We start from the raw sequence: 72,089 nt of genomic DNA on the forward strand, positions 1-72,089 counted from the left end.
TGGATTTACAAAAAGAATTTGCAAAAACAAAACATGTGGTGCAAACGTGGTCCAAAATGTTATATAAGAAAGAAACATTCCTTGCATATCTTGTAAGTAGTTATATTGGCTCAATTCCAAGTAACCTTTGCACTTACATTATGTAAACTAGTTCAATTATGCACTTCTATATTTGCTTTGGTTTGTGTTGGCATCAATCACCAAAAAGGGGGAGATTGAAAGGGAATTAGGCTTACACCTAGTTCCTAAATAATTTTGGTGGTTGAATTGCCCAACACAAATCTTTGGACTAACTAGTTTGCCCAAGTGTATAGATTATACAGGTGTAAAAGGTTCACACTCAGCCAATAAAAAGACCAAGTTTTGGATTCAATAAAGGAGCAAAGGGGCAACCGAGGGCACCCCTGGTCTGGCGCACCGGACTGTCCGGTGTGCCACCGGACAGTGAACAGTACCTGTCCGGTGCACCAGGGGACTCAGACTCCAACTCTTCACTCTCGGGAATTCTCGGAAGCCGGCGCGCTATAATTCACCGGACTGTCCGGTGTGCACCGGACATGTCCGGTGCTCCAAGGAAGCTCGGCCTCCTGAACTCGCCAGCCTCGGGTTCGCGCGGCAGCCGCTCCGCTATAATTCACCGGACTGTCCGGTGAACACCGGACTGTCCGGTGTGCCAGCGGAACAACGGCTCCCTGCGGCGCCAACGGCTCCCTGCGGTGCATTAATTGCGCGCGCAGCGCGCGCAGACGTCAGACTTGCCCATACCGGTGCACCGGACATCAAACAGTACATGTCCGGTGTGCACCGGACACCCAGGAGGGCCCACAAGTCAGAAGCTCCAACGGCTAGAATCCAACGGCAGTGATGACGTGGCAGGGGCACCGGACTGTCCGGTGTGCACCGGACTGTCCGGTGCGCCATCGAGCCGAAGCCTCCAGCCAACGGTCAAGTTGGTGGTTGGGGCTATAAATACCCCAACCACCCCACCATTCATTGCATCCAAGTTTTCCACTTCTCAACTACTACAAGAGCTCTAGCATTCAATTCTAGACACACTAAAGAGATCAAATCCTCTCCAATTCCACACAAAGCCCTAGTGACTAGTGAGAGTGATTTGCCGTGTTCATTTGAGCTCTTGCGCTTGGATTGCTTCTTTTCTTTCTCACTTATTCTTGAGATCACAACTCCATTGTAATCAAGGCAAGAGGCACCAATTGTGTGGTGGCCCTTGCGGGGAAGTTTTGTTCCCGGCTTTGATTAGAGAAGAGAAGCTCACTCGGTCCGTGGGACCGTTTGAGAGAGGGAAGGGTTGAAAGAGACCCGGCCTTTGTGGCCTCCTCAACGGGGAGTAGGTTTGCAAGAACCGAACCTCGGTAAAACAAATCTCCGTGTCTCACTTGCTTATTCGCTTGGGATTTGTTTTGCGCCCTCTCTCGCGGACTCGTTTATATTTCTAACGCTAACCCGGCTTGTAGTTGTGTTTATATTTATAAATTTCAGTTTCGCCCTATTCACCCCCCCTCTAGGCGACTATCAGTAACCACCTCTAAGGTTGACGGGCCTTCAGCCACTTCCATGGGACCAGGACAATCCAAGTCAGCATCCCGACCCTCGAGATCGCGCTCTAAGGTCGACGAGGCACGGGATGACCTCAACCCAGCATCAGGCACGACAGCGCAAGCCTCCGTTGCATCATCATCCACTGGCTCTGATAGCAAGTCCTCTGGGACCATATCCTCAAGAGTTTGATCAAAGTTGGCCAGGGACAGTTCTTGCAGACCAATGAGGACAGACAAAGCAGGAGAAGGAACTCCACTACTTTCACCGCTGGCGATGAACTGCCGACTATTTTTCCGAGTTAAGGGAGCCTCATTTTCTTCCTCCTCATCTTCCACAGTGACAACACAAGCAGCACCCCCATTGGGATCAGCAATAGATGGAGCACCCACATTGGGATCAGTAGCAGTTTGGGTACACCCATTGGGGTCAGCGTCAGTAAGGCCAGCTGCAGGCACTTCTTCAGCAGCAGGAACTGAGGTACCAGCGTCCTCATCAAAACTGGATACTCGCCGGAGGCGTCTTCTTTTCTTCTTTTGCTCATCAGCAGAAGGCTCAGGCTGACTGGTTCGGCTAGGGCGCCTCGGGCGAGTACTGACAGGTTTCTGGACATCCAAAGTTGTATCAACCTCTGAAAGGGGCACCACTGCCAACGTACCAGTAGGAGCAGCGTCGGAGGAATCCTCAGCTAGCAGATCAAGCATAGCATTTATATCCACATCACTAGGGTTCAGGGGCACCTCAAAATGAACCTGCCGTTCATCATCAGGAATCTCCCCAAGCGAAGCAACCAAAGTACTGACTTCTTCAGCAGAGGGTCGCACTCTAAGGCCCAAATTACCATCAGTCACAGGCGGATTTGACACAAAAAGGGTGAAAGCTTTGGGAGGAGGCAGGTTCCAGGTCGAGTATGCCACTGGAGCACCAACATTTGACACCTTACCCCTAAGAATCATTTCAAGTCGGCTTACCAAGTCTACAGAAGGAATTCTCCTATTGGTAACCCGAGTTGAGTCGGCTAGCCCTCGATACAGATATGCTGGATAGGCCCTGTCTTTCAGTGGCTGAATGTTCTTGAAAACAAAGTCAGCGACCACAGCTTCAGCAGTTAGACCTCTCTCTTTCAGCAGTCCAACTTCAGTTAGCAACACACCTGCCTCAGCCACTTCCTGATCTGTGGGAGACTCGGTCCAGCTTGGAGTGCGAACGTCTGGCTGTCTTCCCGACCGGGAGAGGAGAGAATTTCCATAATTATCAACTATGAACCACTCTAGACGCCACCCCTTAATACTGTCCTTGAGGGGAATCTCAAGATACTCAGTTTTCCGCCCACGACGCATCTCCAAACTGGCACCTCCGACCAACTGATGTTGTCCCCCGGCCATCCCACGGCGACAATGATACAAATACTTCCATAAACCGAAATGCGGCAGCACGCCAAGAAAGGCTTCGCATAAGTGAACAAAAATGGAGATTTGCAGAATGGAATTAGGGTTCAAATGGGTCAAGTTAATGTGATAGAAATCAAGGAGGCCACGGAAAAAGGGAGAGATGGGAAGGCCGAGGCCGCGGAGAAGAAAAGGAGCGTAAACTACAGACTCGTGGGTATCCTCTGTCGGGACAGTAGTCCCGTGGCAAATCCGCCAAGAACAGAGTTCCCGCGGAGGAAGAACCCCGATGGATACGAGGTGGAGAAGTTCAGCTTCGGAAATGATGGACATATGGTTACCTGCGAAAGGCAACTGGCTGTTGGGGCCGATCGAAGGGATCACCGCAGCAGACGAGCTCGCAGTTTTCCTCTTGGGCGCCATCTCGATTTTCACCAGCGAACAGAGTAGGAGGCGAATGGCAGAGAGGATTCAGAAGCGGGAATGCAAAAACTAGGGCACGAAAAGCAAAGGCGGCTAAAAGCGCAGCTCTTATGGGATATTCTCGAGCCAGATACCGTTTCAAAAAGTGCCCAGTCATCACCCGGCGGTTATTTCCGAAACCCCAACATGCCACGTGGTCATCCGGCAGTTATTTTCAAAAAGCCGATGCGCCACCTCATCACTCGGTTATCATCCTCAAAATAACTCATGCGGCCGGCTATCACTCGGCGTTGATTCTAAAACGCTGATTTCATATTCAGTCGCTCGGCATTACCTCTAAAATGCCGACGTCACCATCCAGTCACTCGGCGTTGACTCTAAAACACTGATTTCATATTCAGTCGCTCGGCATTACCTCTAAAATGCCGACGTCACCATCCAGTCACTCGGCGTTGACTCTAAAACGCTGATTTCATATTCAGTCGCTCGACATTACCTCTAAAATACCGACGTCACCATCCAGTCACTCGGCGTTGACTCTAAAACGCTGATTTCATATTCAGTCGCTCAGCATTACCTCTAAAATGTCGACGTCACTATCCAGTCACTCGGTGTTGACTCTAAAACGCTGATTTCATATTCAGTTGCTCGGCATTACCTCTAAAAAGCCGATGCCGACCTCCGGTCACTCGGCACTACCTCTGAAAAGCCGATGCCAACCTCCAGTCATTCGGCGTTGCCTCTAAAACGCTGATCTTGTGTTCAATCGCTCGACATTACTTCTAAAATGCCGACGTCGACCTTCTATCACTCGGCGTTGCCTCTAAAACGCTGATCTCGTATCCAATCGCTCGACATTACTTCTAAAATGCCGACGTCGACCTTCAATCACTCGGCGTTGCCTCTAAAACACTGATCTTGTGTTCGATCGCTCGGCATTACTTCTAAAATGCCAACGTCGACCTTCAATCGCTCGGCGTTGCCTCTAAAACGCCGATACCGACTACAAGATTACTCGGCAGCTACTTCTGGAAGCGTCAGTGTGATGCCCAAGTTATTCATCTACTGTCTCAAAAGAATCAGTTTTATAATCAAGCAAAGCGAGACATCAAGAAGAAGCCAACGTCATTCTTTCATTAAGGGAAGACAATAAGCTTACAAATCAACTCTTTGCGAGTTGATGCTTCCCTACTATTACTACATTGCATTACTACTACTACTATACTACGCTATACTACTCTACATTACTACTACATTATTCTAACTACACTATACTAATATCTAAAGACCAGTGCCGCTTAGCCACTGGCCTTGCTGCTGCTGCCACCGCCGCCGCTCCTGGTGCTGCCCTTGCTGCTGCCGCCTCTGGTGCTGCCTTTGCTCCCGTCGCCGCCGCCGCTGCCCCCGCCGCTGCCGCTGCTGTAACTGTCGTCGTCGCCACCGTCGTCGTCGTCGTCATCCTCGTCCTCACCGCCATCTGAGTCCTCCTCATCCGAGGAGTACTCCGACTCATTCGAGCCCTCGAGGCCGGAGCGCTCGACGGCCCGGATGTACGTCCAGACTTCCGCGGCAATCCCCTGGGAATCGTCTGAATCATCAGACGACGCCGGGGGAGAGACGGGAGCTGGAGACCCCTCGGACTCGGAGGAGAACTCCTCCTCCGAGTATTCCGAGTCGCCGAAGTCCTCCGACGGAGGAGTCGGCTCGCGCTTGCGTTTGTTACTCTTGCCCATGGCGGAAACAGACGGGAGAGAAAAGAAGGATGCAGTAAAGAACAACGAAGAGATGTGAAAAAACCAGAGGGGCAACGACGTTATTTATAGAAGGGAAAGGCAACCGCTCACCTCCAACCGTGGTCACTGAACAGTCGCAAAGCATTCAATAAGCACTTCCACCCGTCTGAAGACACGTGAGACGGCTGACGCCGTTTCATGCAACACTACACCCATTGGGACTCCAGTCAACAGCGCAAAGGATATGATTACACTCGTCGTCCCATCACATTACTACTCAGAAGCAGCCAGCTAAAACACTCAGCGTACCAAGTCGTCCCTTGCCCACACCCATTGGGGGGGGGGGACGCCCAGGAATTATCAGTATATTTTTCAAAACGGTCACATCTGTGCAGGGCACGCAGTGAATACCTCAAGACAAAAATGAGATATCAGTAAGGATCAGAGGAAAGCCAAATATAGCCAGCGAAGTACAATATATGGCCGACAGAAGCGACGTGAAGATTAGACAGAGAACGTCCATCAAACGTCCAATCAGTCGCAGAAGCAAATAAATTGCACTACCTAGCAAGATACGGATGGATTGCAAACTCGGCTGCTAAAGACAAAATATATGCTGACCTCTGCAGCAAAATATTGATGACATAATGCTGACCTCCAAAGCGTAATGCAAATAGCTTCATGCCAATTTCTACAAACGAAAGGGATAATTTTCAGCAAAGAGGCACGAAAGGAAGACCTTCGAATGGATTATCCTTTAAAAATCCATTTGAAGGTCGGGGGCTACACCCATTGGGTGCACCTCCGGTGCACCCCATGGATTATCATTCCAAGTCGAGATAGTGCCGACTTCTAAGGCGTGGGACAAGATTAAAAGACCAACCCTCAACCAAGATGCAGGAGCACAAATGGAGATAATTTCTGGGGAAGACCTTTGAGTAGATTGTTTTCTAAAATCTACTCAAAGCTCGGGGGCTACACCCATTGGGTGCACCTCCGGTGCACCCAATAAAGTTCAGAATCCTACAAAATTGAAATGCCGACCTCTAAGGCACGAGCATGAAACCAAGCTTCGGTCAAATGAGTGATCGGAGCGAGAGAAGACAGCAGGAAGACGTTCTTCTTCAAAACACCCGCAAGTTGGACCTGTGATCTTTGGGCTGATTACCTCTAAATTAACCCAAAGATCGGGGGCTTGTGGGGGATATATATCCCCCGGGTCCACTAAAGGAGTAAAAGACCTCACGAAAGGCCCAAGGGCCCAATAAATCGTAAGGTCATTCTTTCGTGGGCCTGGGGAGAAACAACCAACAAAGCAGAGCGACGTGATACCGGATTGGTGCAAACCCGGATGGCCCACAACGTCGAGCGAGTAAATCGCAACAGAGACCCGACTTTCCCGCGCTGAAGCCCCCATGCAACGGAGCCATGCGAGGATAAGTCGGCGAGGGTTACGTAGGGATAAACTCAAGAGGTTCACTACCTTTTAGCTACCTGTTGTTATCATATCCACGTGTACTGCCCCACGGTCGAGTATATAAGGCCTAGGGGGCACCCCTTCAGAACGATCGACCCTATCTTACTTAGTCACCCACATCAACTCTCTGTGTCTTCAACCCAGAGAGCCCTCTTGTAACCACGCTCACCAAGCATACTCACCAGGACGTAGGGTGTTACACGTCTCTAAGCGGCCTGAACCTGTAAATCTTGTCCACTGTCCCTCGTGCGATCGGCACGAACCATTTTGCTACAGTCGTCGACACCGTTCTACTCCTAGAAACACCTTGAGGGGCAACCCCGGGTGTGCGGTCGGACCCAAAACACCGACAATAGCAGCATGTGGTCTTCAGCAGAGAGAGAAAATCAGCATGTGGTCTTCAGCAGAGAGAGAAAATCTGGTGCTGCACTTCAGCAGGCCATGCATTTCTCCTACAAAGTGTGACCTTATCAATATCTTTAGCCAATACAGTCATGTCAGTGAAGTGAAGCCAGATGTTGCAAACAGTGCCAGCTCTGCCCAGGTGATCTTCAAGAGGCGCATGGATGCTGAGGCAGCGTTTGCAGGTGCTAGGAAGATCAATGCCCTTGGACCTGCCCTTGTGAGCTTTCGTCTCACTGACTTCCCAGCTAGTGCTTCAGGAAATAAAGCTTCCCATGTTGGATCAAAGAGTGAATAGTGTTGCTTGACCAGTGAGGTAAAAACGACTTTTGTCTTACTGACTTTCGATCTAGATCTGACCACCTTGCTCTTGCTCCAATCTGCGGGCAGAAAAAGGAGGTAGACAAATTAGAAGAGAAATCACAAAGAAGCATAGATCGAGAAGCTGAGATCCTGGTCACTCCCTAAAGAATACGGTGATATGTTCCTGCTCTGCATGCCTTCGGGCGCCATCACCACCAGCCCGAATGGGCCGACGCCGCATGAGTCCGACAAGGAGGTGTCCTTCTCCACGCACGCGTGCAGCTTGTGAGGATCATGCAGCTACTCGGGGTCCAGCTCCTCAACGTCCTCTAGGCTCTTCAGCACCTCGAACACAACCTCCATGTCCGTATGCATGGCATCGACTATATTGCAAAAAGATAGGAGTAATATGATGCAATGAATCACTAAAATAAATTTTATAGAGGCTAGATCATGGTCTACAGTAATATAAAAACAACAAACGAAACCTATAGTAAACATCATTAATATAACTAACTCAGAACATACAATGAGATACCTGAAGACTATGTCAGTTGTGCCTGGTTGCAGCGGTAAGAAATATCTTGATAGAACATGGATTACATTTTCCATTAGTTTGGTGTCATTTTGCTCATTAGCATGTTGCTGCAAATGGAGAGAATCATAACCAGGTAGCTAGAAAAAATGGGTACCAGAAGACTTTTTTTAACAAAATAACAATAGATAATGAGCAGAACCAATCATTGGTGTTAAATAGTATGCTTCCATAAAGCCTTCAATCATGCATTCATCACATTACCTTAATCAAACCGAATTATTTTTGTCATGATGGAGGGTCAAACAGAAACAGGCACAAAGATTTTTTGGGTGGGTATGTATAAGTAATAGTTATTATAGCACACAACTGAAAAGTGACACTACATCAAAGTTACTGCCTTTATGAACCGGAACAGGTGCCATATATCCTTTAGCATTTCAACCTTGTGTGGTACTATCATCTTAAAAATGAACTTGACAGCTCATGTGTTAGCAGAAAAAAAACAGATGCACCATTCTTTTCATTAAGATGCAAGGCACAATTTTCTATCAGGAAATCTTAAATCGGTGGAAAATCCATTAGAAACCAGATTCAAAGGAAATGGTTTACAGAAATGGAAATATGCACCCAACTCGTATTAGATAAAACTAACCAAATGTGACGGTGGCTCGTCGTAGCATAGGTCAAACATAGCTTCACTCGGCTATACAACTTATTGGCTAAATTTGTGAAGTCACCTTGTATGCGAGGATCTGATGCAGAACCCAGTAAAACCACCTATTATAGGAAGACAACCCTCAGTTCTAAAGAGTAGTGACTAAACCAGCATAGTTGAAGAGTAGTGACTGAAAGCATACGTAACTCAAGCTCAAAAGTTATATTTGAAGCAGGCTATGTTATAAAACTTGCCTATATGTAAGTTGGGTCATGGATGGGTGTTAGGTTCAGTTGCCTTCCACTCTACTCAGTTCAAAGAACTGTTGTCCGATGAACCAAGTGTGAAGCTACTGCATGTCTGCATCTGCCAAATAGTTATTCCTCCTCAACAGTTTGTAATGAGTGCATCTGCCAAATAGTTATTCCTCCTCAACGGTTTGCAATGAGCGAAGGATTGGATCATATATAATGGAGTCTTGAAAGGATGCAATGTACTAAAGTTTTAGCTTGAATATTAGTGTGTGGAAAACAGCTATTCATGTGACCTAACCTTGACATGTGGTCTATGTTGGGTTCTAATTTCTAACTAATGTATCCCAACTTATTTGGGATTAAAAGACTTTATTGCTGTCTAGTATTGGATCAGATGCAATGCAAGCCTATAAAACACAAACTGACCACTAAACTGTAATATTGTAACAGTTGCCGCATTTGAATTTATCTTGTACGTTTCAAACATCAGGTGACCCTCGATTTGTTTCTGTCACTTAATTGCCATGTGATCATAAACCATTCAATTATGGAGAATTTGCAGTTCCACATGCCGCCTCATAGTTTATGTATCTTTAATATTAGGTATACATGATGATCAAAGATTTCGGAAGTCAAATTGGCAAAAAGAATGTGTGCCTTATAAACATAGGATGTAACACAAACAGGAAAGGTGAAAAGGTATTTTTATCTGATGTCAAAAAAATAGAACTCCCTTAGTTGTTTTATCAAAGGGAAGATATTTCTGTGCCACATATAATGGAAAATCAAACAATGAACCTTTAGTGGTTTACTCCCCGCAAAATCAGAAGATTCCCCTACGTTAAAATCAAATCAAAGTGACATAAACATTCAGATTAACAATTTTACTCTACAATAAACTTTTTTTACTTATATACTTAACTAATTTTATACAAGTTGACAAGTTCATCAATTTGACCCTCCACCACTGGCATGTGATGGGGCTACATCTGTAAATTGTCTATTGAAATACTATACTTTGCCAATATATATTTACCAAATGAAATACTAACTTCTTTATTTCGAAATTAATGGTGTCTAGAAGAGGGTCAGCTGAATTCTCCTCGTGTTCATTCATCGGAGTCAGATTCAGATTCTTGTATCCTCTCAGATTTGGACAGGGGAGTTAAAATAAAGGTTTTTATCTCCTGGTTTTGAGAGAAGAAAAACTTCCATATTGGAAGATATTTATCTCCTGGTTTTTATCATCGTTTGGTCTCTCCATCAAATAGATGTATATGGTTTTTTTAGAGTAATAATAATTCAAAAACTATGTACAATCACTATATCCAAAATGCTAATATTTCATCATTTCATAAGAATAGTGGCTCGTACAAAACATTGAACAGATAAATAATGACATGAAATTACTGAAATCAGCACCATTTACAAGGAACAAGAAACCACATTGTCTTTCTATCATTAGGGAGGGAGGAAAAATCATCTCCTGTAGCAAAAGAACTTTAATAAAAGAGTCCTTTGCCTAGAGTATACAACTGTATACAGATCTGGGTGTAACACTTAGCAAGTTTTACAGGAATCTAACAGATAAAAAACCAATGAACATTTGCTGGAATCTATATAGATCATAAGACTAAAGTGATGTGGTGCATGATCCTACTGATCATGTCAGGTGTAATTTATGTATTTTCCATGGTACATTAGTTCATATGTTTACTGTTGAGCTAAAATTATCATCTGTATTATTCAAGAACAAATCACATACTTAAGTTGATTGCATAGTTCGTGATTGTCGTTTATAATCCTTAGAATCAGATGAAAGTATCAATACAAATGTTGCATCGGAAATGTCAGGCTGTCAGCATACCTTGAAGCAGAATATCCAGGCAAGTATTTAGTGGATAACTCAATAACAAAGTTCTGAGTTGCCTACTGCTTGACCTCCTCGTATGTGGAGACCATGTACTAATAGGAATATTGTGAAGCTGATTTTGCAGAAGGGAACCGCCTTTAGCCTCTTCTTGTAGCTTCGAGCAAAGAACTAAAAAACATCACCAAGATAAAAAGAAGAACATACAACTGAACACATAGGTGAAATTAATTTAATCAAACATGAAATTACTGAATATCATGGCATTGGTTCATGGCTTAATTTACTAAAAGGCTCTAGATTGGTTGTAGATGGTGGTAAATCCTTGGGGTAAATATATATACCAAATGTCATGATTTTAAGGAAAACAGTGGAACTTTCAGTTTAGCAGCATGAACTTATTTTTTCAGTATACAACCCAACAGAAAATGCAGTCTAGCTTTATGAATGAATATAGTTGAAACTTGAAGCATGCACAAAACATGAGTCATCACAGGCATATGGCATACCTCTTCTTGGAACAGCAAATCCTACCTCAACCCTCTACCTTCAAGGGATTTACACATAAATAAGCCACAAAACACATCTGAATAAAGCAATTCGGGGGTGCACTTACAAAATCAGCTCAAGAACCAACCAAATCCGATAACCGTTTCATGATTCTTACCTTGGGTAGATTCCCACAGCTTTGGACAAAGATAGCGAGGTAGTTCGGGGCATTAACCAAGAGTTATATGTTACCTTGAAATTCTCCAGAGTCGAGGAGTAATCAAGCATCTCAATTGTTATCAAACCAGAGAAACATATAATGCACCTGACTAATCACCTAGAACATGAACCATCATTGGAGGAACAAACTGTTTTCCCTAGTGTGACTAATCACCTAGAATAGGAACCATCATAAAATAATTATTCATACCTCAGAAGTTTTATAAATGATGTCTTTGAAGCAAAAAGCTCTCCTTCAGAAAGGAGACCTGGTCTAGTCTTGTAGGGTATTATGTAGATCCCTTTGTGTTTAGGTCACCTTGAGGGTAGTTTTTTTTGTTTGTTTGTCATCTTGAGGGAAGGAGACCTCAGCTAGTTCCTTGATTCCTACATGAAACCCGGAACAGATCAAACCTGCAAAACCTTAAGGTATTATTTTGTATTTTTTATTCGGGCAGGGAAAATGGTGATAAACACAACATATTGGTTGAAATTCATACCGTAAATATCCATTTGATCACCCTTTGCTTGATATCTTTACTGGTTGTCTATACAACCCTGATCTCAAACCATGCATCTGCAGCACCTAATTTATATCAATTTCAATTAGGCAGACATTAGCCCAATAATTCATATGTGATGAAATTTGTGTAGCCAACAATATTTGAAGTTCTGAACTGAGAGCACATTACCTTGTATGACCAGCCAAGCAATCCCAACTTGCATTCCCTCGTTCTATCCCAACCAAATGTGATTTATCCCATGCACATACCACGGCGGGGTCCAGATCAGGACTCCACCTCCATCTATTCCTCTTGAATCCACTCAAATCCTCTGCGACCTCCTTCTCCCGACGCAGCCATGCCACCGCCGCCTCTAGCTCCTAAGGGAGGGAGAAATCTCTGAGGGGTGGGGTGGGCACGGACCTCCGGACTACGCGAGCTCGGGGGGTCAGGGACGCACGCGCTACCAAATTGTGGGAGTATAGTCTGTGTTTTGTGAAAGAAGTGAAAAAAATGAGAGGATCACACATGAACTTTATTTCAAAATATAGCACAACCTTTGTATTGTGTTGTTTTTAGTGCAACTGCTAGTCGGGCGGTAACCCCTCCTGTTTCCTCAAAAAAAAGGAGTAACAACAACTGACCTGACCATTCCTTGAGATGACACAGCGGGAGTCACCAGCATTTGCCACAATGAGTTGCTTATTTCTGATCAAAGCTACACAGGCTGTACTCCCACAATTTGGCCCAGTAAAATCAGAGTGTGGTCCCTGATAAAATAAATTTCTATAAGACTACCTGGGTGGCTGGGTGCTTGGAATTTCCATTTCCAACAAAAGAACTCACAATAAAGAGAAGAGAAATGCCAAAAATTACTTTCCAGCATAACAAGGCACTCCAGTTCAGCAAATTGGAACCCACTCTTTAAGAGCTAACATTGTTATGCAACACAACCCTAAATATTAGGTGTTACACGAATAAACTTCCTTCTTATGCACAGATATCCTTTTCAAGAATCAAGAGCTGACATTGTTAGGCAGCACAAGAATCAGTTTTAAATGTTAGAAAACAATTCTTCTTATGCATGCCCTTCTTAGGTCCTAAACCATTAGTGTTGCACATCTACTCAAGAACCATAAGTCTGCTCTTACACAAGTTTTTGCCATGAATGATTTTAGTAAAAGATAAATAGAAACAGACTTTATTAATGATAATCCAGGAATGCAACACTTTCAGAAAGAAATCCAATGACTGCCAAATTAATACAATGACTGCCAGATCTACCTGGGTGGCGGGATTCGCGGCAGGGCCACGGTCACGTTCCTCCTCGAGGCATCGGCACCGCCGCCATTCGGCGACTTGGAGTTGGAGCCCATCAGCGCCGCCGTCCCGCCTCACCCGCGGACGCCGTCGCCCGATGCCGGCAGAGAGGAGCTCAGGACAGGAGCCCCCGTGCCTGCGCAAGCATTTCCTCGTGGCGCTGGGCCTGCGCGCCGACCTGCCCGTGCACTTCATCGACGACGAGAAGTGCTTGAAAGCCACCGACCTGGACCCTCACCAGAACCGGGCGCTTGGCGTGCGGATGGTTGCAGGATTTGCAGCGGGGGAGTGCTGCGCGCGGGCGCTTCACGGCTGGGGAGTACGGCGGGGGAGTGCTTGGCGCGGGCGTGCATCGCGGCGGTCGGCGTGCGTGTGGACGACGGGGGGATGCGGGAGGTGGCGTGATTCGCGGAGGGGGAGTGCTGCGCGCGGGCAGCGTGCTTGTGGTAGGCCCGACATGCGGGAGAAGCGGAGGCGGGCGTGCATCCCGGTGGGTGTGCGGGAGAAGCGGCGACAAGCGAGCGGGAGATGCGGCGGGCAGCGAAGCGTCGGTTGCAGGGCGGGGGCAGTCTACAATCGAGCCTTAATAGTTAGTACAGATTATGTTTTTATGAGTTTCTAATGACATTGATTTTGAAGCAAGTTTAAAACTAATTAAAATATGACAAACACTAAATTTAACGTCATTCTCACCACAATAATTCAAATAACATGATGTTTTCATGATAAGCATACAAAGCAAAATAACATGATGTCCTATATAATTTAATTAAAATATGATACGTGCCGCCATAAGGATAGGAAGACCATTTTAATGTTAATTTAAGATTTTAATTTTTGAAAAGAAAGCATGGCTATCTAAATAAGTATAATTTTAACAGTGAGATATTTTATGCCCGATTTGCCGAAGGAACAGTTGGCCGGTTGTCCCCTCGCAGGTCCCGGCTGGTCAGGCTCGCGCCCGCCAGCCCCACCCAAACCTGGGGAACTCTTCGTTCGTCCTCTTCTTCCCCTGTCGCCTTTCCCAAAAGGCCAAAACCCTAAACCATACGCGCCTAACTCCGCGTCCTCCCCCCCCTCCCTCGAAGCGGCCAAGGCGGCGGCAGCAGTGCCGGCATGGGCGCAATGTCGGCTTCGATTTCGTCGGTGAATTGGCTAGTCGAGGATGACATCCTTCTCAAGAACGCCGTCGAGGTAACCCCTGCCTGCCCCCCTTGTACTCCCGACCGCATTTATTGGAGTTCCTACTGTTCGTCTCGACGCGTCAATTCAAGCGCCCAATGTTATTCCTGGGCTATTACCGCTGAAACGCGACGGATTCCGAGGGTTTTGTGTTTATCGGAATACCGGGTAGTCAGAATTGGTCCTCTTCATATACGCAGATAAAATAACTTAAACCCTTCCTTCTTTGGTAAATTGCTCAACTATATTCTGATGGGATTATTCACCTGGTGGTTTTACCCGTTTTATAGCTTGGCCCTGGGGTCCTGAATTTGTTTGCATTTCTCAGTTGAAATTAATTGCGATTCTGGTAATTCTCCTGGTAGGCTAGGGAATCAAAATACTGAAATGGGGAAAAAGTATGTTTTCTTGGAGAACTTAGTAATTGGATAGCGTGGCTCGTGAGGGCCCTAAAATTCTTGGGAAATTTGGATCTGTACCATTAAAAGATTACAACTTTAGATATATACCATTGCTATCTCACTTATATGTGGGATCCACATGAGTCAATGACATGTGGAGCCAATGGTATATATCTAAAGTTGCAGTCTTTTAATGGTATAGGTCCAATTATTCCAAAATTCTTTGTGCATTTCTCAGTCGAGATTAATTGCAATTCTGATAATTCTCCAGGTAGTCTAGGAGTCAAAATCTTGAAATGGGAAAAATTGTTTTCTTAGTAATTTTAGCAATTGGATGGTGTGGCCCATTGCTTGATACCCTAAACTTTTGCAAATCCAATCACGTTCTGTTGAATTACTTTAGCTCTGAAGTTGTTTCTCTATAATGATTGCCACTTGCAGAATTATTGAACACTGATGGTAGCAGCAGCCAGCGCTCTCATATTAATTATGTTTTGAAGCAATGTCCTGCACTATGTAGCAGCGAATCAGCAGCCTAATCTAATTGAAATGGTTGCTTTCTCTAATTCACATACTCTACCATGTTATCATCAAATATAGATTATTTCCGTTGTCCCTATATTTTATTCTAAGCATTTTTCCTCAAAATATACTATGAACAACTCTTGTTATTTAATCTCTAGGTCAGCATATTGATCTAGCAATAGTTCTAATAAGTGGGTGTTATGGTTGGTATTCCATACAAACACAGAAGCAAAGGAGAAGAGGTCCAGCAGGAGATAAGTCCAGCTATAAAATAGCTTAGTTGGTTCAAGTCTGTTTAGATCCGGCCAGTTTGTTAGGACCTCCCATTTGTTAGGGAGTCGGCCAATTAGCAAGACCTTATCAGATTAGGTCCTAGTCAGGTCCATTTATATGAAACAATGGATGAAATAAAGAGATTGATCCCTGCTTCCCCGTTTTCCCTTACCTTCTCCATCTTCACGTCTGCCCCTGTGTTCCTCGTCGGCCATCAGCACGGCACCTCTTCGTCGCCCGTCTCTGAGGCCGCGACCGGAGATCTTCCACAAGTACAACCTGCGCTGTAGAAGAGCCCACACCAGTGGGTTTGTGATTTTGTGAAGCCAACACAGTACGAAACCAAAAATAGTACAAGGCTGCTCCAAACTTGGATCTACATGACTTCACTAGTAATTATTTTATTTTATTTGCCAAATACTAACTGCTCCTTGTAATACTTGCAGGCTGGTGCTTCGTTAGAGTCCTTAGCCAGAGGAGCTGTATGTTTTTCCCGTAAATTCACTCTTCATGAAATACAGGACCGCTGGAATTCATTGCTATATGACCCAGATATCTCAACACAAGCAGCTTCTCGGATGGCTGAGTATGAGAATGAACTTTCTACTTCCGATCCAGCCAAGGCACATAAACTTTTCAACTCAAAAGCAAAGGATTTTTCATTTCAGAAACGGAAAATAGACAGTGTAAAGAATCTATATTATGCGATGAGAAAAAGAGTACGCAATGATCCACGCAACAGTGGCGACCTTGGATTTCTTGTCCCCTGTTCGTGTACGGCAATTGGTAGTGAGTGTATCTGTGGAGGCCTACCTAACAATATTGAACCAGAGCTGAATTCAGTAAGCCGCTATGGGCAAGTAGGTTCAAGGTACACCATTGGACATTCATATTCTGAAATGAACGAACATGCTTTTCATACGAAGCATACTGAAAGCATGACAAGAGATGGGGATGGCACCAGTAATGTTGTGTATGGCTACTCAGATGTAGGCCAACTATATGAACATCATGCGTACACAGCGAATAATCATGGGAATAGAGAAGGGAACAATCTTTCTCTAAAGAGTATCACAAATTTTCAGGATTCTATGCAGTTTCAGCAGTTGGACAACAATCAATGTGGTAATGGGGTGGTAGACTCAAAGGCTTTGGTGATCCCTAACCATTTCAGTGGAAGTGTGCAGGAACCTATGCCTCTCCAAATGATTGGTCAACCTGAGGGTTCTGAAGCACCAGGTGGTGCAATCTTGAGTCTTCAGCGAAGCGACAGGCTCGCTCTTGCTGATGATAAGGATGTAAAATCAGAAGACAGGGACCCTCTCACATTTGAAGCGCATTTAGATGGTGGGATATCTGGTTTAGATCACGCTACTGAGTTTATGGACTTCCCATATTTCACTAATAGTGAAGACCTTGATATCCTGAATAGTGAAAATCTTTTGAATTCTCCAAGTGAGGGAATCCAGGAGGATTTAGACGATACTGCATTAGTTGTTCATGGGGTTAGATCAACCATGCAAAATCTGGTTCATGCTGATGAAGCCAATATGTCCTGTGATCAAATAGATCTTGGTGATGTGAAAAATAATGTAGATGCTTCTGGTATAATCTTATTTCCTACTTCATTAGTAGTGCCCTGTCCTGGCCTGTATGTTGAGTGCAAATTGAACACAGAAGATACTGAAATTCCTTGCAACGACGATGTTTCTACACCAACAGAGTATCCTCTTGAATGCTGTACTTCTACCTTTGGGCAGAAATCTGAGAATACTATCTATTCCGTCTCCCCTGCAATCAGCCCTCCATCAATTGCTGAACAGCCCAACCCATCCACTTCAGAACAAAAAGAAGATTCAGTGGCTCATGACGAAGGTGGTGTCCTAGGAGCTAAACCATCAGAAGGTGCTTTAACAGTTGGAGGCCTTTTGCCTGGTAACATTGACACAAATGATGCAAACACATGCATGCTAGCTTTGCCTTCTTTTAGCACTGCTGGATTTGGTGAAGGATCACCTTGTAGTTTAGGACCACACGAGAGCTTTGATAACTCTCATGGTTTGACTTTGCAAAATTCAGTTCAAGCTCCTGATCAGATGCAACACAACTCACTTGATGGTAAACCAGAATTAGGTGACAAGGCTGCTCTACAGAACTGTATGCCATCAAATGCACTGCCCGATTTGGATATTCAGAACACTATTGCAAATGCGCCAACACCAGCTCAAGCAGAAGAATGCCCTGACTATGAAAAAGATGTTCCAAATTACTATGATCTAGAAGCTTTGGTAAAAATCTTGTAGCTCAGCTACCTGGATCTCTTTAATACGATGTTTCTGACTAGTTGCATATCATGTTCAATACAGATTCTTGACCAGGATCTTATCCCGTGGGACCAAGACTCCGATTTTATGCATCCTGAAGGTAAATGTTTATAATTACACATTTTGCTTGCTGATCGGTATATGAAATTAATCAAATACCATGTATAGACGCAGCTCTTTCTTTATTTTTAACTTTAGCATCAGTGTCACACAAGTTTTTAAAAGGCATCAGGCAGGTGCTAAGCCACCGAGTGCCTCGGACGTCTAAACATAGATTAAACACGATTAAGCGTATGCACATGTTAGGAGCTTACCTCTGGTAAGCTCGTAATCTGGGTCTCCTAGTGTCTCTCAAGGGCGAGTGAAGGGGAAGATGAGAGTTGCGCAAGTCGTAGGGCGCAGGAGTGCGTTGATCACCACGGTCACCTGCGCTGGCGCTGTGCTCGGCCAGGGTGATCAGAGGTGATCCCGCCCCAAACTGGGAAATCTTATTCCTTTGATGCCTAATACAAACTACAGCCCACACCTTTATAGAGGTAGGCGGCTTACAGCTCAAGAAAACAACCAGATGCATTTAGGAAACTAATCTGCTATTATTTGGCAACAAACTAGCTAAGGAAACTGAGTATCCTTGATTTGTAGCCACGGCTTGTTACCTGCCCCTTTTCTTCTTATGCGCTGATTCTCTTTCCTTAACTGTTTCTGCTGGCATTCGGTACATCATCCCTAGCCACCCTTCTCCTTGAATACTGGCGCCCCACAAAAATATCATTCACCAGAATTGGAAACTACCCACAGCTGGTGGGGCGCCAGTATTTCCTTGCATACTGGCTACCCACAAAAATATCATTCACCCCTCGATGATATTTTGGTCGGCGAACTCCTTGAATACTGGCGCCCCACAAAAGTATCTATAACAGCACACTAGCTACATATCAATAGATCTATAGTTGCATAAAAAATGGCGGACTCAGTGCCGGAGGCTCCTACATGAGTGGGGTCTAGGGAAGGAATAAACCGGGGCAAACATTTCCCTTGCAAATGCGGAGAGGTTGCTTCAAACCCGTGACCTTGTGACTCAGTGAGGCAGCTCTCACCACTGCACCAGGCCTGCATAAATGTGACAAAAAAATAGAAAAGGAAGGGCAATGCCATAACAACCCACTGAGCTCACTAGGGAAGGAAGCCCATCTAAACACCATAACACCCAACGATGCGCTACCACTACCAATTCCCAGTCTTCAATTCTCATTCTCACACAACTGCACCGCCTCCTCTGCATGTGGGCCTCCATTTGTCTCTCCATCTCTCCATGGCGCACCACCTCTTCTCCCGCGCTCACCACTGGCTCCTCCATACGCCCTACATCTACTCCATCCGTGCGCACCTCGTCCTCTCCCCCTTTCATGGCACCCCTACTTTGGCTGCACAGTGCACACATGACCCTTTGGAGAAATCGAGCAGAGGGTGAGTGATTTCAACACCACGAGGTAGGCATAGATGGAATCACAATACAACAAACCATTTTGCCATCATATAATCTCATCCTTCTCTTCCTTCAACATCCATGGGTTCTGACAGTTCGTGCCACATTTAATTGGACACTTATAGCCTAGGTGACACGCTAGGTCTCTGCCTAGTGCTCAAGTGCGCCTAAGCAAGTGCTTAATGGCGTTTTTAATACTGGTGTTACAGAGTTAGCTGAAGTATTGTGCTGAACAGGCTCAAGTCATTAAAGGAAAGATTCACCATTTCTAGGGCATTTGTTGGCTGAGGGTTTAAGGAGTTAACATTCATATAATGGATTGTTTTTATAATAGTGTAAGAGTTGGTGTAGTTATGGACTTACCAAGCTACAAACATGTGACCATTTTACTCTTATGAAAATTTTAATGCAAACAATATTGATCCGGCATTGATCAGTGAAGCAGAATGTATTCTTATTTTCTATCTTTTGAAATCTTCAGTTACCGGATTTCCTCACCCGGAAAGCAGGAAGGCATTGATTAGATTGGAGCAAGGTGCTCGGTCTTGTATGAACAGAGCTATCATGTCGCATGGTGCCTTTGCAGTTATCTATGGATTGCACTTGAGATGCTACATAAAGGATCCTGAGGTCAGCTATCTTTTCAGCTAAATCAGTTATAGGATGTAAGTGAGGGGTGACAACTAAGACTAAGAGTGCACAATTTTCATATCTATATATTGTGACAGACAGCTGGCAGTGGAATATTGACACCCAGTCACTTAGAGATACAGATACAAACAACTTTGGTTTCTAGGACTCGAGATGTATCTGACAAATTCTAAATATAGTACCCAGGACCACCATTTTATTTCCAGTTTGGAATTTCATGTTCTGATATGAGACATCCTGATTAGGAACTGGAAGATTCAACCATCTTGTTTCTGTACATGCGTGGAGTATGCAGTGAATATTCGTGTAATATGTTGCTACCATATTCTGATTTTTTTCATTGCTGAAGCAGGTTACTCTTGGAAGAGAGACAGAAGACATTAAAGTTGACATTGATTTAGGAAAAGAAGGGAGGGCAAATAAGATATCTCGCCGACAGGTAATTCCTTGAATGGTCCATTGTGTGTTAAGAAGTGACACTTACGGAATTACATTTCCTTAGGAAATGGCTAATGCCTAATAATAGAGAACTTGATTGCTTGACTATGTTTTATGTAAGAAGGTAAGAAACATATATGTACTTTAGGAGGTTAAATTTATTATCCCTTGTTTTTAGTTGCACGTCATTTGCACCTTTCATAGTCATAATTGTGGTTTGTCTAAGGCAAAATATTGTTTCTGTTTGGTGGGTTTTTATTTGATTGGCAGCCACATTTGGCATGTGCCACCTTGATGGCTTTTATTGATATTGGTACTATGTATGTCACATTTTAGCAAGCAATCTGTGATGTCTGCTTGAATTAGCAAAGCAGTCAACTTTACCCAGGAGACAATACCTTAGGTCTGGAAAAGACTGGCAGTTGATGAATCGTGTTTCATTCGTCTAAGTTTCTTTTTGTTCAACATCACATACTTGTGTTGCTAATGTAACAAAATATTTCCAGCTGGGTAAATTGACCACAAGTTTGTTTCAGAAATTAGAATTGCTGAAAGTGTATCATTCAATGCTCATACTGCCACTTAATAAATTTTGCAATATACTACTGTTGGTCATGTCGTTCTGAACCATTTTTAAAGCAATCAAGTTGCAGTTTTACTGATTTGCACTGTGGCTCCCAGTTGGTGACTCCCCTTCAGTATGCACATTGCCCTACAAGAAGATATAGAATTCTTTGTTGTGCTGAGTCCATTTCTTTTCTGCTGTGGTGCATTTTTTGTATCATTATATTTGACCCATGTAATCCTGACAATCAGGCGGTTATCAAGATGGATGAATCTGGGTATTTTCATATTAAGAACACTGGAAAATGTCCAATCTTTGTTAATAGCAAGGAAATACCAAGCTGCAAACGCATCAACCTAAGCTCAGACTCATTAATCGAGGTACCAATACTTCCCCGTTCTAGTATACCTTCATTTTTTAATGAATCTGTAACCTGGTGGTTAGTCAATGCACAGTTTTTGTAACTATTCCTGTGATCCTGTCATAGTTTATGGTTCTACTGGTAGAGGGTGCTTGAAGTTTTACTTCTTGCCATTATGTTATTTTGGGGTTTTATAGAGTATCTAAAAACAGTACGAATGATACTATGGTGATATGTAAGCAGACATGAAACAATTACTTTTTGACAAGTTAACCTTTGCTATACCTGACAATCCTTCCCTTGTTATTTGACTGAGATATCACTGATGCATTTAATTAAGTATCTTCATGCTGTACTAATTTAGCTACCTTTTTCCCCCCCTTTCCAGATAAAGGACATGAGGTTTATTTTCCATGTAAACCAAGAGGCTGTGAGGCAGTACATTGATCGTGACCTGAAGCCAGAACGCTAATTTCCCCTGGCTTTCCAGTCAGCAGCAGCCTGTGAGTGACTGCCTCATTAACAGCAATAGAAGTAGCATAGCAGTAAATTTGAGTAAGCATTGCTCGTTTAGGATGTTCCTTCATATGATGTTAACAAGTTAGGTTCACTTGGCTCCGGTCTGTAAATGGTTGTAGTTTGTTGCGTTTTCTGTCTGTTTGGCGGGCATAAATCATGCATATAACCAGCGCATTTGCTTCCAGTTTGTACCTACACTCCCAGGAATGATTTCATTTGTAATACTGGCACCCTAGATTGTGGTGACTGCCGCCAAGAGCAAGAGGCAACCAATGCAATAAAGTGCGGAAAAGAATCAATAGAAGGGTAGATTCTAGGGTAGAACAGGAGGAGGGTGCACTTGTGCAAGAAACCATTCGGTTCTTGCGACGCTATAAGCATAAACTTTATTGGTTTTTATTTATATACCCTGATGATCTTGAAGCACGAACTCTGAATCAGCTCTCGGGGCTTGACGGTGGTGGCCTGGTGGGTTTTACACATTTGCAGATGTTGGAAAAGCAATGCGCTGTGGTGGGTACTGGAGTTTTTTTTTTACCTAAAAAGGAACTTGTGCTGACACAGTTTTGCTTTGGCATATGCGATGTATATATGCCTCTCGGCGATTGCTGATTGGTTTATCCGCGCTTTGGTACGCGACGTTTGCGATCTACTCACAGCTTGGCATCTTTTGCTTTGCCATTTTATGTATTCTGATTCAGGTGGTAACGAATCCTCTTCTCTCTTTTACATGAGATTTCTATAAAAGCGTATCAAGAGCTCCTTAAAATAGATCAATAATTTGTGTTTTGCGGTTTTGTATCTGAATTAATAAAAAAAATAAGCAATCGGTAACTATTCTCCTCAATTTATCTTACAGATATAAGCGTGCATTCAACACTTTTCATCTGAGTCTGAGTGCCCCTCCCCTGCGGTTTTCCTCGCGTCCTGTTTTTTTTTCCCGGATCTTTTTCGAGTTTTGTTAGAAAGCTAACTATTGAAATTATGCGAAAAGGTAAGATTAAAGTTTCCTATCTATTTTTTCAGTTAAGGGTTTGTTCGGTTATTCCTATTCCATGTGGATTGAATGAGATTGGAAAAAATTTTGAAAAATTTTGACTTGTTTGGGATTGAAACTCATCCAATCCCACCCAATCCATATGGATTGAGAGCAAAACGAACAAGCCCTAACATGGCGGATTTACCCAGCAATTTATTTTATGGTCCAGGCCCTCCTCCAAATGAAAAAGGTCAAAAGGCCGAAGACCCACGCGATTCGAGTCATAAACCTAGCACACTACTTTCTTTTCTTCACCTCATCAGGATTCAGGACCACCCGCCGGCAGCAGATACGCCCAACAAAAACCAACCACCCACCAAGCCAGCAAGCACCTCTCCAAGCAGACAGACGGGAAGGGAGGGCAACCGAGAGCGATCGGCGATGGGCTCCTTCCTCTCGAGCTTAGTCACGCCCCCTCCGGCCGCCGACGACCCCAACTGCGCCGTGGTGGCCGCCCACTCCAAGGCCACCTACGACGAGCAGTGGGCGGCCCACAAGAGCAGCAGCAAGCTGGTCAGCCCCTCTTCCTTTTCGGCTCCGGTTGCCTTGCCCCCGGCCTTGGGTGCCCCTGGATGGATCTGAGGACGCGAGGGTTTTGTTTCTTCTCTTGCGCTCTTTGCTTGGCAGATGGTGATCGACTTCTCGGCCTCCTGGTGCGGGCCCTGCCGCTTCATCGAGCCGGCCTTCAAGGAGCTGGCCTCCCGCTTCTCCGACGCCATCTTCGTCAAGGTCGACGTCGACGAGCTCGCGGTACGCCACGCCTCCTGCGGGCCCTGACGCCATCCTCTTGTCGTCTCCTCCTTTTTATTGTAAATGGTGCCCTGCCGCTTCATACAGCACAGATGCAGGCAGCAGGCAGCCGTAGAATCTCATTTGCAAGGCCCCGGCGGCAATTTACATATCAGCACTGCTGCACTGGATGTTTCTAACTGGTCAAACCTTTGAATTTTTGCAGGAGGTCGCAAGGACATGGAAGGTAGAGGCGATGCCAACGTTCGTACTTGTAAAGGATGGGAAGGAGGTAAGCCGTGTGGTTGGGGCCAAGAAGGACGAGCTTGAGAGGAAGATCCGGATGTTCACGTCATCTTCCTCATCGTAAACTCCTGTGGTTCGCCTGGGACGGAGTTGCTGAAGTGAAATGGTTCCCTTCTCTGAATGCTGAAAAAAAGAAAAAAAAAACTATGTGAAAATGATGGTAGACGTGTCTGGGTCAGTAATAAGAGTTTCTAAAATCTGAATGAGATTTGAATCGCTCCCCGTTGATGAATTTCTCATGGTCTGTGTATTCCACCATGATTCATAAGGTCATTCTCAGTGATGAGTTTTAATACACTGTTTCTAATGCTGCCACATCAAATTTAAACTAACCAGGGAACTGTATAGACAGAGTTTCATCCCTATAAAGTCTATCATTTTCTATGAAATTCTCTCTATATCTCTCTTATTAATTACATTGCTGTGTCACCAAGTGGAATGATGTATCACTGTTTAATGAGTATGAAATGAAACTTCTGTTGAAAATGACCTAATAATTCTTCTATCAATAAAGCGTGACTTTCGAACTGTTTCACGCCAATTTTGACTTCTATTTCTCCCGCAGCGAGCTTCGTCCCACCTTCTTATTACAGTATCACAGACAGGTGGTCCCATTGTCTTTCCACCCCACCCTCGTGTTACTTTTCAGAAAAGGGCCCCACTCCCAGCGGATAGTCGAGTCCCCTGTCCCCTCCGAACTCCGATGGCGCGAGGTCGCGAACAGGAACAGCCTCGTTCTGTCCAAGTCCAACTCCAACGAGGCAACGACTCGTCAGTGGTCAGTACACTACACCGTAACCGTCGCCGGAATCGATCGACCCAAAGCTCCCTTTAGAGCCCGAGCTCTATCCAACCCACGAACGGGATCCCGATGCCCGTGGCGGCCTCGGTTCTCGCCGCAGCGGCGGTCTCGCCCCCGCTGACGTGGCGGAGATGGACTCCTCTTCTCGCCGCGTCACATCCACAGGCGAACCCGCCTCCCGCACTGCGCCCGCGGGCGCCCGCTCCTCCTCTCCGGGCCTCCTCCGTTCCCCGCGATTCCTGCGCCGGAGCCGCCGTCCGGAGGACGCCGTGTGCGGCGGCGGCGGCACTTGGTGGATGTGTGAAGGCGGAGTCCACGGAGCGGGAGGCGCTCGATCGGGATGCTCTGAAGCGGGTGGCGCTACTCGCGCTTGGCTGCTGCGCTGCAGCCGCCGCGCTCGGCTGCGGCGCTGCAGCCGCCGCGCTCGGCTGCGGCGCGGCGCGGGCAGCGGCGGAGGACTCCATCAAGGCGTCAGGATTCGGGCTGCGGGTGGCGGAGTCGCTGCGGAGGCTCGGATGGCCCGACGACACCGTCGTGTTCGCGCTCGCGACGCTGCCGGTGATCGAGCTGCGGGGGGCGATCCCCGTTGGGTATTGGCTGCGGCTCCATCCAGTCCGCCTCACCATCCTATCCGTTCTTGGGTTCGTATTGTTTAACAATCCTCTTCGTCTATGCTCTTGTCTTGTCGTCCCTTTCGGTAAATGATAGTTCTATACTGGTGCTTGCCCACTATATGTTTGATGGATTGCCGATTTCCCAGCAGGCGGGGATTCCACCCAAATGTTGTGTAATACCAATCCAAACTGTTGCTTACATGCTATTCCAGAAACTAAGGTCCGTGATTAAACAAGCTAAAACATTGAAATTCAGATGGTTTGATCTACCAGATAGTTTAACAGATCCAAATATGATAGATCAGCATACTATCTAGTACACCTTACATGGGCTGGACATTGAGCTGTACATAGTCAAATAAGTGATAGAAAGTCTGGACTTTGTAGGATATATGCACCAGTTTCGACTGATTGGTCCTTACATGCTTGTAAGTGAAAACTCTTGACCCTGCAGTGATGTTTTTGCTCAATTTAATAACACATTCAAGAGGAAATCTGCCTGCTGCCACAACTCACAAGTCTCAATTAGCAACAAAATGCACCGTTGGGTTTCTGCAGAAAATGGTCCAACCAAACGATTTTGATCTCTCTTGTGTCTTTCCCAGGAACATGGTGCCTGTACCATTCATCATCCTCTACCTGAAGAAACTCGCAACGTTTCTGTCTCAGAACAGCGCGTCCGCGACTCGAATTATGGACCTCCTCTTTGAGCGGGCACGGCGCAAGGCTGCTCCTGTTGAGGAATTCCAGTGGCTCGGCTTGATGCTGTTCGTTGCCGTTCCATTCCCAGGCACGGGAGCGTGGACAGGGGCCTTCATTGCATCTGTACTAGGCATGCCGTTCTGGTCAGGTTTTACAGCAAATTTCGTGGGAGTCGTCCTTGCAGGGCTGCTGGTGAACTTGCTCATGAATCTTGGCCTGAAATACGCGATCGTCACTGGAGTAGTTTTGTTCTTTGTCTCAACCGTCATGTGGAGTGTTCTTCGTTCCCTTAAGAAGTCCGTTAATGTCAAGTGATCTAGTAGTCTTTATCAAACTGTTCCTAATCCCTTCAGAGTTCAGCCTTGCGTAGGAAGCTTAGTTGTGTAATTTTAAGTGGAACTTTCAGCTTCCAAGTGGATTTACAAGAGAGAGTAACACTCCATATCTCCAGCGAGCTGAGAATTGGCCATGCTTATTTAAGTCGCAAGTAAAAATGTCTTTCTCATCCAATAATTGAATATGCGATATTTTAGCTATTAGGCTATGCCAATCAGTGATTTTGTTATCCACTAAAGTTCTAGGAAAAGATGTGTTCAATGACCTTTGTCCCATTACGATTTCCACTGCGTAATGGGCGGTGTTAATTGAATGTGAGGTATTCATTGAACACTCCATCATCGTTACATGTTTTTTTCTTGTACCTAGACAACATGCAGCTAGGACGGAGAGTGGGCTATTTGGATCATAATGTCATCCGAAGAATAACATGTTTTACAGATGAACGTTTGAGAAGTATTGTTGCGGCTGGCATGTACAGCTCAACAATATGGCTCAGTGAATCAGAAAGAGCTTGGAAAAATCAAAGGTATACGTAGTTCAGCTAAAAACAATTGACGTGCAATCGCATAATGATAAAAGCGGTGATGTTTAAAAAAACAATTCACATGTCTCGCCGGACTTGTGCATCCAGCGAAAGCTGCTCCTACACTGACACCCGAAGATCAGTAACGCGCGTCTGAAAAATGAATCCAAACAACAGCAAACCCATCTGAACAACGAAACAAAATAATCGCATGGTATGGCCGTATGAGTCGTAACGATATGTTAAAGAAGACAAAATCACAATCCATAAGCATCGATCGAGACCGAAACTGAAGGCTATCACAGACCAAAACGATCCGTCCGCTCTCTCTCTCTATGCATCTTTTTAATTCGCACTGAAAAAGTAACTCACTGCATTACTCATGTTTTGTAAACTCTTCTCATTTAGCGAAGATTTTCGTGGTTTTTCTTTTCTCTTTTAAGAGTTTTCTATGTAAAATTCTATGTCGCATTTTTAATCCATATATATATATATATATATATATATATATATATATATATATATATATATATATATATATATATATATATATATATATATATATATATATATATATATATATATATATATATATATATATATATATATATATTAATTTACTAACAAGCACAACACCTCGATCCCTCGTGCATTGGTCATATCTTCCACCGTCGCCATAAGAGCAACTCCAATAGTTATGTAAATTTTAGCTCTCTAAATCACAGATTTAAGAAGTTGCTAAATAACTTTAGAAGTAAAAAAATATGAGTTCTCCAATAGTTCTCTAAATATAGGTTGTAGTTTTGTTTTGTATCTATCCACATAAAAAATAAAGTCACAAATGTCATCAATTACCATCATTATCTACATAATGCAGTAAACATTTTTGTTTAGGGAGTTGCTAAATGGTTGTCAAATGTAGAGAGCAAATAAGGTTAGATGAGAAGTTGTTAAATTTAGAAAGTTCATTTAGAGAACTGCTGGAGATGAGTTTTTGTGTTAACTACTTAAATTGTTGATTTAGGAAGTCTATTAGAGAACTACTGGAGTTGCTCTAAACATGGAAAGATGAAATACAATTTTCACGAGGGCCAACTTGGGAACCAGTTAGGATGTGTTTAGTTGTAATGATAGAATGAGATGAAATAGAACAATTCCTTAAATAAGTTTTTTTGGTTTTTGGTTCAGAGTCAGGGGTTGGAACAGTACTATCCCAATATTATCTCCAGTTGTTTCTCAAAATTGTAGAGACAAGAGAGGACGTCTCTGTCCTGCCTGCCTCCAGTTGTCCCACAACCAAAAGCATACTCACCTATGGACACTGTGGTACTGCTGCTGCGACTCCGGTTTAAGAAGCTATCGGTAAAGAATACTGATGATGCGAGAACAAAAAGGCATCAGTTGTGCTGATGACAATTGGAAGGCGTGCTGGGTTTCAACGACTAAGGCCTAGTTTGGGTACTTTAATATTGATCCCAACCCACCTCAACACATGTGAATTGAGGTCAATACTAGAGTACACAAACAAAGACTAAAGGATGACAGTTTGGCCGGAGTGGATCAACTGAAGTGGAACCTGCATGGCCCAAGTAGTAACAGACACCTCACTTCCCACTGTACGAACTCGTCGTCTGTTCTATCGATCCGATGCTGTACAAATACATTTACTTATGTATTTATTCATAAAATACATTTATAGACACTTCATTGTATAATAGAGTCTCTTAGTTATCTCTTATGTTTGGAGAACCGTTTTGGTGTCTCTTCACTATACATGTCCTAACGATCACGAGACAGAGATCTTGGCCTTGGCTGACTTATGTCTCAACTCTGAACCATGTCGGCTAGTTGATTGGAGTATTAATTAAGGAATTTAATTAGGGTTTAGGGTTTCGGCTTGTAATGATGTGGATGGCAACGAGTCAGGCTCGGATCGGGTAGAGTAAATACTCGCCCGCGACTATACCCATGGGGATTATCCATAGCCGTCCATGACTATACCCACGGGTAAAATTTTGTACCCGTGCCCGTACCCATCGGGTATCGGGCGGATATCGAGTACCCGTCGGGTATAACAGCTTGGTACATTCTCCCTAAATGAAGTCTAGCGTAGTTCTAAGCGTCGCACATCGCCATGATCACTGGAGGCACATAATGTTGTTGCACAGTGCAGTCGTGCAGATGTAGCCCTAGACATGTGTTGCTAATGTTTTTTTGTTAATAAACTTCCAACTCATCAAGATCGGAGAGTAGCTAGCATAGTCGTCTGGTGTATTAAGACTGACCGCAGCGCATCACCCTTCCCCTCCCCTCCGCTACCACTGTTCACAGTTTAGGGGATACAGTTCCCCCTACAACCCGCAGCGGCGCACGCTATCCGCTCCCCTCCGTCGCGACCCTCCTCTCTCTCACGCCAGATGCAGGGGGTCACTGTGCACTCCCCCTCGCCTGCTTCTCGAGGAAGAAGCCGCCCGCGCCCCACACCGGAAACTTCTCGCTCGACGTCTCTCCCTCTCGACGCGTCTCTGGAAGGGCGATTTCCGGCGACGCCGCGGTGGATCTGCCGGCGAAAGGTCGCGTCCGCGCCGGTCCCGGTCGGCTATGAAGAAGAAGAAGTGGAGGTCGTCAGCAGGCAGCTCCGTTCGCGAGCGAAGACGAAGAGGCCTCAGGGGCGGGCCCACACTTATTCATGGGTATTCAAATGAATACCCAAGTTTTTTGCAAAAAAAATCAGTATACATAGTGTACAATACATGTGTATTTATGAAAAACAAAAAACAAAACAATATTCACTTGTTTGGGCCGGTGGAAGGCATTTTGGCCCAGCCGTGCGTGCGCCGCGACAGCAGACAACCCATGCGGCTTGCCTGCGTCCCGCCGCCGCTGGCCTTTGCCTGCATCCTGCTTCCTGCCGCCGCTTCCTGCGTCCTGCACTCCTGCCCGACCTGCCGCCGCTTGCCTTTGCCAGTTTGCCTGCGTGGCTGCGTCCTGCCGCGGTGCCGCCGCTGGCCGCTGCGCTGTGCGCGCAACCGCACGCCGGCGCCTCTCGCCCGACGCGACGGCGACGCCCGTAGCCCGCCACTCGCCAAGCGCCAGCACGTCCTGATGTCCATCTTCTGTTCTGGAGTTCTGGACTTTTGTCATCTGGTAATCTCCGAATCTCGTACTGGTATACGCCATATTGGCATATTGTGATACTGCCATATTTTTAATCTTGTTGTGCTACTGATGTGCTGCCATATTTTTATCTAATTGATGTGCTGCTGTTTGATTTGCCACTGCCAGAGCGCCACAGCTGCTGCTTGGTTTATCTAATTGACTAAACTAGTGACTGAAACTGTTGTTTTTATATGCAGTGATTGGTATTGTAACTGTAGGAGAAAACGGAAAGAAAGAAAATATGAAGAGGAAGAAAGGACCTATCGTTGATTTGAAAGATTTTTTTGCAAAGAGCTGCTAACAAAAAGAAAACCCAAGAGCAGACTCAGGGCAATACGGATCCTATGTCCACAACCAAAGAGAGTCAAATGCAGTTGGTGGTCTATGAAGGTCGGCCTAAATATGCAAGCGGAAGTGGGGCTACTTCAGTACCACTTGAGCCAGAGAGTGAGATTGGTGATTTTGCAATTTCAGATTCTGAATCTAAATCTAGTGATGAAGGAAATGATGAGAGCACATATAACATAGAGCATGATCCAGGATTGAGATCTCCTATCTCAGGGTATCATATCAATGACCACGATTCTGTGAGAAGGGCTTGCATGTTATGGCTTTATATCCTTCCATCAAGAAAGTTCTCTCCAAGATTGGGAAAGAACACAAAGGAGGTGAATCTTTAGGAGCTCAAACTATGCTACAAGTATTTCAATCATTTGAGTTTGTTTTCATGATGCACTTGATGAATGAAATATTTGGATACACAAATGACTTATGCATTGCTTTGCAAAGAAGAGAGCAAGATATTGTGAATGCAATGGATCTTCTTGAATTCACTAAGGTGGAATTGAGTGTTTTGAGAGAAGATGATGGATGGAATGAATTTAATGGAAAGGTCAATTCTTTTTGTGAGAAACACAAAGTTAAAGTGGTTGATATGGATGGGAAGTACAAGCCTATACAAAGAGATAAGAAGTTCTATAAAAATGCCATTAATTACCACCGGTTTCATGCTGATATGTTTTTGGGTGTCATTGATAGGCAACTTATGGAACTTAATAGCAGATTTGATGAGGTAAACACAGAGTTGCTTAGATGTATGGCATGTTTCAATCCTATCAATTCTTTTGCTGCATTTAATCAAGAGAAGTTGGTAAGACTTGCTGGGTTTTATCCTCATGACTTTGAGTTTGAAGAAATGAACCAACTTCCTTTTCAATTGAATCGATACATTGAAAATATGAAGAGAGATGACAATTTCAAAAATTTGAGAAGTCTAGCAGAGTTGTCTATGATGTTTGTGAAAACACAAATGACTCTACGGTATGATATTGTTTACAAGCTTCTGAAGTTGGTATTAGTTCTTCCTGTTGCAACTGCTGGTGTTGAGAGGGTCTTTTCTTCAATGAACCACATCAAAAGCAAGCTAAGAAATAAGATGGGACAAGAATTCTTGAATGGTTGTTTGGTTACATTTATTGAAAGAGAATTCTTCTTGCAAGCCAAGGATAAAGACATCATCGCTCGTTTTCAAAATATGAAGGATCGAAAACTTGTCTTATAATGTAAGCTTCCTTATCATTTAGATATTTATTATCCTTTATATATTTCAAATATTGGCTCTTATCACTGGCATTGAAGAATTTTATTTTTTGATCAATTTTATGCCCATCTAAAACCTGATTTTGTTTGTTAGATATTATATGTATGATATAAACTTGTTGGTTGTTCCTATGTAATATATTACGGTATTATATATATCGAATAGTTAGACTTTATATGGTATTATATATACCATTTTTTTTACTTCTATCAATTTTGAATACCCATCCTTGAAATCCTGGGCCCGCCACTGAGAGGCCTCAAATCCGCTTCTGCCGAGGTTCGTCGCGACCGCTTCCTTCCTTTCCGTCTCTGACCATCGACGGCTACCTCGGATCCGGACGTCCACGCTTCGATTCATCTTGTTGCGGCCCTAATCTTCGGTTCTTGAGGTACGCCCTTCATCTTGTAAATTTTCCCTACTTCATGCGCCTCCCTTTGATGAATGAAATTCAACACCTTTCGTTTCGTAGTTAACCGAAGTCATTACATGCGACCCCAATCGACTATTCCCCGCAGCAAACATGTACATAGATGTGGTGTAGGTGTTAGGGTTTTGTTATGGGAGTCAACATCCGGCGGATTAACCTTGTTATTAACCAAACGATGGGAAGTCCAAACCTTGTCCTATTGCTCTGCCGATTCGCATTAACTTCTGAAGCGTCCCCAATCCTCTGGGACTCAAATGTGATACAATTACTAGTCCCAGGAGGCTAGTAAACACATTTATACATCAGATGATTCTAGATCTGCTTAAACGAGACAAACCTATAAAGGTGGCGAACAACTTTAAGAGTTGGTCCACAACTCGGGACATATCATCAGAGTGGGGCTAAAGCAGCCCGATATACGCAGTGAAGCAATTCAGCGGTCCAACAGCCACAGGCAAGTTGGGAACAGTCGTAACTCTTACCCGATCTCCTTTTTCTGAAAAACAACAAATAAGCAAGGGTGAGTACAAACGTACTCAGCAGCCCACCTTCACCCGCGGAATGGGGAAATCAGATATAATGCATGGAATATGTGGAGCTCAGGATATTTGCAGAAACATCAATATTTTATGCAGGGTTGTTTTTGAAAAACATTTTGTATTTTGCAAAGCGCATCCTCTCCAAAAGGAGCAGGAAGTTTTTCAGTATTATAACAAAATCCCATGGACTAAACCATCCAGGTATCTCAGCAGTTCCCACTGGTTTTCATTTTCAAAAACAGCTACTGGACTTCCCGTCCACCATAGCTCACGGCTCAACCGCCGAACCTTTTAAAAACCACTTTTCTCAAAACCATCTCTTTTTTTTGGAAAACAAAACATTAATTGCCATACCATACCAGACTCGTCCATTCCTGTGGACACAGACTATTCGAATAGGTTTTCAAACTCTGCGCAGAGGTGTACACTTTACCCACTAGTTCGGCTCTACGATCCCATGGCCAATGAGACCCGAATCCGACTCTCTTTATTTCCCCGCACGTCCTAACCTTAACGGTTATCCGGAAGGAGTCAGGCCACCACCATGTCCAAACCGGACAAAACTTTCCCCCTCCTTATCCTCCCGGTGCTCCCCAGCCTTCATAACCCTGGGGTTGGACCGTACGAGTTCAGATTGAGTGACTGCCCACACAGTCTCGAGTGGTTGTACTATTAAAGAGTACAGGTAGTGAAGATGACAAACCGGTCCTTATATGAGGGGACAATCCTTCTGCTCACGCCTAAACCAGCTGAGACAACACCTTAGGCCCTCCCCTAAACCAGGGAGTCCCTGATTATCCCACTCACAAGGTGATAAGGGTGAAAACCCTTCATCACACACATTTTGAAAAGCATTTTCTTTTGAAAACTCACACCTGTTCTCAAATCATTTGGAACATATATATCAGGGATTGATTGCGGCAAGCGGCTAGGTGGCCATAATAACTTGTCTCAAAATCATATCATGCATAAAATAACAGGCTGAGGGTTGTGGTTGAAAAATCATAGGTAATTTATGCATCAAAGGGATCCAGTGAGCTTGTCGTGCTTATTCGGCGAAGGGGGAAGGGGAGCTCGCGGAACTGGCTTCTGGCTCCACCGCCTAGCGTAGACTTGCGGATCTGGCCTCCACGAGACGGCACGAATGCTCCGATAACTATGCAACATGAACAAGCAAACATACAAACGAGCAAGTATACCAACAAATATTTAGTATAGTGGTCAGAATAGTGATACATGGATGGGTAGAGTCTTGAGTAGAATATGTGTCATGTGGTGTTGAGATACTACTAATGGTGGAGCGGAGGTGCTTACCAGGAGGGTGGACTGGAGGCGAAGCGACACTATGCGTGTAGCCGGCAGAGCAGAGTAACTGAGTGGGTGGGGTGTTTGCCTTGGCTGAGGGTGTTGAGTGTGTGTGGAGAGGGAGAGGGTAGCTGGGTGTATTTATAGCTGGGTGTATGTGGTGTAGCACAGTGAAGTTCACTGTTGGTGAGAATAGTGACGAATGAATCGTCTGACTTAGTATGAACAGGAGAGTTATAGGCAGAATATGGGACAAGAGTATTTTGGGAGTTTTCTGGAATATGGACCATGCTTAAGGGATGACATGGTTGGGTAGGGAATAGTTTTATAAGAATTTAGAAACGAGATTTCTTGGAATCTGAGTTTGGGAGCCTGGTTCAAAGGAATCTCAAAGTTAAGTGTGCTCAACTTGGAGAAACCTGGGATGGGTGACCAGATGGGAAGTTCCCACTGGAAGGAAAATCACAGTCATCGGAGTTCGTATGACTGGAATATGGGTCTGGCTGGTCTTAGGTGGACTGGACAGCATGATGTATGAGTAGTTGAAATTTGGGGTGATCGGCTAATCGATGAATAGTAATGATGAATAGTAACAATGAATAGTGACGACGAAAAAGTTACTAGATATCATCGATGAGCGGTAACGATGATGAATAGGAACACTGAATAGTAACAATGGTGAATAGTGTCAGTGAATAGTAATGATGAATAGTAACGGTGAATAGTGATGGTGAATAGTCTTATGAACGAACGATGAACGATGAATAGGGACTATGAATGAACGATGAATAGGAACTATGAACGGACGGACGAACGATCGGAATTTCGGCAGCATAACGGCAGGACAAAGATTATCTGGAAGAACGATGAATAGGGACCATGAACGAACGATGAACAATGAATAGGAACTATGAACGAACGATGAACGATCGAATGATCGATCGAACAAACGATCGGAATTTCGGCAGCATAACGACATGACAAGATTATTTAGATGAACGAACGGACGAACGATCGAGTGATCGGACGAACGAACGATCGGAATTTCGGCAGCATAACGGCAGGACAAAGATTATCTAGAAGAACGATGAATCGGGACTATGAACGAACGATGAACGATGAATAGGAACTATGAACGAACGATGAACGATCGAATGATCGAACGAACGAACGATCGGAATTTCGGCAGCATAACGGTAGGAAAAAGATTATTTGGACGAACGGACGGACGAACGATCGAACGATCGGACGAACGGACGAACGAACCATGAACGATCGGACGAACGATCGAACGATCGGACGAACGATCGAACGATCGAACGATCGGACGAACGAACGAACAAACTAAGAACAGGGGACGAACGATCGAACGATCCTTGTGCTAGTGTGTGCTTGTGTGGAACATGGAGTGGGTGTGTGGGGGGGGGGGGAAGAGAGTTGCCATGAAATGGCTTGGGGTGGGATGAGAGGAGGCCCTTGCCCCTCTATTTATAGCCATGGTGGGGGGATTAGGGGGAGGGATGAGAGGATTAGTGGGAGATTGAGAGGATTAGTGGGAGATTAGCATGTATTTGTCTTGTATAAGTGAGATTAGCTTGTAGAGCTCACTGTATGACACCGGAGGCATACATATACATATGAGCATGAGGAAAGATGAAGAAAATATTTGTGGGGACTTGAAAAATGATTCTGAAGGTATTTCTCCGCAGGAAAATACTTGAAGATATATCGGTGGAATATTTGGACAATATTTCTGGACAGAACTTGAAGGGGGTTACTTGAGAAATATCTGGGCGGTATTTCTGGAAAGAAATTGAGGGTGATCACTGGGGAAATATTTGTAGGATATTTTGAGGAGGATTTTGGAGAGAATATAGACCACTATATTTTATTTGCTAATATCAACTCGCAAACAAACATTTTGAAATGAAATTTGAAAATTCATTTTGAATTTAGAGCGAGTTTGAGAAAATTTCAGGATTTGAATTTTTGGGATGCTACAAATCTACCCCACTTAAAAGGAATCTCGTCCTCGAGATTCGGCTTAGAAGGGTTATGGGTATAGCTTTACTTCAGCTACATATCTTCACTTTGCAGACTCTTCGAGGAGATAGAGCTTCAACAAAATCTGGCCTTTGAGGGGCATCTGGTTGTTGATTGCAAACGCCGATTCTGGCTACTCAAAGAATCATCTTCAGGCTTCTAGGTTTCGTTTGGCAGCTAGCTTATTGAGGAAGCATTGACGCCAACACGCAAACCTTTCTCTTGCGAACTCCCACATGGATTCCTTTCTTGATTGGTCTTCTGGTGCTTCATCAACAAAACTTGGGTGACCACTTCTCATCCAGAAACTTATATGCTTTGATGATCTGGTCCTCCACAAGCTTGATACAAGTCTTCCCCTTTTTCTCCACAGCAGGAACCTTACTGGAATACTACCCCACTTAAAAAGAATGAGGGTAGAACTCTTGAATCTTGGGGATTTGAACTCCTTGAAGTACCACATAACAAGGGTGTTACGGGTCCTTCTGCTGCTGTTGCTGCTTGAGCTGGCTGCGGAGGGATGACTGGCACAGGGTTGATTTTGGGAGAACCTTCTTCTCATCTTCTTTTCGCTATCTTCTTTTCACTTTTCACTGACCCTTTCTTTCTCTTTGCTCTTCCCACTGGAGGATTCTATCAAAGAGTATTACCATCATACAGAGGAGGAAACCAAAGACTATGAACCATGTACAACAGTCTTCAACCCAAGAATCACCAAACATTGTGATCTTAGGGGCGAGGGAGTGGAAAAATGGAGTTGCTTGCGATTTGGCAGAGGGGATTTTTATCGGGAGTGTGCTTTGATTTGGATGGGAACTGAGGGAGCTGGTGGGGGGGATTTATAGGCGAGCGGGGGTGTCCGGTTGCAGAGTAGTGGTGATGGAGTAGGTGCTACGTGGCAACAGGTGCGACGGAGGGGAGGGGGGTCTGGTGTTGCCAGCGATGACGGTGGCGGTGGGTGCGCTGCAAAGGTGGCGTGGGCGGCGGTAGTGCGCTGCAAAGGGGGGGGCGTGGGGCGGTGGTAGTGCGCATGGAGGCGGGCACGCGTGCGAGGGGCACGGGTGAGTGGTGGGGTCGATGACCCTGATGTTTGTGGTCTCTGGTTCCAAGAATCTTTGCCTCTCTGTATGGTAATAACTCCTTTTGTCCTCTTTTCCTGTTTACTTTGACTCAGGGGCAGTGCTTTGATTCTCACGGTCGGTCCTTTTGACTGAGCGGCTGGACTGGTTTCTTCTGTAGCTTGATCCATGCTTCAAGGGTAAGCTTCTCGATATCTTCTTAAGTAAGGTGCTTTTCTCTTCAGATGGGTTAAGATGAGAATGGAAGCATAAGGTAAGGATTAGCTCTAATTTGTGATCTATGTTTTTAGAGAAAACCTTTTTAAGAAAAACGAAAATAAAACAAACAAGCTCAGCAATGATAAGCACAAACAAATCAAATGTTTTGAATAAGGGAAGAATAGAGTTTTTCCAAAGCACGAACTACTCAGATTCGGGGGCTAAGCATAACTACTATTGCTTGGCTCCTGAATTGAGAACTATGCTAAATGCAACTTATGAGCACTAACGTTAAAGCATCACATATGCACTCAAAAGGGAGTAAAACATCAAGCGAAATTCATTTTGAAATGCCCTAGGGGGGCACACAATTAGAGTTTTGCAAAACACGAGTCTACACGATTACCTCTCATACATGCAGGGCTCTAGCCAAAGTGAAGAAAAACTTCACTACCCAATGCATGCAGAGGACTGGGCATAACTAACTTCAGACCAGGCAGCTTCTCTTCTGGCAGGGCTGGCACACAACTTTAATCTAAGACATCTCCTGGATGGGTCAAGAGGGAGCTGATGTTGATAACTTCTTCTGGCAGCGACTGAGATGGCAGCACGGGGTCGAACTCTTCTTCAAGCGGGACTGGCTCTTGTAGCTCCTCAGAGGGCGGTGGTGCTGGCGGGGTGCTTGCAACTTCTTCCTTGACCTCAAGGGATGGTGCTGGAATCTTCTTCATGGTGAGGGGCTCACACAACTCCGGCGGGGGATCTTCGGAGGACTCGGGGTGCTCTTGCTTATCCATAGCCTTAGGGGAGACTGGAATTCCTTCCAAGACTATGGCTCCTTCCGGGGGTTCCCAAGCCTTCTTCTCTCCTCTGATAGAGACCGGGTGACCTTCAAGAATCTGAGGGTCTTCAGCTCTCCTGGGTTGAACTGGGTTGGATGAAGCGGGCTCTTGGATCCGTAGGGCTCTACGTTGGTTATGGGTTACCAAGTAGGCCTCCATCAACTTCTGGACGTGCTCATCCTTGGCTTGCTTTAGGGCTTCAACAGCAATGACTTCACGACTCTCCAAGGTAGCTACACGGGCTTGAGCTGTGGTGAGATCCACATGGAGCTTACGGTTGCGCTTCTCTGCATCTTCTGCTCGGGCAATCATCTGACGGTGGTGCCGAGCCAAGAAATCATACTGTGTATCAAGGGTGAGCACGTATGCAGTGAGGTACACGACTGTGGGGTCGTCCTCAAGCAGCTCCTCCTCCTCCAATGCACGCATCCTGGCCATCCAAGCAGGACGGTCTCTCTGAAAGGGTGGAAAGAATCTGAGTGGGGTGTCGGCCACTTCTTCTTCATAGATCTGACACAGGGCCCTCAATGCCTTGCGAGCGACGACTTGGCAGGTGTCTTTGAATCTGTGCCCACCAGCAGTGACACTCCATTCCACATGGTGCGGACTGGATCCAATGTATATAGTCACGACACACTTCTCTGTGCCATGCTCGACGAATTCACGACCATCATACTCTGGCTGGCTCCTGATTCCGAGGCGAACTGTGCATGCTCTCAGCAACTTGGGGAAACCATCTTCATTCTGGCAAAAGCTGGTTTGGCAGCGAACCTCCATCTGACTTCTAAGAGAAGGAAAGGGGGAAAGCATTTTTGAAATGAAGGGATGAGAGCAAGAATTTTTTAAGAAAATAGTTTGGACTCAAAAACTTTTGGATCAGGCTAAGGGTTACGTCCTGCGGCCAACCTAACAGCTCCGATACCACCTGAAGCGTCCCCAATCCTCTGGGACTCAAATGTGATACAATTACTAGTCCCAGGAGGCTAGTAAACACATTTATACATCAGATGATTCTAGATCTGCTTAAACGAGACAAACCTATAAAGGTGGCGAACAACTTTAAGAGTTGGTCCACAACTCGGGACATATCATCAGAGTGGGGCTAAAGCAGCCCGATATACGCAGTGAAGCAATTCAGCGGTCCAACAGCCACAGGCAAGTTGGGAACAGTCGTAACTCTTACCCGATCTCCTTTTTCTGAAAAACAACAAATAAGCAAGGGTGAGTACAAACGTACTCAGCAGCCCACCTTCACCCGCGGAATGGGGAAATCAGATATAATGCATGGAATATGTGGAGCTCAGGATATTTGCAGAAACATCAATATTTTATGCAGGGTTGTTTTTGAAAAACATTTTGTATTTTGCAAAGCGCATCCTCTCCAAAAGGAGCAGGAAGTTTTTCAGTATTATAACAAAATCTCATGGACTAAACCATCCAGGTATCTCAGCAGTTCCCACTGGTTTTCATTTTCAAAAACAGCTACTGGACTTCCCGTCCACCATAGCTCACGGCTCAACCGCCGAACCTTTTAAAAACCACTTTTCTCAAAACCATCTCTTTTTTTGGAAAACAAAACATTAATTGCCATACCATACCAGACTCGTCCATTCCTGTGGACACAGACTATTCGAATAGGTTTTCAAACTCTGCGCAGAGGTGTACACTTTACCCACTAGTTCGGCTCTACGATCCCATGGCCAATGAGACCCGAATCCGACTCTCTTTATTTCCCCGCACGTCCTAACCTTAACGGTTATCCGGAAGGAGTCAGGCCACCACCATGTCCAAACCGGACAAAACTTTCCCCCTCCTTATCCTCCCGGTGCTCCCCAGCCTTCATAACCCTGGGGTTGGACCGTACGAGTTCAGATTGAGTGACTGCCCACACAGTCTCGAGTGGTTGTACTATTAAAGAGTACAGGTAGTGAAGATGACAAACCGGTCCTTATATGAGGGGACAATCCTTCTGCTCACGCCTAAACCAGCTGAGACAACACCTTAGGCCCTCCCCTAAACCAGGGAGTCCCTGATTATCCCACTCACAAGGTGATAAGGGTGAAAACCCTTCATCACACACATTTTGAAAAGCATTTTCTTTTGAAAACTCACACCTGTTCTCAAATCATTTGGAACATATATATCAGGGATTGATTGCGGCAAGCGGCTAGGTGGCCATAATAACTTGTCTCAAAATCATATCATGCATAAAATAACAGGCTGAGGGTTGTGGTTGAAAAATCATAGGTAATTTATGCATCAAAGGGATCCAGTGAGCTTGTCGTGCTTATTCGGCGAAGGGGGAAGGGGAGCTCGCGGAACTGGCTTCTGGCTCCACCGCCTAGCGTAGACTTGCGGATCTGGCCTCCACGAGACGGCACGAATGCTCCGATAACTATGCAACATGAACAAGCAAACATACAAATGAGCAAGTATACCAACAAATATTTAGTATAGTGGTCAGAATAGTGATACATGGATGGGTAGAGTCTTGAGTAGAATATGTGTCATGTGGTGTTGAGATACTACTAGTGGTGGAGCGGAGGTGCTTACCAGGAGGGTGGACTGGAGGCGAAGCGACACTATGCGTGTAGCCGGCAGAGCAGAGTAACTGAGTGGGTGGGGTGTTTGCCTTGGCTGAGGGTGTTGAGTGTGTGTGTGGAGAGGGAGAGGGTAGCTGGGTGTATTTATAGCTGGGTGTATGTGGTGTAGCACAGTGAAGTTCACTGTTGGTGAGAATAGTGACGAATGAATCGTCTGACTTAGTATGAACAGGAGAGTTATAGGCAGAATATGGGACAAGAGTATTTTGGGAGTTTTCTGGAATATGGACCATGCTTAAGGGATGACATGGTTGGGTAGGGAATAGTTTGATAAGAATTTAGAAACGAGATTTCTTGGAATCTGAGTTTGGGAGCCTGGTTCGAAGGAATCTCAAAGTTAAGTGTGCTCAACTTGGAGAAACCTGGGATGGGTGACCAGATGGGAAGTTCCCACTGGAAGGAAAATCACAGTCATCGGAGTTCGTATGACCGGAATATGGGTCTGGCTGGTCTTAGGTGGACTGGACAGCATGATGTATGAGTAGTTGAAATTTGGGGTGATCGGCTAATCGATGAATAGTAACGATGAATAGTAACGACAAAAAAGTTACTAGATATCATCGATGAGCAGTAACGATGATGAATAGTAACGATGATGAATAGGAACACTAAATAGTAATGATGGTGAATAGTGTTAGTGAATAGTAATGATGAATAGTAACGGTGAATAGTGATGGTGAATAGTCGTATGAACGATGAATAGGGACTATGAACGAACGATGAACGATGAATAGGAACTATGAACGAACGGACGAACGATCGAATGATCGGACGAACGAACGATCGGAATTTCGGTAGCATAATGGTAGGACAAAGATTATCTGGAAGAACGATGAATAGGGACCATGAACGAACGATGAATAGGAACTATGAACGAACGATGAACGATCGAATGATCGATCGAACAAACGATCGGAATTTCGGCAGCATAACGGCAGGACAAGATTATTTGGATGAACGAACGGACGAACGATCGAGTGATCGGACGAACGAACGATCGGAATTTCGGCAGCATAACGGCAGGACAAAGATTATCTGGAAGAACGATGAATAGGGACTATGAACGAACGATGAACGATGAATAGGAACTATGAACGAACGATGAACGATCGAATGATCGAACGAACGAACGATCGGAATTTCGGCAGCATAACGGTAGGAAAAAGATTATTTGGACGAACGAACGGACGAACGATCGAACGATCGGACGAACGGACGAACGAACCATGAACGATCGGACGAACGATCGAACGATCGGACGAACGAACGAACAAACTAAGAACAGGGGACGAACGATCGAACGATCCTTGTGCTAGTGTGTGCTTGTGTGGAACATGGAGTGGGTGTGTGTGGGGGGGAAGAGAGTTGTCATGAAATGGCTTGGGGTGGGATGAGAGGAGGCCCTTGCCCCTCTATTTATAGCCATGGTGGGGGGATTAGGGGGAGGGATGAGAGGATTAGTGGGAGATTGAGAGGATTAGTGGGAGATTAGCATGTATTTGTCTTGTATAAGTGAGATTAGCTTGTAGAGCTCACTGTATGACACCGGAGGCATATATATACGTATGAGCATGAGGAAAGTTATGAAGAAAATATTTGTGGGGACTTGAAAAATGATTCTGAAGGTATTTCTCCGCAGGAAAATACTTGAAGATATATCGGTGGAATATTTGGACAATATTTCTGGACAGAACTTGAAGGGGGTTACTTGAGAAATATCTGGGCGGTATTTCTGGAAAGAAATTGAGGGTGATCACTGGGGAAATATTTGTAGGATATTTTGAGGAGGATTTTGGAGAGAATATAAACCACTATATTTTATTTGCTGATATCAACTCGCAAACAAACATTTTGAAATGAAATTTGAAAATTCATTTTGAACTTAGAGCGAGTTTGAGAAAATTTCAGGATTTGAATTTTTGGGATGCTACAACTTCAAACCCTAGATTATGGGCTAACCTGATCTCCTTTTGTTGACATACATGTGCATGATTCATCCTAGGTTAACCCGAAAACGTCTTACCTTACCCACGCCTAAGTTATGGTAATTCTATACTTCACAAGTTCAATGTGTGAACTACATTTCACATGGTCCTGACTTCATTATTTAGTGTGAGTCAAGTTCAGTAAAAGCAACAGGTCTAATGTAATGTCCAATTTGTATTGGTCTCCTTTATGAGGTTTGTCACCCTTTCTTACCAATGCATGCTACAACAAATGTTTGGACCTTCATATAGTTGATCTGTAAATGCTGACAACAATTAGATGTCTTGGTTGTGTTCACCAATATATGGTTGTCCACAAAGATCTGGAGTCTGTCAAATTTTTCTGTGGTTACATGGATTACATTTTTTGTTGATTTACAGATGGGCTTTCAATTATGATCATGAATGTGCCTCATCTTCTATACAAATCATGAGTTGTTCATATCTGTTCAACTATAGGTTTTTATCATGGGCATACATTTTTTGTAGATCAATGTGCGTCTTCTTCTGTATTAATCATGACTTGTTCATTTACTTTCCAACGTGATTGACTGCATCATCATGTGTTTCAAGCAGTACTTGTTCAAGTTTTTTTTGCAAAACTCACCTGCTTGCACATTATTTGACAATGAAGTTAATGGTTCAATTCATGTATCCTATTTAAAGAACCGACATATTACTTTTACTTAAATTTAGGTTACTCCTTTTACCTGAGGTAACCCCAATACCTCTCAGCTTAACCATGCCTACTTCATGGTCATTCTACATTAATTAACTTGTAATGTTGAGTTCAATATATCTTTGGTCAGTCATATAGTTCATGAGTACATCATGAGAAGTACAAGTTTTTAAAGTTCAGTAACATACATTGGCCTGTTAAAAATCATCATCAGTATGTGAGATAAATCTCTATGTCCATGTACTACACTTTATTTCAAGTTCATTGTCATACATTCGCCTTAACATTCCTTAACATTACCAGTCAAGCTTTCACTAAGTTCTTTATGTTCCTGCCATCAATATGAGTCATGCTTTAGTAATCAATACATGTCCCTGCCTATATTTTTGTTCATGTTTTTGGGAACTGTTTCATTCCAATAGGCTATATGGTTTATAAGGGTATGCACGTGTTACTTAATATATTACTTCTTTGCAGCACACTTGATAATGGCATCCTCGACTGAAGAAAAAATGAAGGCTTTGCTTAAAGTCCTTGTAGACTATGCCGAGGATGCCACAAAATCCCTAGGTGGTTTAGTAGGTCATGCTTTAGACCACATGCATGATGAAGAGATCGTAGCTAGAACCTTGTTTGACATGAAAGAAAAACTTGAATTGCTACAACAAGATGCCTTAGAGGCAAAAGTGCAAGCATTTCCAGAAATTGCTATGTACGACGGGGATGACATAAGTGTTGAACCTACATCTTCGTCGACCCCTCCAACAGTTACTGAACCATCTGTTGATGAAGAGGAGTTCTACTGCCCCGATGTCAGTGATGAGTGGTACTTCAGCGATTCTTATAGGTCAACTCGTAATAGCTACTGGAATATTTATTAGGTCCATGTATTCCAGTTCAAGTTGGAGGATATCCTTTTGAACTTCCAAGTACTCGTGTTGTCCAAGTAGTCGTGTTGTCCAAGTAGTCGTGTCATGTATGTCTAAGTCTTAGTGGTACCTCGTGACCATAAGCTAGAATGATGTAATGAATTATGTAGTATGTCTACTATGTTGACTCTTATTTGTTCTTGTGCTGCTGTTCCTAAAGAAACAGTTCATGAGAACTTTTTATTATTATTGTGCTCGTTTAAATGCTTCGTCTCTTCTTATGTTTACCTCGTTTTGTCCATTGAATTCAGTTTATACCATATCACTAAATGTCTGCCATGTCCACAAATACTAGCATGGACCCAGCAAACAATGCCACATCTTCGCAGCCGATGTCAAATACCTCAAGTGGCCAACAATTTCCCCCTCCACCCCCTTTATAGCCTACGGGCTTCATGCACCAGACTCCTATGGATTGCAACATGATGGGAAACCTTAATTTTCCTAGTCCTGGTCAAGGTCCAACAACAATGTGGGCTCCCATTCAGACAGGAAATACTAGTTCCCAATCTACCATGATTACGACCTCGCAATCTGCAGTCTATTGGAATCACTACATGAACTTTGTGAGGAATCCTCTTGGTTCAGTTGGAGTGAATCCTTTTCCAGAATCTTATCCTCCATCACATACTAGTACACCATTGCAGGGTTCCAATACTATACCTTCATTACCTGTAAACTTGGAGTCAGATGCTGAACATAGTGTTCAGGACATCAATAGTCCAGAAAAAATGCACCTCCAGTTCAGAAACAAAAGAAATCAAAGGAACAAAACTTTACTGGTCCAAAAGACATACTCATTTGCACTACATGGTTGCAAATTAGTAGTGACCCTATTGTGCACACTGGACAAAGGAGGGAGGGGCTTTGGGCTCGAATTGAAAAAAGGTACAACGAACAAAGGGGGGACTTCCCTTGTAGACTAAAAAGAGCACTTAGTAGCAGATGGTACAAGATTAGAGCAGATGTCAGTAAGTTTTCAGGATACTACGCAAGAGTCCTAAGAGATAAACAAAGTGGCTTAACTGACGAGGATAAGGTTAGACATATTTTACATAATTTATTTCATGTTGTACTTGCTGTCATTGTACATATTCTAATTGAACATCGAATTTTGCAGACATCCAAGGCAGCTACATTGTTTGCTCATGAGGAGAACAAACCATTTCATTATATGCATTGCTGGCATCAATTGAAGGGGGAACCGAAATGGGAGAGCATCTGTCAAGGATATTCGTTCAGAGGATTAAATGCTAAATCAATTGGATCTTCGGGTTGTCCATCAGTTGATGCACCAGAATATGATAGTGGATCTGTTGGGTTGATAGGAAAACGGCCCCGTGGTCGTGATTACAGTAAAGCAGAGAGAAAGAAAGGTGCATCTTCTTCGTCTCCAGAATACTTAAGTCGATTGCAAGAAATTACTGAAAACAAATACAGCGGTCCATAGAAAAGGGTGAAAAAAAGATAAGTGCAGTGAAGAAGACAGGGAAATACAGAAAAAGAGATTGGAATTGGAAGCACAAAAGTTAAGCATTTGACAAAGAGAACTAAAACTTGAAGAACTCGAATCGGCCAACAAACGATTGCAGATGCTGCTGTCAACAAATGAAGAAGATGTTGATCCAAAAGTTTGGATTATGATGAAGGAACAAAAAAAGTTGCAGTAGTTCATATTTAGTTTTGAGTAAACTTCAGCAATTCTGTTACATGTCGTCGACCTGGTGTATGAAACATCTTGAGACAATTTATCTAAGTTGATTATGTAATATGTTATTTGCAGAACATTATTAATCTGCTCGAACCATTGTAAGTTAAGTTGTATGCTGTTGTATTACAAAATAATGAACTCGGCTGTGATAAATGTTTCAAGTCTATTTGTTGCATTTGTATGCTATGGTTTACTTTGTACAACAAAATATGATGTATGTACTCAATTCGAATGGTATGATTGCACTTCCTAGAAAATAAGATGCATGTACTGCAATTCATGTTTTGTTGTACTTGGGACACAAAATTTATGTATGTAAACACAAATTAAGACGGTTGTCCGAACATATTTCATAGAATTGAGATAATTTATTGGAATACCCATAAATACGACATGACAGTGCACATTACAAGTACTGAATTGAAGTTCCAACTAAGGTGCTACGACACGCCATTATTACATGCTTCCACGGCGAGCCCACAAATGCTCGACAAGATCATTTTGTAGTGAGCTCTATCTTTCTTGGCGACGAAGATCGAAGTGGTTAATAACCCATTCGGCTCGTCCTTCTGCAATTATTTGAGATGCTTCAATCCCTGATGTGTTATCTCCGAAATCTATATTAGCAGCAAAAGGCCCTTCGTCTTCGACAATCATGTTGTGCATGATGATGCAAGCTGTGATTATCTCAGTTAAACGATTACGATCCCAACCATATGCTGGTCCACGGAGCACCGCCCACCGGGCTTGAAGAACTCCAAAAGCACGCTCAATATCCTTTTGACAACTTTCCTGCATCTGTGTGAAATAGACTTTCTTTTCCTCATATGGATGTCTGATTGCTTTTACAAAAGTAGGCCAGTTGGGGTAAATACCATTAGCAAGGTAATATCCGAAGTTGTACGCATGACCATTTATTGTGTAATTGACAGGTGGCATTCGACCGGTTGTCAGGGGGTCAAATACTGGTGATCGGTGTAGCACGTTTACGTCATTGTTTGTCCCAGGCATGCCAAAAATAGCATGCCAAATCCAAAGATCATACGATGCTACAGCTTCGAGTATCATCGACGCTCTACCATTTCGGCCACAAAACTGACCGCGCTAGGCCGTAGGACAGTTCCTCCACTCTCAGTGCATGCAATCTATGGAACCCAACATTCCAGGAAAACCCCTTGCCTCGCTATTGTGCATGATGCGTGTTATGTCAGCTTGAGTAGGAGTTCGTAGATACCAGGCACTAAAATATGCAATGATTGCGCGACAAAAATGAAGAAGGCATTCCCTTGCGGTAGATTCCCCAATTTGAATATACTCGTCTACGACATCTGAAGGTAACCCATAAGCAAGTACCCGCATTGCCGCACATACTTTTTGTAGTGGACCGAGTCCTGGCATGCCTGTTGCGTCCACCCTTTGTGTAAAGTAAGTATCCTGCTGTTGAAGACATTCCATAATGCGGAGAAACAAAGGCCTAATCATGCGGAACCTAAAAAATGTACATTGGTTCATTGTGAATACTATGAAAATATCATAACCTATTAGTATAAAATGAAGTGTGTACCTTCTACGAAACACATGGGGTGGATACACTGGGTTCGCGCCGAAGTAGTGATGCTGGATGAGGTTTTCTCCAGCAAAATGATCCCTGTGAATGACGCGGCGAGGTAAACCGGACCGTCGTCGGTGATGGCGTTGAGCCTCAATGTTGAGGGTAAGTAGATTGACAAGCAAAAGAGTTTCGTCCTCACTATCACTCGAATCTGAATCATCTTCCGTATGCCTGTGAGACATACCGAACTATGCCTAACTTGATGAAGTAAACAACAATGGGCGTACATTTGGGTAGAGAATGATTGCATATATATAGGCGAGACCAAAGCGGCTTCAGGGGGAAGCTGGGGGCTTTCATTGAAAGCCAACCATGCCTTTCTTTGAAAGCCAACGGTGGCTTTCGTTGAAAGCCACTCGTGACTTCGTCCGTACGACTGGGCGAGTTTGCTTGCAACGTAAGTGTGGTTCAATATATTACGTCCCAATATATATGAAAAATTATGCCATACCACAATTGTGAAGTAATGTATGCATTTTGCAATTAAATATTAAATGAATTGATGTATGCATTTTGCAATTAAATGTTAAATGCATTGTCTTTTTATATATTATACGTAATTTAAAACAAATAAATAAATATATTTTTTCTTATTTAATACGACCGGTTCATGCCTAACGTGTTAAAAGAAAAATATATAAATAGAAAATGAAGTTGGTTATGTTAGTTATATAGAAATGTATATTTAATGAGTAGAGAGATATGTAGGGGAAAATTTAGGGGGAACAGTTGCGGGACGAGTGAATATAGGGGAGAGAATCTTGCTGACGTGGCTGTATAGTAATATTTAGGAGAAAAAATTTAGGGGGAACGCTTGCGGATAGCCTAACACTCTCTTAACTCAAGTACTTGTACTAGATAGCACTGATACTACGTACTGGCACTAATACTAGAACCAGATCAGAAGCATCAGCAGACAGGGAGAGATGACAGTAAGATGAGCTATCGAGGATGGACGATTAGCGTATTGGTAGGTTAAAAATCTAAAATCATTATTTTCGGATATCCGTCGGGTACCCACGGGTAAAAAATCAAGTCTGTATTCGACCCGTAATAAAATCGGATCGGGTATGAGTAAGACCCATGGATGAAATTTCGTGCCTGAACCCGTATCCGATGGGTCGAATATCCGACGGATATCCGAACCCGCGGGTAAAATTGCCATCCCTTTGTAATCGTGTCGCGCATGCTGGATGCCCGGCCTCACTACTCCTACGTGTGAAGCGGGCGAGCGCATGAGACACAAGACAAGACAAGACAAGACGAGACGAGAGCGTGCATGTCACTGCCATGGGGACATATTCTGTGCACAAGGGGCTGCTGGTGCACAAATGCACAAATCAAATTCTAGCCTTCCATTTTTATCCAACGGTAGCGGCAAAAAATGCAAAAGACCCCTTCCACGGCTCCACGCCTCCCTTCCTTCCCCCTGCAGTTTTACGAAACACCCCCCGCAAAAGCTTTCTTCCGGTCTTCCCCACTGGCTGACCACGCAGCCCACTGACCACATCGCATCGCCGACCGTCGACCGCCGCCCACCACCCTCCTGGCCTCTGGCACGTTGTCCCTCCCTCGTGCGCTCCCACCACCCCCCTCCTCCCCGTACTCGGTACTCCTCCGATGGCGGTGGCTTTGGCAGGGATGACGACGACCACGGTCGCGAGTGGAGTGGCGGCGACGACCACCATCACCGCAGCCCGCGGGGAGACGATGTTACTTGTTAGTGTTGCCATGGGTTATATTCTAGTGAGAAAATAGAAACATCACTGTTTACTTATATTTTGTTTAATCTCAGAAATAATTTTACACCTAGCTGTCTAGTTCTTGACTTCTCATACGCATCGTAGAGGTGTATATTTAGGCCGGGTCTAGTGGGCTGATCCGAAGTACGAAAAAACATGACATAAGCACTGCATGGTCCAAACCGACCGTAAATTATGTATGGGGCTAGGTATGAATCGAGATCGCGGTCCACAGGCAGACATGAGCCATTTATGGAGGCACGAAATGACCTATTTACAAGCACGAAGAGACCAATATTTATTTGATCATCCTACTTCTAATATGGAAATCATCCTCTCCAATTTACCTAATCGTATATTTAATTATGGAGATGAGGTGTCAACCACCCATTATTTTGGTGTTCTTTGTATTTTTAATTATAAAACTTGAAATATTAATATCTACTAAATGATACGTGTGTTTTGAATTTCGGGCTTTATTGTAAATTCGGTTTCTATGTGAATTCGGGCTTTGATATGAATTTTGGATCCCGTACAAATTTTAGGCCAGAATTTAAATTTCAGGCCACCCAAAATAAATCTGACACGTTTAACCAATAATAACATACCGAGCCACAGACTAAGGCCCTGTTTCAATCCCGTGAGATAAACTTTAGCAGCTTTTTTTTAGCCACTTTTAGCCATTTGTAATCTAAACATGAGAGCTAATGGTGATAATTGAAACTAAATTTTAGCACTTCAATTCATATAGCTAAAGTTTAGCCGGAAGCTAAAGTTTATCCCGTGAGATTGAAACGGGGCCTAAGCCCATCGACTGGCTGATCGTAACAATTACGGTCACCCAAAAATAAAATGGTGCCGAATCTTTTCGAGTTTGACCGGGCCGGACGTCACGTACCCAATATACACCTATAACGCACTGCCCCTGTTCCCCTTCCCACTCACCGGCTCCACGGCCACGCCCCACCTTCCACGGCCACGGCGGCGAGGACGAACGGGAGTGCGGCGGCGAGGCTCCGGTTTGAGGTGATTGCTCTGTCGATCTTTCTCTCTCTCTCTCTCTGGGTGCTTGCCTGGTAGGGTGCTAAATCACAGCGGTCGTGGTTTTGGGAGGGTTTTGTTGCTTCTGTGACTGAGGACGAATACCGGCGACACGGGAGGTGGGGGCGCGACGGCGGCGACTTGCTGCCGGTCGAGCACGGGGCTGGCCTCCTGTAGGCGAACCTTCTAGTGTTTCCGTATTCTAGCCGTTGAGTGACGATGCCCGAGGTGGTCGCCCAACCGGCGGCATGCGGCCGGCGGCGGCGTGGCGGTGCCGTGAGGTCAAGGTGGCGGCCGCGGAGGAGACAGGACGGCGCGATCGGCGGTGCTAGTGCATTTAGCGTTTTCAGGGTCGGGGATATGGGGCCGATCGACGGTGAGCGTGGAAGGGGAATACAGCAGCCAGACGTAGCAGCAGCCATCTGTGGAGGGTGCGCCGTGGTAGCAGGTAGTGGTGGCAGAGGCCGGAGGCCAGTCATCGGCTGCAGTGTCGGAGCGTGACGTGAAATCAAGAGGGGGCGACGAACGATTTGGCTTCTGGATGTAGAATCGGAGATAGATCGAAGCGCGTGGCGGCGTGTTTCCGTTTGTGAAAATATAGGAGTGCTGTATGGTCGATGGCGTGCGCGACGGTGGAGCAGCACGGCGTAGTGGCGGGAGGAGGCCGTGGCCGCGCCAACCATTCACTTGGGACTGTCGTGCAAGCTGCCCATCCCTGCGCTCTTGCTGAAGTCCTGTGTTGCAGCTGCTCAGCTGTATGCTTGTGACGAGCATGTGGTGCTGGGGGCCGGCGGGGCACATAATTTCAAGCAAGCAGATGAGGATCTACAACCAGGAGGGTGTATCCATCCATGAATTCTAGTCCAACACCCGAGCATTTAACCAAACTAGCACCTTTGATTTCATCCTGTGTCTGGCACGATTCGTGCTCTGGATCGTGTTCGTCTTCCCTAACAACAGCTGGGTCCGGTGAGCTGAGGTTTGGGTTTGGGGGTTTTCACCAGAGGTTGCACAGGATTAGAGTGGTGGTAGAAGACAACCAACCGATAGGAAAGGTCGGGGCGCGTGGAGGTGTTACACCAAGACGAGTAGCATGGTCAGGCCTGGGCCGGCATAAACTGAGACCCTGTTCAAAATTCTAAAATGGGGCCTATCACTATAATCACTCGTCAAATACATAATTTTATATAGAGCAATTTGTTTACAATTTTACGGACATAGAAAAGATGAATAGGAAAAATATAAAATTAATGAACTTTATAAAAGAGCATTAAGATTCTTTCCGAATAATAGAATTAAATTAAAAATTTTATATTATGTTCTGACAGGCAACAACCTATTGACGTTGGCGACTAGAGTAGTTGTATGGTAACCACAAGGATCGGGTGATAGGGCCTCTCCATCACTTCCTCGGCATCACTGCCGAACGTCGGCCTCAGGGTCTCTTCCTGCACCAGCGTCTGTACGCCATCGACATTCTGGAACGGGCTGGCATGTCCGACTGCAAGCCCTGCTCCACGCCTGTTGACACCCAGACGAAGCTCTCTGAGGACGACGGCCCCCCGGTCGTCGACGCGACATCTTACCGGAGCTTGACAGGCGCACTCCAGCACCTCACCTTCTCTCGGCCCGACATCGTCTACGCCGTTCAGCAGGTGTGCCTTCATATGCACACACCACGGGAGCCCCACCTCACCGCTCTCAAGCGGATTCTGCGCTACCTCCGGGGCTTACTCGACTACGGCCTCCTCCTCCGACCATCCTCGACGTCGGATCTTGTGGTCTACACCGACGTTGACTGGGTCGGCTGCCTCGAAACGCGTCGGTCCACCTCCGGCTATGCCGTGTTCCTGGGCGCCAACCTCGTCTCTTGGGCCGCCAAGCGGCAGCCCGTCATCTCCCGCTCCAGCGCTGATGCTGAGTACCGCGCTGTGGCCAACGGCGTGGCCGAGGCTTCCTGGATGCGCTAGCTCCTCCACGAGCTCTACAGCCCCCTCCAGCGCGCCACCCTAGTCTACTGCGACAACGTCAGCCGTCTACCTCTCCACTAATCCCGTGCAGCATCAGCGCACGAAGCATGTGGAGATCGACCTGTATTTCGTCCGGGAGCGTGTCGCCGCAGGCGACGTTCGGGTCCTCAGCGTCCCTACAACACTGCAGTTCGCCGACATCTTCACCAAGGGGCTACCATCTAGTGTATTCCTAGACTTTCGGTCCAGTCTCAACATCTGTACATGATAGAGTTGTGACTGCGGGGGGGGGGGGGGGTGTTAGATACCCGTCCCTTGTAATGGGCCTGGCCCAGTTGTTTGGTCTATTAATACACTGCCCACCCTATTCTAGGGTTAGGGTTTTCACTATTCTACAAAACATCATATCCAACCGCACCAACGTGGGGTTACTCTGCCCATTCGACCAAGTGTATTTGCGACCCACTAGGGGTAATTCTAGGAGAGCCAGATCATCTTTCCACCTCCTGAACCTGCCCATCATGGCCCTATCCAGGTTGGGCTTTTTTCTATCCTCATTGCTCAAGACCATGTTGAAATCACCAACCGCCAACCACGGACCCGAGCAGTGAGTTCTAATAGTTCTGAGATCTTGAAGAAAGTGATTTTTTTCCTGGTTGCCTTGGGGGGCATAGACACAAGATAACCACCAAGACGATCCATCTTCCAGACAGAAGTTAACCGAAACACAATGATCATTCACTCTAGAGCTATGAGAGATAATATTATTCTTCCATGCCATAAGAATGCCTCCATTCGCCCCAACCGAAGGTGAGAAGACAAAATTATCAAAATCTGATCCCAAGAGATGGAGCACAAACAGCCTGGAAATATCCGGCATTTTGGTTTCTTGAATGCAAATGACATCAGCCTTAACATTTTCTACCAAACAGCGAACCGCGTCCTACCTGGCCGAGCCATTCAGGCCCCTCACGTTCCAACAGAGATTTTTTTACGGATCCATTGGGAAACAATTTAAACACAACCAACAAAATACACATAAAAGATCAAACCGACAGAGATGCTACCACACTCTGCAGGTCCTCTGGGATGGACCAATCGGAAAGAGTCGCCAAAGCTTTAAGTTGCAGATCAGAAAGCCATTTGTTGAAGACCTTGGCATAATACTCAAGAATGTTGGAGGACAACAACTCAACCTGTTCTGACCTCAGGAGACCAAGCTCCTTTGTAATTCCAAATTTGCCTTTATTGACATATTTAGGAGTTGACACACTCTCCACCCCAACCCCTGCGACACGCCTGCTGCGGTGAGGGAGGGCACTACAAGTAGGGGGGTCTGGGGCGACGCTTCCTCTTCTGCGGCACACCAAGGATAGAATCGACGGGCTTTGACATCCTATCAGCGAAGCACTAATAAAGCACATGAAGAAAAAATCATCTAAATTGTGTTGTCAAATTGGATCCCTCCCGGTCTGAGCTCATCTCAACAGACCATGAAGTTTAGATTTGCACATATAACCATATACATGACACAACTTCTAGACAATGATTTCACATACAGAAAAGAGCATGCTTACATCCAGTCAGATTTTGACTACTGTGTTGTACGTTAATCTCTCTGTTTGAGTAAAGGGCACTGTTTAGATAATCTTTGTTAAAAGAAAAGGCGTTCACCAAGAGCACATGAGGATTCATAAGTCGAACATGTTTACTCAATCTTTATTTCTTTGTTTCAATCTCACTAATTCGTGGATTTATGCATGATCATATTGCACATATATATATATCTGGTCCCGTCCTCGTGAGCCAGCAAAGACTGATCGTTCGCTTTCGACCCGGCCGAGTCCACTACGTGATGCTTGACGCCGCACCGGGACAATCCTCGTCGTGGACCACGGAACACCACGTTTTGTAGCGTTCTGGATCTTTCCCCAAGCGAGTCATGAGTTAACGGGATCACGGCTAGGCAGCACACCACCATCGTTTCTAGTGGCTGGGCAGGCCAGAGGTTGATGAAGGAGTGTGACAGCTCGCAATAGCATAATTGCATAAATATGCGTCCGGAGACATAGATGCCTGTCCATGATGGATCGAACTAGCGTTAGGACATTCTACTGCAACTTAATCAATTAACTGAATACAATTTCTTATTGTCAGTTCTCGATTTGTTGTAAAACTGTAAAATCAAGTACTTACTGATCCTAACACTAAAGTATTTAGCATTAAAAAACAACAAATACAGTCATATATTCAATGAAAGCAGACAATATGTTTTCTAGGGCTACCAAGTCAGCAAACTAAATCAAGTTAAGCAGCAAAACTGATATGAGAGAACTCTTTCATGTTAAGATTTAGCCGTTAAAACCATCAAAAACAGGATCACATGACAATAATCGCTAAGGCAAATTTTGCACACATTACTTGCCATTAAGCAAGACTCAACTGATGGTTACATCAAAAGGTTAAGATAAGCCAGCACATACAGAAGACAACATCAACAACTATTCTCAGAGCCTCAAGATCACTAGGTTCATCCGGCAAAAGTACATCTTGAAATCAGATAACAACATCAACAACTATTCATAGAGACTCAGGATCATCGGGTTCATCCAGTAAAAGTACATCCTTAAATCCAAGTTCTGGAACTGGTACTGGTTTGTGCCTGGTCGCCCTCTCCAGCTCAGCCAACTCCTCATTGCTAAGTATCATTATGCTATATGACCTTATAAACAACAGCTCCCTTCTAGATCCTATCACATTGTCTAGTGTGTCAAGTACTCTCAGTTCATTTGATCCAGACATTCTGACTTTGATTTCTTGGAAATATGCTGGAGCGGCATTACTCAAAGCTGTCAGCGGCCTTTCTTGTCATAGTGCCAGCAAGTGTCGTTAACAGTGATCTCAGTCATGAAGTAGGAGCCAGTGGCTACAATCAATCTCAGATGAATTCTCGTCATCCCGAATTCTCTGTCCCACAACAAGGTATATGGATCTGAATCGAAATGGCTTTGCAAATATCACGATTACTTTTAGAAGATATGTTATCGCTCGATCATTATCATTCTTATTAAGTAACCTTTCCCTGGTATCCTAGTTGCGGTCTTCAAACCTGGCGAGCACACCAATCATATCTTGCAAAACAACCATAGGTCTGAGAGTTGTTTGTGAACTTTTAGATGAATGTATTAGCTTGTGTAACCGATATATAACAACATGTGTATACGACAACAACTCTAGATAAAGACAGCGACAGATCCAAGAATGGATTAATGAGAGTAGGGGGACTAAATTTTTTTAAACTAGACTAAGATAAACCTAAATGATATAATTTATTATATCAATGAAAAGCAAAAGTATTGAAAAGAATGAATTTTACTTTATATGGCTCTCATTAATATATTGTGTTTTGTTAGAATTATCTTTTTATTAATTAGAAAATTATCCATCTTATCCCTATAAGGACTTGTTCGGTTAGGGTTGGATTGAGAGGGATTGAAGGGAATTCAATCCCCTTCTATACAAATTTAAATAGGAGGGGATTTAATCCCCTCCAATCCCCCTTAAACCCCTTTAAACCGAACAAGCCCTGAATATAAAAATTAATTTTATCAACAATACTAATAAATAATTGGTGAAATAGACTATAAAATTGATGAACGTAGCAGTTAAATAATAAACGGTAGCTAACAGGTTTAGGCACGATTGAAGAAACAAAATTAATTTACAGCAGTCAAGTAGGCAAGGACCATGCAACATAATTTTATCAACAATCCATTCTATCGTCTAGCATGCGAGCTGCTGACTAGTTTTAGGCGGCTCGCTGCTATGGGGTATTCCTTGCTGGCTAGGTCTAGCTTGGAAAATAAATGTTCTACTTCATCAAATAGCTCTACACTTCATAAAAACAGTGTGTGTGAGTGATGTGGCTGTGTGGAGGAGGTGCTGGTTGTGTTAACACGCACCTCCGAACTCTTTCAGAAATTGCATTCAGAACACTGTGTATGAAACACATAAAACTAAAGCAGGCTAAACAACAGACTTTAATAAGCAACAAGCTTTAATGCCTTATCAAACAAAAATAAGTTGTAGTGTAACACAGTACATGTCACCATGTACAGAGCTGAAGTCTAAACTGACACAATTGTCTTGAATCTCATTCGAAAGTTTAGCAAGCTTAGAACGGGTGGGTCACATATTGCAGCACCAGACCAAGGTCACGAGTGCCACAGTTGACAACCATACCACCTTATTTACCCCGCTCGGATGATAAGTAGTCATTAGTTCCTCTTTCCTCAGTCATGAAGCAGGAGTTGGTGGCTTCAATCAGGGCTCGTTTGGTAGAGCTCCGCTCCATGATTCTCTAGCTCCGAGAGCTGATTCTCTAATAGAGTGATTGTTAGTGATTCTCTATCGGAAGTGAATCTATTTGACGAAAACATTTTGGCAAATAGGTTGTGAAGTGATTCCTGAGGGGTTAAAGAGTGGGGAGCGAGTTGGGGGTGGTGGGAAGCAGGTTTTTTTGGCTCCCACTTTCTAGTACAAAATAGAGACTAGATTCACTCCACTCTCACCATAAAGCAGTTCAGATTTTTATCGTTTGGCTCGGCAGGAGTGGTTCTCGTTGGGAGCGGAGCTCTGAGAGCTCTGCCAAACGCCTCCTTAACCTCAGATGAATTCTCGTCATCTCGAATACTCTGTCTCACAGCAAGGTATATGGATCTGAATCGAAATGCCTCTACAAATATCACGATTGCATTCAGAATAGATGTTATCGTTTCATCATTATCATTTTTATCAAGTAACCTTCCTCTGGTATCACGATTGCGGTATTCAAACCTAGCGAGCACATCAATCATATCTTGCAGCACAGTCATACCTCCGGGAGTTGTCTGGTAACTATTGAATGAATGTATTAGCTTGTGTAACAGATATATTATAACATGTGTACACGGCAACAACTATAGATAAAGATAGTGACATATCCAAGAATGAATTAACGAAAGGAGGGGCTAAATTTTTTTAGACTGGACTAAGATAAAGCTAAATCATATAATTCATATATCAATGAAAAACAAGAACATTTAAAATAACAAATTTTGCTTTATACAACTCTCATTAGTATAAAGTGTTTTGTTAGAATTATTTTTTATTAATTAGAAAACTATACATCATATCTCAATAAATATTGGAGAGAGAGGAGATTGCAGTCTCTTATTGGAGAGAGGAGATGACGGTCTCTTCGGCTCCTCGCCCTTTCGCCTCCCCCTCCCTCCTCCGCACCGGCGCCCGCCCTCTTCCCTTGTCTTCCCCTGTGACGCCGGGTCCCCCCTCCTTGTCTCCTCTGGCTCGCCCGTTCACCTCGTCTGGCCGCTCCAAAGCTCAGCGTTGGGTTGCGGCGAGCCCCTCCTCTTCAACGGCGATTCCTGGAGAGGTCGCTGGTCCAGTTCCGTAGCGAACGTTGAAGATGGTGGCTCGTGCAGACTCGTCTAGGCAGGCATCGCGACCTTCTCTAGACGCGGAGGGCTGGGTTGTGGTTCAGTCTCGTCGCCACCGGCGCGGCCCTCTACCTCACCGTCGATCGATCCCTCAAGATCTCTGGGGTAGGTGTTTCAACTATCTGGCGTCCTCCCATAGGGCGGTGGAGTGCTGATGCCCGGTGCTGCTTCGCCTGCAGGTCGTTGGGGGCATCGTGCTGCTAGGTGCCCGGTTCGTCTTACCCCAGCGAGCTCCAACCATAAGGTTCCTGTGTCTGTGTGGGATCGTCTTGGACCATTGCTGACCAAAGTCTGTATGCCCAAGGTTCGACCGGAATTGGTGTGGCGTGAGGTCTCCTCTCATGGCGCGACGTTCGAAAGGTCGGGGCCACCGGGCGGTCGCAAGGCAGTGCCAAAAAGCGTCGCCACTGCACGCGGGGCATAAGGCCTAAGGTTCCCTCCGCACCGGCAGCGGGTGCACCTGTCCAAAGTCCTCTTTCACCGAAGTCGGTTGAGGTGTAAGCCACCCCCAGCTCCTGGAAGAGGTTGCTACGGATTTTCCTCATGGTTGTGTTCTCGAGCGGTCTGAGGCGCTTGTCAGAGAGGAATTCAGACTCCAACACTGTGCTTTGTTCGTTGTGGTCACTGGTTCGCGACCTCAGTGAATGCTCTTGCAGCGGTGGCAGCAGCTGGGTTCGGTTTGCTGGAGAACTCCTCATTACATCGTTCTTTCCAGGAGGACATCGTGTTGATCTTTGACTCGGAGCGCATATCAAACATGGTTAACGGTGTTGTGCTCAACTCGCCTTCAGGTTCGTTCAAGTTCATCAGGTGGTCTAGGCTTGCTCATGCAGATATAGTTACGTTCCCCTCCCTTGTCATGGTTGAGTTCAGAGGGGTCTCGGTTCATGCTTAGGGTCTGATTACTGCTCAGAACCTGCTGCGAGATCACTTTGTTGAGGTGGAGCTTCATCCTGACTCTATCAACCGCCTCGATTTTTTCTGCTAGGGGTGGTTCCCGCCGGGGCTCTTGCCGATCAACCGGACGCAGAGACGGGAGTAGGAACACCTCCATGAACGACCGCTGCGGAACCCGACAAACGACCTCTCCAGGACTCGCCGCTGAAGAGGAGGGGCTCGTCGCAGCCCAGCACTGAGCCTTGGAGCGGCCAGACGGTACGAACGGGCAAGCCAGAGGAGACAAGGACGGGGGAACCCGACGCCACAGGGGAAGGGGAGGTGGTTTCCGTACCCGAAATGGGCGCCGACGAGGGGCTGGAGGGAAGGGGCGGGCACCGGTGCGGAGGAGGGGGAGGCGGAAGGGCGAGGAGCCGAAGAGACCGTCGTCTTCTCTCTCCAATAACAGACTGTCATCTTCTCTAATAAATAAAAAGATAAATCTAACAAAACAATTCATACTAATGAGTGTCATATAGAGCAAAATTTATCCTTTTGAATACTTTTGTTTTTCATTGATATAATGAATTATATCATATAAATTTATCTTAGTCCAGTCTAAAAAAATTTAGCCCCCCTCCTGCCGTTAATCCATTCTTGGATCTGCCATTTTTTTATTTAGAGTTGTTACCATGTACACATGTTACATATCTGTTACATAAACTAATACGTTCATCTAATAGTTCCCAGACAACTCTTGGAGGTATGGTTGTGCTGTAAGATATGATTGGTGTGCTTGCCAGGTTTGAAGACCGCAATCGTGATACAAGAGAAGTTATTTGATAAGAATGATAATAATTGAGCGATGACATCTCTTCTAAAAGCAATCATGATATTTGTAAAAGCATTTCAATTCAGATCCATATAGCTTGTTGTGAGGCAGAGAATTCAGGATGACGAGAATTTATCTGAGATTGATTGTAGCCACTGGCTCCTGCTTGATGATTGAGGGAGAGAGCTAGCGACTGCTTGTCATCCGAGCGGGGGCAATAAATAGGTGTGGATGTCAACTATGGCACTCGAGACCTTGGCCTGGTGCTACAATCTGTGGCCCACATGTTTTTTCAAGCTTGCTGAACTTTCGAATGAGATTTAAGATAATTGTGTCAGTTTAGACTTCAGCTCTACACATGGTGACATACTGTGCTGCACTATATCTTGTTTTTATTTGATAAGGTATTACAGTTTGTTGCTTGTTAAAGTCTGCTGCTTAGCCTGGTTTAGTTTCATGTGTCTTATACACCGTGTTCTGAATGCAATTCATGAAAGAGTTCAGAGATGCGTGTTAGCACAACCAGCACCTCCTCCACACAACACATTACTCACACACACTGTTTTTAATGAAGTGTGCAGTTGTTTGATGAAGTATAATATTTATTTCCCAAACTAGACCTAGCCAACAGGCCATAACCCATAGCAGCGAGCCGTCTAGACCTAGCCAGCATGGATAGTTGAACAAATTCTTCTGCGTGGTCCTTGCCTCTTTGTGTACTGTTAATTAATTTTGTTTCATCAATCGTGCCTAGACCTGCTAGATAGCGTTCATTATTTAACTGATAGGTTAATCAATTTTTATAGCCTCCTTCACCAATTATTTATTAGGTTTGTTGATAAAATTATTTTTTATATTAATAGGGATAGGATGAATAGTTTTTAAATTAATAAAAAGATAATTCTAACAAAACAATTTATAATAATAAGAGTTATATATAGCAAAATTTATCCTTTTCAATACTTTTGTTTTTTTATATATAATGAATTATATCATTTAGGTTTTTTTATTCTAGTCTAAAAAATTTTAGCTCCCTCCTCCCGTTAATCCATTCTTAGATTTGTCACTGTCTTTATCTAGATTTGTTGTCGTATACACAAGTTGTTACATATCTGTTACACAAGATAATACATTCATATAATAGTTCACAGACAACTTTCGGAGGTATGATTGTGCTCCAAGATATTATTGATGTGCTTGCCAGATTTGAAAACCACAATCGTGATAGCAGAGGAAAATTATTTGATAAAAATGATAATGATCGAGCGATGATATTTATTCTGAAAACAATCGTGATATTTGCAGAGTCATTTCGATTCAGATCCATATACCTTGTTGTGAGATTAAGGATTCGGGATGACGAGAATTCATCTGAGATTGATTGTAACTACTGGCTCCTGCTTCATGACTGTGGTCATTATTTACGGCACTTGATGGCACTATGCCAAGAAGGGTCGCTGTCAGGTTTGAATACTGTCGCTATAGCATATTTCTAGGAAATCAAAGTTAGAAGACCTGGATCAGATAAACTGAAAGTCCTTGGCACACTAGTCAATCCGATAGGATCTAAAGGCAGTTGTTGCTTGTAAGATCATATAACATATTGATACTTAGTAATGAGGAGCTGACTAAGCTGGAGAAGCGGCCGGACGTAATCCAGTACCAGTTCTAGAAACAGGATTTCAGGATGTAGTTTTGCCGAATGAACCCGATGATCCTGAGGTTCTGTGAATAGTTGTTAATGCTGTGTTCTGATTTCAGGATGTACTTTTGCCGGATTAACCTGGTGATCTTGAGACTGAAAATAGTTGCTGCTGCTGTGTTCTGTATGCGTTGACTTATCTTAACCTTTTGATGTAACCATTAGTTGAGTATTGCTTAATGGCAAGTAATGCGTACAAATTTGGCCGTGACAATTACTGTCATGTGATCATGTTTCTGTTGGTTTTAACGACTAAATCTTAATATGAAGTAGTTCTCTCATATCAGTTCTGCTACTTAACTTGATTTGGCTTGCTGGCTTGGTAGCCCTAGAAAACCTACTGTCTGCTTTCATTGACTGTATGACTGTACTTGTTGTTTCCTTCATGTTAAATACTTTAGTGTTAGGATCAACAAACAAGTACTTGATTTTACAGTGGTAAAACAAATCGAGAACTGACTATAAGAAGTTGTGTTCAGTTAATTAATTAAGTTGCAGTAGAATGTCCTGACGCTAGTTCGATCCATCATGCGCATCTAGCTATGTCCCCCGACGCATGTTTATGCAATTATTCTCTTGCGAGCCGTCACATCCCGCCATCAACCTCTGACCTGACCAGCCACTAGAAACGGTGGTGGTGTGCTGTCTAACCGTGATCCTGTTAACCCATGACTCGCTTGGGTCAAGATCCAGAACGCTACAAAACGTGGTGTTCCGTGGTCCACGGCGAGGATTGTCCCGCTGCGGCATCAAGCATCACGTAGTGGACTCGGCCGAGTCGAAAGCGAATGATCAGTCTTTGTTGGCTCACGGGGACGGGACCAGATTTTGAATCTGCTTGGATTCAACTATGAAATTCGAGGAAAAAACATTGTATTATATCATACTAGTAAATTGGTCACATCCTGCCCGACTCTTTCACCGATATGTTTTTATATTTTAAAAATGTTGTTTTATATATATATCTCTACTACTTATTAAGGCTGCAATAATAGTCGGTCATTCCGCGTTCTGCCCATTCCGTGTTCTGCCATTCCATTCCGATTCCCTCCTCCCCGCGCACTTCCCATTCTCATTCCCCCGTACAGCCGGCGCCTAGCTAAAATTAAAAAAATAAACATGGCCCAAGGGGATTTGAACCCACAACCTCTCAAGCAAATGCTAGCAGTAGCTACTACTACACCACATGTGTGTTTATGTCTATATCTATAACAGAAAACACATCTACTACATCTCTCCCTAAGCCCACCTGCTATCCTTGCACAATGCGTAGTATTAGATAAGTATCACCGAGATTCTTGAACTATATTTTTGGATGGAGTGAGTAGTATTTAAAGAAGAGCCTTATATGCAATTTCTTTTGTTTGAATAATATTTTCAACTTAAATTCCTTTTTTGCATGCGTGACATTTATTCTTCGTAATATCTTTTTCCATGGATCTGACTTGTGAGTCATTTTTATAAACCAACGCTAAACATGAATCCATGTTTCTTACTTGAAAACCCCGAACAAACATCATTAGCAGGAGGCACTCGCGTTGGGGTCGCTCATCGACGATAAGAAGAAACTTGGCGACTGCCAGTTCGACCTCTAGAAACAGCCTTACGTGGCCGCATCTGCCGCTATGTACGACAAGCTCTGGCGCCGCCACCGCTTGGATGTGGTGCAGAGCGGCTGCTCCGTGCTGTCCATCGTCAAGCAGGGGGACTTCATGGTCGTCGCCAACATCGGTGACTCTCGGGTTGTTCTGGGCACTGCATTCAGCGACGACGCCATCACGTCGTCCAGCTCATCGTCCACCTGAAGCCCAACCTGCCACGTAAGTCGCTACTGACTAGCCATGAATTCTTGTGCGCTGAGACGATAGCCGTTGCTGACGTTGTATGAGTGTCCTTGAACACGATGTATGTAGAGGAGTAGCGCATCCAGTGGTGCAACGGTCAGGGGTACTACCTTGCTGATGAGTCTGGGGTGCACTTCGTTTTAGCCCAGCCAAGAGTCATCAGTACTCGGTATGTCGCGCGCGTTCGATGACTACTATATCGAGGACTGTGGCGTCATCTTGGCGCCAGAGGTGACGCAGAGGAGGACCGACAACAATGACCAGTTCGTCATCCTCGCCACCGTTGGGGTAGCTTTTGTGCCGGCTTGCCTTTAATTCTCTTCGCAAACACACACTTGCCTTTTTGTTTAAGCAAAAGCGTATGGTGGTATGTGTTTGATGACTAACGATGTACGATGTAATTTCTTCCGGTATGTATGGAACGTGCTCTATAATGATGAGACCATGCAAATCGTGACATATATTGAAGTCTGCATGATACTGATGGTTGCAATGTAGTGGTGAAACAGATAGATTATAAATAACAAAATTTATGTATGGTCAGAATCACAAATTGATTATGAAACATTTTCTCATAACGGTATAAACACATTTTGTATATAAGTTATCGTAGTATACTCGTATTATATATTTCCGTTGCAACGCACGGGCATTCAGCTAGTGTACAATATAATTATGCATAAATCAATGAATTAGTGAGATTGAAACAAAGAAATAAAGATTGTGATTGACTAAACATGTTTGACTTACAAATCCTCATGTACTTTTGGTGAACGCATTTCTAAAAGTTATGTCATATATATGGTTGTATGTACAAATTTAAACTTCATGTTATGTTGAGATAATCTTAGACTAGAAAGAATCCAGTTTGACAACACAATTTAGATGGATTCGTTTTCATGTGCTTTATTAGTGCATATCACAGTATTTGTTGTATGTGTGTCTTAATGCTTTCCAAGTAATTCTTACTATACATATAATGTACAACACAATGGTTGTATGTGTCTCCATGTTGTCTGAATAGCACATATAGGTTGTGTTGTTGCTTTTGTGCTTCAGGTAGCTAGCAGGTGCTTGTGTATTTCTGGCAAACTACCTGCATGCGTTCTCCAGACAAGCTCCAGGTCCAAGGAATTGTAGGCAGCTATCAGGTGCTTCTGTGTTTCAGGCAGAAGACATGTTTATTTGACTACCATAGATATGAGGGAAAACAGTGTGATTCATGATCATGTTGGAAAAGGGGGAAAATAGAAATTGTATAATTTGTCGGAGAATAGGAAGAAGAATTGGTACAAATATAGCTGTTTTCGGATAGAAGGTGCAGCCTATATAATTTGACTCCCGAAGTGACTGGCAAACCATTAAGGAAGAATTCAGGGTTGTGTTGTATAGGTTGAGGAGGTTGTGATTAACTGAAAAATAAATGGTATGTGTACCTAAATATTCATGATGGAGGAACATATGTAAATTTAGGTGAAGAATTTTTTTGATACTAAACACGGTGTGTGTGTGTCTATGTACATATATGTGTACGAAGTGCACATGGAATTGTTTACGTATTAGCATAAGTGGACATATACATGGTGTGAGTGATGATTTGTACTTTTTTCATTGAAGATCATATTTGAAAGGAAAAAACAGTAATTGTATAATTTGTTGAAGAACATGAAGAAGAATTGGTAGAGCATACCTGTTGTTCGGATAGAAGCTGCAGGCTATGTAATTTGATTCCTGAAGATTCCAAGCAGTTAGTGACTGGCAAAAAAACAGTAGTGGAGAATTCAGGTTTATGTTATATAGGTTGAGGGGGTTTTGAATAATAAAAAAATAAATGGTGCGTGTACACAGATATTCATGGTGGAGGAACATTTACAATTTTAGAGGAAGAATCTTTTTTGACGCTAAACATGGTGTTTTTGTATCTATGTACATAAATGGGTACGGAGGAACAGAATGTAGTGTTCTAGATGGAGGACTTTATTATTTCACAATGTAAATAAACATGATATATGTGGTATGAACCTTGGATGCATTTTAAGTTAACTTGGTAGCATTCATAACATGTATGGTGAAGTTACGGTGAAGTATTTTGATCATTAAGAAATATAATGATCATAATTGTTCTCGTCAAAAGAAACTTTGGAAGAATAATATAGTTATAGAGGCATGCACAGTATGTAAATTAGTGTGTTGGTATTGAAACAAATACCTATGTAATCATATCTATTGCTATTTCGGAATAAATTCCTATGTAAGTTTAAACAATGCTTCTATTCTCTGAATATGTATTTGTGGGGATTGACTGATTTTTTTTCTGTATGTATTGAGCAACGTTTTTAGTAGATGTATGCACGTGCAAACTGTTTATATGTAAACATTCTGTGGATATTTACATAATTTAAATAAAAGATGTCTGGTGAACTGCAATTTCTTTTCTGGCATTGTGGAAAAATAGCAGCTTGTATTCTATTTATAGTAGAGACAACATTGTATTTATCGGAGAAAGGATACTTGTCTCGGCTCGGATGGAAGCTGTAGGCTGGCCAACGGATTTGGTGACGATTGGAAAGATAAAAAAAATATGAGAATTTATTGTTTGCAGATTGAGGAGAAGCAAGAATAATATTGTGATGCAGCTTGTGTTAAAATGTAGAAGTGAGCATACCTGTTGTAGTTGGAGTAGCAGTCACTGGTTGAGTGGAGATATGTTTTCGCAGCGTGCTGGCGCGAACTGCAGGATCAGTTAGAAGATTCTAACTAGGTTAGTAGTTATTGTCGATGTAATTTTATGGTCATTTATGCATATGCACAGGATCAGTTAGAAGATTCTGACAACACAACATCTTTTATTGTTAGAAGATTCTGACAACAAATCATTTGTAGATATTGTGTTAGGGAATTATACAAATCATTTGTTGTTTCAGAAGTTAATTGCATTGACAATTCAATATGCAGATATTGTGTCAGGGAATTATATAGTAGCTATTCACTAAGAAGTACATTTGCAGTACACAATGAGAAGAAGCAACGCAGTACATAATGAGAAGAAGCAACGAATATGAACTGCAGCATCAGTTAGATGACAGGTCGGTGATACTGAATATTTTCATTTTTCGAACATGTTTTGTGTTTCCTTGAAGCACTTCAATTCTGATTGGTGATCCTATGTTCGTTTGTGATATGCCGATTATACCAGAGGGATGGCCCAAACACTACCAAGCACTTTAACTAGTTGTTGCTGATGCATCGAGCTATCTCATCATCGAGCCATGCACTTTGCCTGTTTTAGTGTTTTGTATGCGTACTGATTATGCTGCTCAAAGCTTACCTCCTGTTTCGCTTCAGAATCCATGTTTAGAACTGACAGGCCCTGCGCGTGCTGTCATGATGTATGGTCGTGTGATATTTGAGGCTTCATTGTATGTGAAAGGTGCTACTAGATCTGATGACAAAGAATTGAGCCTTCTAGCTATTACTTCATTGGGGAATTTGTCTGATGCTCACTCATCCTTGATTGAGTGTTCTTGCAGTAGCAGACTTAGCACACTGGAACTGATGCTTGGTAAAATCTTACTTACTCTGTGGAAGCTACAATTCACTTGCGGGACATGGCCAGCTGATGGTTTTCGTTGCATCTTTGTGGCCAATGCTGGCATAGGGACAATGGATTGTGTTGCTTGAGACTGCAGATGATCGCGCTGGTGATAAGATCAGCCTTGCACGGCAGGTTGTTTGTGTTGACTGTGATAGAGAGCTGAAGGTTGTGGCCAGCATTACGAATGGTTCTGCTACCTATACAGATGAAAAGGGCTTCAAACCTCTGAAAATGGGTGCAAGCTCCAAGGAACTTGTATCGGTGGCTTACGGGACGTTTGGTTTGAGGAATCACTTCATCCAAAATATGGTGGTGCATCATGGGTCTATTCCTCAAATTTGGTGGAATGACCCCATTCCTCATATTAGTACTAACTAAATAACTATAAGGAATGAGGTGATGATGGATCAACTCAATCCATTCCACAAACCAAACAAAAAAGTAAGGAGCGAGAAGACGATGGACTAGATCATTCCTCAAACCAAACAGCTTATTAGGGTTGGAAGTCACTGTTTATTGGTCCTGCTTCCCATTTGCACCGGTTTAGTTTCGTTGAAAGTGCTGCTGGTGAAAACTTAGGTGGTGTTTGGTTTGCCGAAATATCTTTTCCATAAGAGTTTTCTATGTAAAATTGTATGCCTCATGTTTAATCTATATTTTCCGTAATATTTACTAGAAAAACACAACACCACCTTGATCCCTCGTGCATTGGTCCTATCTCCCACGGTTCCATCGTCGCCATCCACATGGAAAGGTAAAACTCCACTTAGCCAGCAATTTTCACGAGCGCCAGCTTGGGGACCAGTTAGTTGTCAAAGAGATACCTGTTGTACTGCTGCTGCGACTCCGGTTGAAGAAGCTGTCGCTGAACACTGAAGAATAATCTGATGGCGCTGATGGCGCGAACAAAAAAAAAAGGCACCAGTTGTGCTGATGACAATTGACAACTGGAAGGCGCGTGCTCGGCTTCAACGACTAATAAAGGGAGGAGAATCCACGAGCGGTTGGGCCGGAGTGGATCAACTAGAGATGGCAACGGGTACAAACCCGCTGGGTTTTACCGTCCCAAACCCGTACCCGTGAAAAATATCTATGCCCATTAAAAAACCCGTACCCATGACGGGTTTGAGATTTTGCCCAAACCCGTACCCATCGGGTTAGCGGGTACCCATGGGTTACCCGCGGGTTTCATCTCAAATATACTTGTTCTTCTCATAATCAATAAGTATCATAATGATTAATGAGATCATGACCCAAAATCTATGTAATGAACAACGAGTTCATGATTTGGTATAAAAATTATTAGCAGAGAGAATGAAATACAAATAATAAGTTGTATAATTAAGTGACCTTGCACTAAGTTATCCATCCACCACATATATAACGCTAGTAAAAACTATAATAGCAAGCAGGAAACACTCTCACCGACTACTGATACATTCACTAATTAATAAAAATTATGAAGTAAATAAGGAATAACAATTTTGTTGGTCGTTTATAAAATAAAATGACAATATGCACTAGGTTTGGTCGGGTTTAAAAAACCCACGGATTCACGGGTTTGGGTACTATAGGAACAAACCTGTACCCATAAACCCGCCGGGTATAGATTTATGCCCATTAACAAACCCATGGGTATTAAAATTGACCCAAACCCGTACCCTAATAGGGTAAAAACCCATCGGGTTTCGGGTTTCGGGTACCCATTGCCATCTCTAGGATCAACTGAACTGGAACCTGCATGGCCCAAATCCGGATGGCAGTCCAAAGCGCCTTCCTTGTGACAGAGAACTTGGCCTTGGCTTATGTCTGAACCATCAACCATCATGCCGGTTAGTTGATTATTATTAAGGAATTTAATTAGACACTTGCACAGTCTATAGTCTCTAGAGAGAGGCTGGGCTGGGCTGGGCTGGATTGGGACGCTTCCGCGGTGGTGGTGCCGGCTAAAGATGGCAATGGGTAAAAACCCGCTGGGTATTACTTGCCCAAAACCATACCCGCGAAGAAAAAATACGCTCGCTAAAAACTCCATACCCATGACGGGTATAAAATTTTTGCCCAAACTCATACCCATGCGGGTTTCGGGTACCAAACGGGTTTCCCATACCCACTAACATCAACATAAAAAATAATTCATCATGTAAATGACAATCAATACATTAATAAGCTAGCATAAAAGGAACAAGTGATAACTAATTTTAGCCTAAAATTTGTTACATGAAGTTTATTTCAATTAGAACATATTCAATTAATAATATTATGAGACATATTTATAAGGAATGTTGATTTTAAGACGGATTTAAAAAACCCATGGGTTTGCGGGTATGGGTAGTGGAAGAACAAACACATGCCCATGTACCCGTTGGATTTCCATTTAAACCCATTAACAAACCCATGGGTAGAGAAATTAACTCAAACCTATACCATAATAGAGAAAACACACCGGGTTTTAGGTAGCGGGTACCCATTGCTATCTCTAGTGCCGGCATGCAGCAGAAGGAGGGCGCAGGCTCCTGGGCCGTATCGTCGATCACCTGCGCTGCGCATGGAAGTGGTCAAGTGGAGCAGCCGAGCAGGGCAGCAGGCAGGCACCCCACTGCACGTCCTGCCTTTTCCCACCAGCCGCAAACCGCGCGGAAAAAGAGCCTGCATGCGGCCCCTGCATGCACCGTACGTGATCACCTGCCAGTGCCACTGCCAGGCAGCCAGCCCCCGACCAGCTGCTCCCTCCCTGCAGCGTCGCCTGCTGCCCCGGCCGGCCATGTGGCCTGCTTCCAGTGGCAGCTACGAGTACGTGCACACGCGCGGCGGAGTAGCGGAGAGAGGACGGACGCGCCCGCGCGCGCGAGAGAGAGGTTGTCTTTAATTTCGTCGGCACCGTACGTCCATCGTCCATGCATGCAGGCACGCACACCCACCGGCACCAGACAAGCCAGGGGCGGTCCCACTCGATCGTCCATGCACTGTGTATGTAATCGTGTCGCGCATGCTGGATCGCCGACGTATTCACCTACTCCTACGTGTGAGCGAGCGAGCGAGCGCATGAGACAAGACGAGACGAGAGCCTGAGGAAGTGAGGAGGACAGAAACAGATGCTGCTGTGCTGCGCTGCGCGCGCATATGCAATGCACGGTGCCGCGATCATCCGTCGCACACCGAATTGCTACAAACCCATTAGTCATGGACTCAGTCGCTAAGCCGCCCGTACGGACAAACTCACAGACACACAGAGATCGCGGTAAAGCTAGCGTTGCGGTGAGGGAGACTCTGAGACGACGGCGTCGGCGTGCGTGCTCCACGCAACGGCTCATGGCTCTAGGGTTTCCTCTCCGCCTACGCCTATATAGCGGCACTCTCTCCCCGCCCACCTGCTCACCCTCTCTCCTCTGATCTCCCTGGTTCCTACCCACTGCCAAGGAAAAACCACCAACCCCAGACCCAGCCAGAGGCCTCTGCCTCAGCCCGTCTTCTTCTTCTTCTCCCATGGCTTACCGCGGCGGCGGCGGCCGGGGAGGAGGAGGCCGCGACGGGGACCAGCAGCGCCCGCCGCACGTCCACGGACGAGGAGCCGGGGGGCCCGGAGGCGGCCGCACCTTCGTCTGGCCTCCACCGCCTTCTTCCACGCCGCGGCCGGTGCCGCCGTACCACCACCACCACCACCACCAGGTGCCCATGGGCTACCGCGCGCCCATAGTGCTGCCGCACCAGGCCGCGTACGGGGTGCCGATGGCCGTGTACCGGGGGGCGCCGGCGCCCGCGTACAGGGTGCCCGCGCCAGCGTCCCCTCGGCCTCGCGTCTCCTTCTCGCCTGCGCCTCCGGCGTCTCCGGTCACTATCAGGGCGCCGCCGCCATCACCGACGACGCCGCCAGCTGCTCCCACCACTCCGGCGCCTCCACGCCAGCCCGCGCCCGCGCCCGCGCCCGAGCCGGCCCCGGCCCCGCCCCCCGCGCCGTCGCTCGCGGCCCTGGCGAAGGAGGTCGAGAAGAAGCTCTTCGTCTCCGAGACCGCGCTGGCGCCGGCCGCGGCGGCGGCAGCGGCAGCGGCAGCGCAGGGCACAGCTGGTGCCGGCGCTGACGACGCGGCGTCGGACGTCGACCTGGCGCCGGTCTCCAAGAAGGGGCTCGCGCACCCGGCTCGGCCGGCCCTCGCCACCGTGGGGAGGAATGTGTTTGTCCGCGCGAACCACTTCCTCGTCCACGTCGCCGACAACAACTTGTTCCACTATGATGTGAGCTAGCCCTCCTCTCGCCTCATGCACTAGCAGTGTATATCTTCTCGTATGTATCCATGCATGCTTGTTGCTTCGTAAGATATGGTAGTAGTCGTCTTGTGCGCGCGCATGAGTTGTCAGCTGGGAGATATGGGCGGGTACGTACTTTGTGACGTAAAAATTACACATGCAGCGTGCGCGCGATGGTCCGCTCTCGTTTTTTGTTTCTTTTTTTTCTTTGATCCGTCTGATCCAGTGTTTCTGCTGCTTGTTCTCGTGGTTCCTCGTTGGCTGTGTTTCTTGCGAAGAACAATCCAGTACCCTCCTGCCACTATATATATGCAGTGGTTGGATCGGAGCTCACGTTCATCTGCGCCAAAAATAAAGCATGCGCGCGGCGTCTCTCTTTGCTTGGGATTCTTGACCATATGGTGCTGTTGCATCGCGGTGATGGGACTGCTATTCATCTGGCCACCTCTCTGGCTCTACCGTTCATGACAGCTTGTTCTGTAGTCCTTCTCTGCAACGATTTTTCTGCTCTTTTGTTTTCGGACTGTTTCGTATCGATCGCGTCTGCTGGAGCTGCATGGTGCGTGTTCTTTGGTTGGCTGTCGTTTGAGCGCAAGCTTTTTCAGCTTTCAGCAGTAGTTTCTCTCTCTCTCTCCCTCCCTCTTTTCGGATCTTTTGTGTTTTTGTTTTGAAACTAGCTATGGACCTATATGGTTTCTCGCACTGTCAAATTAAATCTGTCTCTCGGCTCTCAGTGAGCCTCTTTGTGCCGTGCAACAAATACGTCTAAACGTTCCATCGTTGCGCAGAGAGGCCCCAGCTGCTGTCTTGAATCTTGATCTCTTCTCCTTTCTCGTTCATTTTCCTTTCTGATTTGTCAGATGCATTTTTTTTGCTGCCTGGTTTTAATTAGTTTTTTTTTCCTACTTGAGCTTGATTGGTATACATACATGGAACTTGCTTTCAGTTCCATACGCGCGTGGTTCTTGCTTGTGTGAGAAATGCATCGCCATGCATGCATAATCCCTGCCAAATGCCATGGGAGTAGACGCTTTTGATGAAACAGCTGCTGCAGGCGGCTTGCATGGCAGTACAACTTGTTGCTTTTTGTTTGTTTTTCTTCTTTGCGATCTGGTCAGATCCA

General features: G+C 44.6%; 3 protein-coding genes and 1 long non-coding RNA gene across 9 annotated transcripts; all 4 read left to right on the forward strand.

The window, feature by feature from the left end:
- The first annotated feature begins 14,109 nt into the window (after positions 1-14,109).
- On the forward strand, positions 14,110-22,476 carry LOC100281563 (uncharacterized). 6 transcript variants are annotated; one of them, XM_008645402.3, is made up of 8 exons: positions 14,110-14,325; positions 15,156-15,266; positions 15,959-17,800; positions 17,879-17,936; positions 19,804-19,952; positions 20,326-20,412; positions 21,228-21,356; positions 21,726-22,476. In XM_008645402.3, the coding sequence occupies exons 2-8, from the start codon at positions 15,264-15,266 to the stop codon at positions 21,807-21,809; spliced, it is 2,352 nt and encodes a 783-aa protein (XP_008643624.1). In that variant the 5' UTR covers positions 14,110-14,325; positions 15,156-15,263; the 3' UTR covers positions 21,810-22,476. The 6 variants fall into 6 exon arrangements, with proteins under 6 accessions (XP_008643624.1, XP_035823897.1, XP_035823899.1 ...); XM_035968004.1 differs by having other exon boundaries at positions 14,114-14,325; positions 15,156-15,846; XM_035968006.1 differs by lacking the exon at positions 15,156-15,266 and adding an exon at positions 15,466-15,846 and having other exon boundaries at positions 14,119-14,325.
- A 642-nt stretch (positions 22,477-23,118) lies between these two features.
- Positions 23,119-24,225, forward strand: LOC100856942 (uncharacterized). Its single transcript, NM_001254828.2, has 3 exons — positions 23,119-23,408; positions 23,523-23,645; positions 23,851-24,225. The coding sequence occupies exons 1-3, from the start codon at positions 23,277-23,279 to the stop codon at positions 23,992-23,994; spliced, it is 399 nt and encodes a 132-aa protein (NP_001241757.1). The 5' UTR covers positions 23,119-23,276; the 3' UTR covers positions 23,995-24,225.
- Positions 24,226-24,630: 405 nt separating this feature from the next.
- On the forward strand, positions 24,631-26,480 carry LOC100273825 (uncharacterized). Its single transcript, NM_001320092.1, has 2 exons — positions 24,631-25,373; positions 25,952-26,480. Exons 1-2 carry the CDS (start codon positions 24,802-24,804, stop codon positions 26,361-26,363), a joined length of 984 nt encoding a protein of 327 aa, NP_001307021.1. The 5' UTR covers positions 24,631-24,801; the 3' UTR covers positions 26,364-26,480.
- Positions 26,481-50,252: 23,772 nt separating this feature from the next.
- On the forward strand, positions 50,253-66,606 carry LOC109939605 (uncharacterized). The gene is made up of 4 exons (XR_002262123.2): positions 50,253-50,392; positions 65,729-65,887; positions 66,082-66,212; positions 66,323-66,606. It is a non-coding gene; the product is annotated as an uncharacterized lncRNA (long non-coding RNA).
- The last annotated feature ends 5,483 nt before the right edge of the window (positions 66,607-72,089 follow it).

This window comes from Zea mays, chromosome 5 (genome assembly GCF_902167145.1).
Source record: "Zea mays cultivar B73 chromosome 5, Zm-B73-REFERENCE-NAM-5.0, whole genome shotgun sequence".
NCBI classification, from domain to species: Eukaryota; Viridiplantae; Streptophyta; class Magnoliopsida; order Poales; family Poaceae; genus Zea; species Zea mays.

What these genes read in the sequence shown, in the direction of transcription:
- LOC100281563 (NM_001373970.1), top strand. Translation starts at nt 14,248, where the DNA reads ATGGGCGCAATGTCGGCTTCGATTTCGTCGGTGAATTGGCTAGTCGAG. An exon ending in CGATTTTATGCATCCTGAAG is followed by an intron (nt 17,937 to 19,803) that starts GTAAATGTTTAT and finishes TGAAATCTTCAG; the next exon opens with TTACCGGATTTCCTCACCCG. An exon ending in GCTCAGACTCATTAATCGAG is followed by an intron (nt 21,357 to 21,725) that starts GTACCAATACTT and finishes CCCCCTTTCCAG; the next exon opens with ATAAAGGACATGAGGTTTAT.
- LOC100856942 (NM_001254828.2), top strand. Translation starts at nt 23,277, where the DNA reads ATGGGCTCCTTCCTCTCGAGCTTAGTCACGCCCCCTCCGGCCGCCGAC. An exon ending in ACAAGAGCAGCAGCAAGCTG is followed by an intron (nt 23,409 to 23,522) that starts GTCAGCCCCTCT and finishes TTTGCTTGGCAG; the next exon opens with ATGGTGATCGACTTCTCGGC. An exon ending in TCGACGTCGACGAGCTCGCG is followed by an intron (nt 23,646 to 23,850) that starts GTACGCCACGCC and finishes GAATTTTTGCAG; the next exon opens with GAGGTCGCAAGGACATGGAA.
- LOC100273825 (NM_001320092.1), top strand. Translation starts at nt 24,802, where the DNA reads ATGCCCGTGGCGGCCTCGGTTCTCGCCGCAGCGGCGGTCTCGCCCCCG. An exon ending in ACCATCCTATCCGTTCTTGG is followed by an intron (nt 25,374 to 25,951) that starts GTTCGTATTGTT and finishes TGTCTTTCCCAG; the next exon opens with GAACATGGTGCCTGTACCAT.